General features: G+C 48.5%; 4 protein-coding genes and 1 long non-coding RNA gene across 5 annotated transcripts; 4 read left to right on the top strand and 1 right to left on the bottom strand.

The window, feature by feature from the left end:
- The first annotated feature begins 13241 nt into the window (after positions 1 to 13241).
- Positions 13242 to 16067, top strand: LOC146756084 (uncharacterized). Its single transcript, XM_085524797.1, has 9 exons — positions 13242 to 13316; positions 13444 to 13564; positions 13750 to 13829; positions 14035 to 14160; positions 14431 to 14510; positions 14779 to 14890; positions 15201 to 15290; positions 15531 to 15635; positions 15819 to 16067. The coding sequence occupies exons 2-9, from the start codon at positions 13462 to 13464 to the stop codon at positions 16065 to 16067; spliced, it is 945 nt and encodes a 314-aa protein (XP_085380923.1). The 5' UTR covers positions 13242 to 13316; positions 13444 to 13461.
- On the top strand, positions 16067 to 20129 carry LOC146756083 (maestro heat-like repeat-containing protein family member 7). Its single transcript, XM_085524766.1, has 9 exons — positions 16067 to 16182; positions 16450 to 16597; positions 16763 to 16900; positions 17020 to 17196; positions 17453 to 17608; positions 17760 to 17861; positions 17979 to 18081; positions 18320 to 18379; positions 18646 to 20129. The coding sequence occupies exons 1-9, from the start codon at positions 16115 to 16117 to the stop codon at positions 18792 to 18794; spliced, it is 1101 nt and encodes a 366-aa protein (XP_085380892.1). The 5' UTR covers positions 16067 to 16114; the 3' UTR covers positions 18795 to 20129.
- A 484-nt stretch (positions 20130 to 20613) lies between these two features.
- Positions 20614 to 22505, top strand: LOC146756082 (uncharacterized). Its single transcript, XR_014937559.1, has 3 exons — positions 20614 to 20703; positions 21343 to 21537; positions 21855 to 22505. It is a non-coding gene; the product is annotated as an uncharacterized LOC146756082 (long non-coding RNA).
- A 13354-nt stretch (positions 22506 to 35859) lies between these two features.
- LOC146756081 (maestro heat-like repeat-containing protein family member 7) lies at positions 35860 to 43132 on the top strand. The gene is made up of 20 exons (XM_085524796.1): positions 35860 to 36769; positions 36872 to 37045; positions 37201 to 37291; positions 37340 to 37524; positions 37640 to 37726; positions 37997 to 38414; positions 38491 to 38597; positions 38818 to 38967; positions 39113 to 39267; positions 39370 to 39517; positions 39737 to 39915; positions 39999 to 40136; positions 40298 to 40412; positions 40556 to 40693; positions 40908 to 41084; positions 41390 to 41545; positions 41726 to 41827; positions 41916 to 42024; positions 42117 to 42176; positions 42291 to 43132. The coding sequence occupies exons 1-20, from the start codon at positions 36551 to 36553 to the stop codon at positions 42458 to 42460; spliced, it is 3078 nt and encodes a 1025-aa protein (XP_085380922.1). The 5' UTR covers positions 35860 to 36550; the 3' UTR covers positions 42461 to 43132.
- A 405-nt stretch (positions 43133 to 43537) lies between these two features.
- Positions 43538 to 52969, bottom strand: LOC146756080 (man(5)GlcNAc(2)-PP-dolichol translocation protein RFT1-like). The gene is made up of 13 exons (XM_085525003.1): positions 52818 to 52969; positions 52614 to 52699; positions 52388 to 52504; positions 51811 to 52000; positions 51084 to 51185; positions 50505 to 50639; positions 49733 to 49811; positions 49412 to 49462; positions 48545 to 48675; positions 47278 to 47422; positions 46560 to 46665; positions 45235 to 45484; positions 43538 to 44783 (listed from the first exon to the last, which is right to left on the bottom strand). Exons 1-13 carry the CDS (start codon positions 52911 to 52913, stop codon positions 44619 to 44621), a joined length of 1653 nt encoding a protein of 550 aa, XP_085381129.1. The 5' UTR covers positions 52914 to 52969; the 3' UTR covers positions 43538 to 44618.
- Positions 52970 to 69118: the final 16149 nt, after the last annotated feature.

Genomic DNA, 69118 nt, shown 5'->3' with positions numbered 1-69118 from the left:
TTTCCAAATCACTTAGAAACTGGCACAACAATCAGATGCCTACCTTTTCTTTTTTAACTTGTTAATACATAGAGCTTAATAGCATCAGAATGCCCCAAGCACTTCAGATAACATGACAGCTATAAACCCTTCTTTAAGGATTCCTTAGAGTAACTGTAATTCAGTGGTGCTGGTGGGAGAAGGGAAGTCGTGATCTTCCCAGATGGTGAATAGAGCTGATGTTCACATGCAGACTGGTGCTGCAGCACAGCCAGAAACCACTCATTTGGGAAACACAGCACCAAGAAAATAACAGGAATAGCTTCATAAAATCAGGCAGCTTCACCCAAATTTCCCTCTGATCATCACAGTGGCCCTCCTTTGGACCCACCCCAACAGCTCCACATCCTTCCCAGGCCTGGACACAGTGCTGCAAATAGGGCCTCACAAGAGCTGAGCAGGAGGGGACAATCACCTCCCTCTCCTGCTGGCCACCCCTTTTTCAGTGCAGCCCAGAACACACATGGATCTATCTTTTTCATATGTATATTCCCATAGATGTACATATATATACCACACCTACACCCCCACAATCTGCTACAACTCCATATTCCTCCCCATATTTGCCCCCGACAGCCCCCAGTAGCCCCATATCACCCTAAGGCCCCCACAACCCTCTATCTCTCCATACACCACCCCTTAAAGCCCCATACCTGCCCATATCCTCCAATAGCTCCCCACAACCCCTACACACCCTCAGAGCCCCCTAGAGCCCCTAGTCCTCCTATGGCCCACCACAGCCCCATATCCCCCCTACAGTCCCCCTCAGCTCCTTTTACAGCCCCTGCACAGCTCTATAGAACAGTCTGATAGAACTACCTCTAGTAGAAGCAATCTCCACACAGAGATCCTTTCCCAGTGGCACTCAGCCCTTCAGTGGGGTCTAAGAGAGCTGCAGCCAGACTCAAACACAACTGCTCACACAGCTCAGCTGCCTTCACCTGTGCTCCAGACGCTGACACATTGCAGCCCCACATCCCCCTCTGCCCCCCCCACAACGGCCACTCCCGCGCACTGCGGCTCAGCCAATCGGAGCCGGCGGAGCTGCCGCTGCCCAATGGCAGGCCGGGGGAGGCCGGCGCTGGGACGGGGAGAGGAGAGAAGAGACAGAGGCAGCACTGAGGTGGGATGGGCTGATGGGGAGTGCGGGGAGGACAGGGGGGTGTGGGGCTGTGGGGGGGCAGAGGGGGATGTGGGGCTGCAATGTGTCAGCGTCAGGAGCACAGGTGAAGGCAGCTGAGCTGTGTGAGCAGTTGTGTTTGAGTCTGGCTGCAGCTCTCTTAGACCCCACTGAAGGGCTGAGTGCCACTGGGAAAGGATCTCTGTGTGGAGATTGCTTCTACTAGAGGTAGTTCTATAAGACTGTTCTATAGAGCTGTGCAGGGGCTGTGGGGGTCTCTAGGGAGTCTCTGTTTCCTCTCACAAACGTCCTACAAACCATGTCTGGGCAGTGCTGTCTCGGCCTGGATCTCAGCTCCTGAGACTGTCAGATGTGAAGCAGCAGCTGCTGGGACAGGGCTGGCTCTGTGTGCCCTCTGTGGGTCTGTGGGTATAGAGTGGGGCAGAGGGATGACTGTGAGAGGGAGGAATTGCCCAGCCACTAGAAAGAGGAAATCAGCTGAAAAGGGGAGATTTGAGAAGCACTGAGGCTGTGGCTGTTTGGACAGTAAGAAGAAACCAAGCTGTCACTGTGCAGATGGGAACTCCAGTAGGAGAGCTGTGGTGGCTTTACAGATGGCAGACAGCAGCTGGAGTGTAGAGCCAAGGGTAGGGGGGGGATCTTCCTCTTAGCAATGCCATGCAAAGAATGATGCAGACTCCTGCAGGGTCGGCTTTGCTGTGTGACCCTGGGTGGAAGCAGCTGGAAGGTCTCAGCCCTTCTGCGTTATCCCAGGAGCAGGAGAATGGAGTTGTAGCAGATTGTGGGGGTGTAGGTGTGGTATATATATGTACATCTATGGGAATATCTGTATGAAAAAGATAGATCCATGTGTATTCTGGGCTGCACTGAAAAAGGGGTGGCCAGCAGGAGAGGGAGGTGATTGTCCCCTCCTGCTCAGCTCTTGTGAGGCCCTATTTGCAGCACTGTGTCCAGGCCTGGGAAGGATGTGGAGCTGTTGGGGTGGGTCCAAAGGAGGGCCACTGTGATGATCAGAGGGAAATTTGGGTGAAGCTGCCTGATTTTATGAAGCTATTCCTGTTATTTTCTTGGTGCTGTGTTTCCCAAATGAGTGGTTTCTGGCTGTGCTGCAGCACCAGTCTGCATGTGAACATCAGCTCTATTCACCATCTGGGAAGATTAGGACTTCCCTTCTCCCACCAGCACCACTGAATTACAGTTACTCAGTGGTTAAACAAAGGAATCCTTAAAGAAGGGTTTACAGCTGTCGTGTTATCTGAAGTGCTTGGGGCACTCTGATGCTATTAAGCTCTATGTATTAACAAGTTAAAAAAGAAAAGGTAGGCATCTGATTGTTGTGCCAGTTTCTAAGTGATTTGGAAAGCTGTAGAACCCAACCACTCCTTCTATTTGATGGAGGTGACAAAGCTCAGTTTAATTTCTGACTGCTGTTTAAATTCTGAATCTTGAGCTGGATCCTGGAGTAGAAAAAGCTCGGAAACTGTCCCTCCTACAAGCAGGCACCTCTGAGCAAAATATGACATCTCAATTTCTGATGGTAAGGTCAGGAGATCTGATTCCAGCGTCTAGCTTTCGGCTTCATGCTGTGTTAGTGGGACCTTTGGCATCTAGCACTGACCAACAGCAACTGACAGGCTGGTAACAGTGCACCCCAAAACAGTTATGCGTCTATTTATGTTATGAGGGAAAACTGTATCGCATTGAGAATTCCTATTTTTACTCTTTTCAGATCTAACTAGCTGCTGGAAGAATCCTGTACGCCATGTTCACACCATTTTCAATGAGCTGGATGAGTCTGTTGTTGGCATTTTAATACCATTGACCAGGCAGGCAATATGTATGGAGTATTTGGCTCCCTACAGTCATGAATGTTTGAGTATCTTCAACATGTGGCTCATTGCTTCCATTTCAGGCTGCCCAGAGAAGCTGTGGATGCCTGTCCTTGGTGTTGAAGGCGAGGTTGGATGGGTGATGGGCAGCCTGAGCTGGTTAGTGGGCAGCCAGCCCATGGCAGGGTGTTTAGAACTTAATGACCTTGATGGTTTCTTCCAACCCAAGCCCTCCCGTGATCCTATGATTCTGTGATTTCATTCAGGTTTATTGAGATGAGATGAGTTCTCCTAAATGCGCTGTTCTCTATATGATTGTAATTGGAGTCTTAAATTATAATTGGGTGACTTAAACCAGACACCAAACTTTCTGATGGCCAAAATGAAATGAAATCAATCCTTTACTGTGTCAGTAGTCTGTAACTAGAGCCCATCAGGTAATTCCCAGCCTCCTGCTTGTATCAGTGGCTGCAAACAGTGAAAAGGTCTGATGGGATTTTAACCTCTAAAATGTTCCGAAGCAACCAGAGGGTGAATATATTCACTATGCAAATACCTGCAGGAATAAGCTTGTCATGTATGTCCTCAGGTACCACAGTAGTTAATGGTGGGACTCAGTAGGTCATGCTGAAAGTTGAGTCTGCTGATCTTGAAGGTCTTTTCCAGCTTAAATGACCTTATGCTAATATTTCTGTATTTCTTTCTGTTCAGCTCCCAGAAAACCTCCCACCCAGCCCCCAGCTGACCCCGTGGTGAAAAATAAAACAGAAACCTCAGTGATGCTGGCATGGTCCCCTCCGAAGATGCAACGCCCCATTCCAATCGATGGCTACATTGTGGAACCCAATAAACTAACTGGCTTCACCTGGGTGAGGTGCCACAAGTCTCATGTCCCCGTCCCAGAGTTCACGGTGAGCAATCTGTCTGAAGAGGCTGATGATCAGTTCCGAGTGTCTGCAGTCAATGCGCATGGACAGAGCCCGTCTCTGGAATTCCCAGGGAGCGTGCACCTTGGTAAGCACAAAAACCCCAATGGAAATTGTTTCAGTGTGTGCTGAGCAGCTGTGTTGGTTCCCTAAAGATGTTTCCTTTGACTTTAAGGATAGTAGTGCATTAACACACCAAAGGCTTTCCTTTATTCCTAGTTCTCCTATCTCCTATCAACGTCCACCTACCACTAAAGTGATACAAGTTCTGTTTCTGTGACAGAGACATGAATATCCTTATCTTTTGATATCTCACATGTGCAAGAAGCAGAACTTTCTGTAACAGATCTGAAGCATAGAAGTGCTTCTTCCAGCACTCATGCAAAAGGAGAAGTAGAAATGTGCCTATGATTAAATCTTCCATCCATAAATGAGATACCAGACTTGCATCTAAAGAGCATGAAGACATCCATGTTGTTCTTCCTCAGAACCAGTCCTGGCTGTGAAATCCCCCCTAACAACTGGTGAAGCTGTACCTGGAGGGGATGCCATGTTTACTACTGATCTTACAACAATGTGTTGCAGCACTTGGTACCTCAGTGGTAAAGTCTTACAGGAAAGCGAGACCTGCATCATCAAGAGAACCCAAACTACTCACAGCCTAATGATAAAGAACGTCACCAAGAACGATGATGGAGCAGAAGTGAAATTTGTTGCCTAAAATGTTGATGTCAGCACCAAGATGAGAGTGAGAGGTATTTGCTTTGATCCTTCTCCTTTCCTCTTCCAGTCAAGGCATAGTTGCTGTGATCTGATGATTAGAACTGGGGCTGCAGGCATTCACTGACTGTACCAAATACATGAAATTGCATCCCATGGACTGACGTGAGTCCTGGTTTTGCCCTAAACATGATAGCACTGAGTGTAGGGTAAGCCAGTCTACCCAGCTGCTTGGTATCTGAACCAGATTGCTTCATGCCAGCTGATGAATGTCTGCAGTTCACAGGTATTGGCCAGTGCATTCAGTCACCAGGTTTACCACTGCATCACCATAGAGCAGAACTTTCAGCTCCAGGTTCAGACAGCCTTTCTGATTGCACTGGAATAGTTTAGAAGTAGGGGAGCAATCATTCCAATAGTATCTCTATCAATCAGCTTTGCATGACCAAATAGAACAAATAAACATTCGTGATGGGAGGAGCTGTTTGTCACTGGGTGGAAACCTCTGCAGAAGCATGTTTAGAGCATTCTTAATCAGTAGCAGGAGATGTTTGGTTGTTTTTTACTTAGTAAATCCGGCAAGAAGACCAAATGAAATATCTTGAATTGCTCAGCACTGACACAATGATGAGTGCAGGAACAGAAGGTGATACTTTTTCAGAGATCTTGCAGCAAACATTGACCACATTAGCCTGATCTAAATTGAAATAACGAGGCCTTTGCTCCTGACAGGTGCTGCAGTGAGATTTACCAATAAGAGCAAAGATGTAGAAAAGATCTCTGCTTTGCTGCAGGGTGTAGGTCTGATCTCTGAGATCCACACGCTGGGCCTTGATTGCAATAAATGAGAACCCTTTGTTTGCTCCAGTGGAAGACTTTCCATTTCTGCAGTACCCTCTGCAGATGACACAAATGCAAATGCACCTTCTTCCCAGCAACAATTGCCTTTTTTTTTTTACACTGAGTATGCATGAGGCTCTTCATCATATTCTGCTGGCTTGTCACCCTTGTTGATCCATGGAGAGACGAGAAAGCCCTAGAGTAGTGTATGCACTTCGGCATTGGAGAGCTTACTTAATTGCTTCTTCTCAATGAACAAACTCCAGAGAGGCATGGAGACAGCTCCAAAGAGAATTGAATAATGGGTATAAATTTAAGGAGAGCAAAACACCCTGCCAAGGCTTGTCAGCTAGTCTTAATTTTGCTTTTCTTCTCTTTCTTTGTCACGATAGCATAATATTTCATACTGGCAGTTCTGCCCACAGAATTAACTGGCACAGGCTGCCCGGGGAGGTGGTGGGATCCCTGGAGGTGTTCAGGACCAGTTCTTGGGACCAGTGCTTTTTTACATGGTTATCAGTGACACCAATGATGCAATGGAGTGCACCCTCTGCTGTTTGCTGAGTGGTGCGGCTGATGCAGTGGAAGGAAGGGATGCCATTCAGAGGGAGCTCAACCGAGAGGTTGGCCTAGGTGAATCTAATGAGGTTCAACACAGCAAAGTGCAAATTTTGCACTTGGGCTGGAGGAATCCCAGGCATTTCTACAGCCTGGGAGGAGCAGTCCTTAAGAGAAGACCCCCAGAGAAGGACCTGGGGGTCCTGGTGGATGAAAAACAGAACGTGAGCCATCAGCGTGCTCTTGCAGCTCAGAGAGCAAATGGTCCCCTGGGCTCCATCAGAAGAGGGGATGGCCAGCAGGGACAGGGAGGTGATTGATCTTCATGATCCTTGAGGTCCTTTCCAACCCGGGCCATTCTATGATTCTATGATTACACTCGCTGTCAGAAATAACGGCAGCTGTACAGAAGCTGGATATATTTGGGGACAGTTCTTGTAACCAGCTGATTTTAAGACCTTGCCTGAGTCGAGAGTCTAAATTGCATGTCAGAAGAAAGCTGGGAAAGTGGTTATTGCTCATTCTTTTTCATTTGCTGATTCTTTCTTTCGGGTTCCTTTTCCAAAGGAGATTCTGGTGATGGAAGCAGTTGAAGAAAGAACCAAAGCAGCTCTTGCCAAGAGTGCTTGAAGTCCCTGTGGAGAGAAGCAAAGAACTTGGGCTTCCTCTGGGATGCTCCCCACCATGTCTCAGGAATGAGACAACTGCTGTTCCACTTTCTGCTTTGTGTGTGGTTCTGCACTTGCTTTGTTTCTTTGCAGTGTTTGAAGTGTTACACAAAATGAAGGATAAATCTCTAAAGCAGGTGGTCGATATGCTGGCATGGTGATGTTACTTGGTAATTAGTGCTATTATTTTGTAGTATATTAATAGTTTGCTAATAAACAAAAAACAAGGGGGGGAGGAAGGCGTTCTGATAACAGAGGATGCTGAGAAGGCAGAAACACTGAATGCCTTCTTTGCTTCTGTCTTTAGTGAAAAGGCTCTCCCTCAGAAATCCCAGACCCTGGAGGTTAATGAGAGAGTCTGGACAATAGGAGATTTCTCTTTAGTCAGGGAAGAGGTGGTCTGTGATTGCCTAGGAAACATTAATGTCCATAAATACATGGGATGGGTGCATGGGGTGCATCCACGGGTGCTGAGAGAACTGGTGGAGGTCATTGCTGAGCCCCTCTCTGTAATCTTTCAGAGGTCTTGGAGAACTGGGGAGGTGCCTGAAGACTGGAGGATGGCCAATGTCACTGCAGTCTTCAAAAAGGGCAAGAAGGAAGAGCCTGGTAATTATAGGCCAGTCAGCCTCACCTCTGTCCCAGGGAAGGTGATGGAACAGCTTGTGCTGGATGCCATCTCCAGAGAACTGGGTGATAAGGAGGTTATCAGGAGTACTCAGCATGGGTTCACCAAGGGGAGGTCGTGCTTGACCAACCTGGTGGCCTTTTATGAAGATGTCACTGGCTGGGTGGACGGGGCTAGAGTGGTAGATGTAGTCTACCTTGATTTCAGAAAGGTTTTTGATACTGTCCCCCATGACATCCTTATAACAAAGCTGAGGAAGTATGGGATAGATGAGTGGACAGTGAAGTGGGTCGTGAACTGTCTGACTGGCAGAGTGCAGAGGGTTGTCATTGGTGGTGCTGAGAGGGGATTTGATCCAGGTTTATAAATACCTGAGGTGTGGGGGCCATAGTGGCACGGCTGGTCTCTTTTCAGTAGTGCGTGGGGACAGGACTAGGGGTAATGGGCTGAAACTTCTGCATAGGAAGTTCCACATGAATGTGCACTATAACTTCTTTATGGTGAGGGTGACGGAGCACTGGAACAGGCTGCCCAGGGAGGTGGTGGAGTCTCCTTCTCTGGAGATATTCAAGACCCGCCTGAACACCTACCTGTGCAACGTGGTGTAGGGAGCCTGCATTGGCAGGGGGGTTGGACTCGATGATCTCTAGAGGTCCCTTCCAACCCCTACAATTCTGTGATTCTGTTGGAATGTGGGAATGCAAGAAAGAATATTCTGAGCAAAAGCTGTGGAGTGAGATAAATGGCATGAGAAAGCAAAGCTGATAACCAAGGAGGGCTGATAACCAACGAAGTCCAGTAGGGCATATTTAGAGACAGGTGAAGAACCCTTGAGCGCACTGAGGAGTACTAGGGTGCTCTGGAATGTCTCTTGGGCTCCCTACAGCACACATACTTGCTCTGGGGCATGTCTGGATGTCTGTAGAGCTAATTGCGGGGCCCTGAGAAACCTCTGGGGCACATTAGGGGGCACTGGCTTCCATGTGAGTGTTCTCAGGTTCCCAGAAGTCAACAGGGAAGCCTTTGGAGACCCCTTGGGAAGACTCAGTGGGGCCCTAGAGTGATGTAGCAGCTTGTGTTGGTTGCATCTGCTTGGCAGGGAAGCGATTTCCCTGGTGGGAGCTGACTGACTGGGAGGTGATTTCCTTGGTTTAATTAATTTAATTACCTGGATTATAATTAAATAACACTGTTCAGCGTTCAATCAAGATTATATTTTTCCAAAGTACTTCAGTCATGCATCTGTAGCAGCTTTGCTAAAATATATCGAGTTTATTCAAAATTCCAGTGATGCTCCTAAAGCACTTGAAGTGCATTTGAGGTGGGGAGTGACAAAACAGCTCTGAGAGAATCATCATCAAATCAGAACATGGGAACGGTAACTAATAGCAGAGATTCTGAAAAGAATATTCAAATTTTCAAATTACCTTTTTCTGAAGTTGTATTTCACCAAGTTTCATCAATGTGCACACTGAAAAGCTGACTTGCTATGTTTCTTTTTATAAAAAATCATGTGTTACAATTGAGAAAAGAAGGTATAGCATGTAACATCCTCCAAGTAAAGTGCAAAAAACATTTCTTCACAGTTCCAATTAATGTCTTATGTCTGTGAAAGGTAATGAGATGGGAGAGATTCTGGGGTCTGAGTCCTTCAACTGTCTCCTGATAAGACTGTCGTGAGAGCTAACTCATAATATGGTTAAAGTGAATAGCAACCTTCTACTTGAACCTTGAAGCACTGAGAATTTCTCTTAAAAATAAGTAAAAGGAGGAACCATTTTACACAAATGTGAGAACTACCCAAAGCACTGGGGTAGTGTTGGCAATGAGCATCTCACTACAGCTTGTTCCATTACCAGTAAATCAGGAATGATCTGTTGAGGCAACTGTGGGAGCAAATATCCTCTAAGTGTAAGCTGAAGGGATGGCCTTCACATCATCTAGCTGTACAACAAATTCCTATCTAGAACATGTGCATCTGAGAGCATCATCTGAGGCTCCCAGTGTGATCAGTGGAGAGAAGGAAGAGGCAGTTTTCAGACATGGTTCATCATCCTCAATGGGGTAGATTTAAGAGAGAATTAATGGTGCCTGGAATTCTATTGTCTGTACTTTACAGATTACTGCTGGCTGTAGGATGGCGTCTGTTGCAAGTGCCTCTCTAACTTATGTCCAGCATGTAGATGCGTGTATTTTGAGAGAGGCATCCTACCCTAAGTGTATGTTACTCAAAAAGCATGTTTTCTTTCAGAAAAACCTACTGAGGTAACAAAACAGCTGGAGGATAAGACAGCAGCAGTAGGGCTGAGCTGTGAGCTGTCGAAACCTGATGTGAGCATCAGGCGGTACAAGGATGGCAAAGCAATCAGACAAAGCCAGAAGTACGACTTGCAGCAGGAGGGAACTGGGGCCATTCTGATCATCCATGACTCTACCACCAAGGACAGTGGGGAGTACACCTGTGAGACAGAGGACTCTGAAACAAAAGCCAGGGTCACTGTGCAAGGTGAGTTGAAAAGCACAGTGGGGATGGCATGTAGAGAAGTCGAGGTAAATATCTGCAGCTTGTGGTTGATGTTTTTCTCTTCTGTTTCCCTGAGCGGGATCAATTCTTAGTTTTCAGAAAATATGGTGGATTAAAATATTTTAGTTAAAATAATCTCTAAACTGAATGATAAATGGCATGAGAAAGCAAAGCTGAGAACTAAGGAAGGCTCCAGAAGAGAAAACAAAGTCCAGTATGGCATATTTAGAGACAGGTGAAGAACCCTTGAGCTCACTGAGGAGTACTAGGATACTCTGGAATGTCTCTTGGGCTCCCTACAGCACACATACTTGCTCTGGGGCATGTCTGGATGTCTGTAGAGCTAATTGCAGGGCCCTGAGAAACCTCTGGGGCACATTAGGGGGCACTGGCTTCCATGTGAGTGTTCTCAGGTTCCCAGAAGTCAACAGGGAAGCCTTTGGAGACCCCTTGGGAAGACTCAGTGGGGCCCTAGAGTGATGTAGCAGCTTGTGTTGGTTGCATCTGCTTGGCAGGGAAGCGATTTCCCTGGTGGGAGCTGACTGACTGGGAGGTGATTCCCTTGGTTTAATTAATTTAATTACCTGGATTATAATTAAATAACACTGTTCAGCATTCAATCAAGATTATATTTTTCCAAAGTACTTCAGTCATGCATCTGTAGCAGCTTTGCTAAAATATATCGAGTTTATTCAAAATTCCAGTGATGCTCCTAAAGCACTTGAAGTGCATTTGAGGGGGGGAGTGACAAAACAGCTCTGAGAGAATCATCATCAAATCAGAACATGGGAACGGTAACTAACAGCAGAGATTCTGATAAGAATATTTAAATTTTCAAATTACCTTTTTCTAAAGTTGTATTTCACCAAGTTTCATCAATATGCACACTGAAGAGCTGACTTGCTATGTTTCTTTTTATAAAAAATCATGTGTTACAATTGAGAAAAGAAGGTATAGCATGTAACATCCTCCAAGTAAAGTGCAAAAAACATTTCTTCACAGTTCCAATTAATGTCTTATGTTTTGTTCAGACTCACTAAATGATGTATTTCAGGGTACATCACATGGGAATATAAGAAGACTATTCAGAACAGGAGCTGCAGAGCAAGATGAACAGCATGTGAAGGTAAGGCCGGGAACCAAGGACACAGCTTTTGTGTCACTCAGCCACCTGTGGCAGAGGTCAGGATTTCAGCAGGGATTTCTGCAGACGTTCCTTGAACACCCCCAGGGTGGGTGACTCCACCACCTCCCTGGGCAGTCCATTCCAGTGCCTGGCCACCCTTTCTGAGAAGTAATATTTCCTAATGTCCAGCCTGAACCTCTCCTGCCGCAGCTTGAAAACATTCCCTCTAGTTCTATCAGTAATGACACGAGAGAAGAGGTCGACCCCCAGCTCACTGCAACCTCCCTTCAGGAAGTTATAGAGAGCAATGAGGTCTCCCCTGAGCCATCTCTTCTCCAGGCTGGACATTCCCATCTCCTGCAGCCTCTCCTCATATGGCCACATTGTGCTCCAGACCCCTCACCAGCTTTGTTGCCCTTCTTTGAACACGTTCCAATGCCTCAGTGTCTTTTTTGCAGTGAGGGGCCACAAACTGGACAGAGAATTCGAGTTGTGGCCTCACCAGTGCTGAGTACAGGGGGACAGTCACCTCTCTGCCCCTGCTGGCGTCACTGTTTCTGATGCAAAATGTATGTAAGTGTCACATGTGTGACATCCTTTTTGATGGAGTTCTGTGACTGGAGTTCAATGGATTTGAGAGCTGTCTTGAAGCCTGTGGGCATCACCCAGGAGTTGGGGTGAGAGGATGAGGCGTAGGAACAGGAACCTCTTTGGTCGTTATTAACTCCCAACTTTTTGGTCAGGATTTGTGTGTTATTTTTATCATTTAAAGAACAGAATCATTGTGCAGCTTGTGAATGAATTGACTCACACCTGCTGATTGGTGCTGTTCTCTACAGGGAGCTGCAATGGAAATGGACACTTGTGGTCCACTGTCCAGCCCCCTCCCGTGTTGGATTTTCTGGGCTTTGAGACACGTCTTCCAGATGCACTTTGTGTTATTTCTGATGTGTGACCTGTTGAGCTCCAGCCCCAAATGAGGATTCAAGTACTACCACAGCAGTCCATTGGGACTGTAGTATTTCTTGCTAATCAGAATTCGTGTGCACCCGTGTCTTTCGTCTGCACAAAGGATCTTGTAATCATCTCTGTCTGTGTTTCTTTTAGACCCAGAGATGGAGCAGAGAGGAACACAGACTTGGGTGGATCTTCATTCAGGAGCAGGGACACGTCATGCTCATCTGAGGTGTCTGGCTGACAACAAGAGCAGAGAGGTAAGTTTCATAGGGTCGCGTGCCCATTTTATTTTATTTTTCATTCATGATGCATAGAGGCGTTCCCCAGACAAAGTGAGCATTTCTCAACTGGACTTTCTAGAAATGAGCTAGGCAGTGAAAATGGGTTTGAAGCATTCCTAAGAGCCCCGCAAGAGAATGCTGAGAGTTAATCTGGCACCCTCCTTTGGAAACGTCCGTTGTCTGTCAGCTCTTCAGCTGTGCCCTAACACCTCCCATTGCGCTGCCACACCAGGATAGAATTCCAAGCCCACACTGAGTCCTGGAATGTTGTGGTGCCGTGTTGGAATCAGATGTGACCACGTGGTCTTGGCTCCCCGCCTTGTGGGGGGTCATGGTGGACCAGGCTGTTGGCCGTTGGTGATGTCATAAGCGGCTGGAATGAGGGGAGGAGCGGTGCGTTCTGTGTTCCTTTGTGGGTGAGCTAGTGGTCGGAGTGGTTGGTTGTCTTCTTGTTCTTGTGCCTTTAGTGCTGTTAGTTAGTGGTTTTAGTTAGTGCCGTTAGTTAGTGTCATTACTTAGTGTCGTTAGTTAGTTAGTGACTTTAGTTAGTTAGTGACTTTAGTTAGTTAGTGACTTTAGTTAGTGACTTTTGTGCCTTTTTCTTCACAACGTCGTGCGCAGCAGCTTGTAGGTAAGCTGAACCAGCATGGGATGGATGGGTGGGCAGTGAGGTGTTGAGAACTGCTGGCTGTCGGAGCTCACAGCACCGTATTGCTTACTCTTGACCATCAGACGTAATTTTCCCTCAGTACACACGTTCCAAAGGGGGTATCTGTAAAGGTGGCACCTGTCCCGTGCTTCTTCCATTGTCTTCTTTGCTCAATTTTGGAAGCATCGTAAAGTTGCTGGGTGGACAGGCATCACGTTGCCTGAGACTCAGCATGTCTTGCAGCAAGTGGATGGGACGGTTGTGCTGTGTGTGTTATTCCATGGATGTCTTAGCCCTGCTCACTGACCTGCTCTTTCTCTCTCCTCTCCTCACCCTCCGCCCACTGCCTCGGTGCAGCTTTTGCTCTCGTTCCATCTGAGCAAAGCGACAAGGAACTGCTGCAGATAGCTTGAAGTGATCTCATTGCCAGGTACGTGCCACGTTTTGTCCCCGCACATGGTTTTGCCGCAGGGTATGCGAGGGTAGTTCTGACGAATTGTACCCATATTGTGCTGTGTGAATACAGAAAACAGAAATGTGTTTCCGTTCTGTTCCAGCACGTCACAGCTGCTGTGATGGGCGTCGCGTGCATGGCCGGGGAGGAGAGTGGGGCTCCCCAGGACAGAAGATCTGCAGCGGAGCCCTACCAAGTTACGGAGGTGATGCCTCTGCATGCTGGTGAGTGAGGTTCTAAAGCGGGGTGGGCAGGGCTGGGGCAGCGAGTGCCCCCTGCTCCACACCAGGAACCCTTGTCACGGGCAGACTGTGCCAGGGGAGCGAGCCCAGGGCCGGAGAGGGCAGAGCTCCTTCTGCTCCCGCCTGCCTTTGGCCCCTCTATAGCACTGCTCTCTCTCCTTGCTCAGATGCTGAATTGCTGCCTCTGTCTGATGTGGAACAGGAGGCAGTGGACTTCATCCAAGCCAACACCATCAGCATGGAAATGGTAAGAGCAGCCATCTCCATCGTGGCTATACCTGCATCTCCAGACGGTCCCTCTGGCTCTGCCTTCAGGCTGCAGGAGGGCTGATGGCCGGGCAGAGCTGCTGCTGTCCTGCAGCTGTCCTGTGCTGCTCCACACCCCGCAACGCCTGGTCCCCCTGGCCATGGCTGTCCCCACTCACACTCCTCGGTCTCTGTGTGCTTGCCAGGATCTGGTGCAGAAGCTGCAGTTCCTCAATTCCATTTGTATACTGTGCAGCATGGCTGGACAGACGAGCCTCACACTGAGCCATGATATCTTCTGCTTGCTGAAAAATCAGTGCAAGAAGATTGAGGTGAGGGGACATGGCACCCAGGTAGCTGCACCCTGTGAGAAGGACAGGACAGGGGGAGAGGGAGGCAGGGAAATGATGCACAGACACCCAAGTGCCCCAGATGGGACTCCAGGTGCTGCTGAGAGCTCAGCAGTGGAGGTGGACAGCAGCACCAGTGTGCCAGTGTTTGTCAAGGGCCACTGGGGCGACTCAGGCCCTAGCGGCCGGTGGCAGGTTTGCTGTTGCTGGGTGCTGGCAGCTGCCAGGTGCCATCCTGATTGTGCTTTGCAGGTTCTGTTGCGTGAGGAGCCCATGGAGCAGCTGAGCACCGGCCTGAGATACTGCTGCATGAACACCATTGCTGCCTTGAGGTACCTGCCCAGCCCCTGCTTTTGCCAGCACATCCCCCAGGCACCATCCTGGTGGCCCTGATGCAGCTCCCCACTAAGTCTTGGCCCTCGCCCCAAAGCTGGTGACATCAGGACTGTCCTCTGACCCAGAGCAGCCCCGTAGGGGAGGAGGCACCTCCTGGCAGGGCTCCCCATCCTTCTCAGGGAGCCTTGCCCAGGGGAGGACCTGTTCCAGCCCTGCCTCAGCACCCAGGCACCGCTCCTAGCATCAGTGTCTCTCTAATTGCAGCACAGTTAATGCAGTTACAGAGGAAGAAATACTCCATCTCTTCAAGGTGTGCTGCAGCATCGTCTTCTATCTTCCTCCAGCCAGGGCCTTGAACATTTCCCTCTACAACCAGGTATGTACTGGGCAGTCTACTGTTGACCCCATGCCTCTGGGCTGCCGCTTGCATTACTTGTGTCCAGAGATCTATCAAGATGTTTGTGGGACAAGGTAGCAGCCTTGCTTGCCCTCACCCCTCTCACTCTTGCCTTGGGCTTGGCAAACACCCTGTGTTGTAGCCTGCTCTGAGTGCAGCAGCCTTGCAGGGTGCCCCTGTGCACAGATCTGTGGGTATCCTTCCTTGGCAGCCAGAGGGGTTCACAGCAGTCTACTGGGTATGAAAGGGAACCCTGAAAGACTTCCACAACCCACTGTTCTCTTTACAGACCCTGGAAGCTATGGACGACATGCTGCAGATTGTGCTAGATGTCTGTCCCATTGCCAGTGTCAAGAGTCGGCTGCAGGGAATCTTGGAGGTCTGTCTATTGTGAAGTTCTGCCCCCACAGCTCCCTTCTAGTAGTTTATCCCACTCCATGGAAATGGCACTGGCAGTAGTTGGAGCCAGCAAGGGACCCTGGCGGCAGTAGCCCCATGATGGGCTTGGCTTAAGCTCAGGGGAAGCCTGGATGGATGCTGTGATTCCAGCTAGTAGCTCAGCAGACCTGCAGTGGGCATCAGCAGCTCCCAGGCTAACCAGCAGCTCCTCTCCTCACAGGTGCTGCTGCCTTTCAGCATCTCCAAGACACAGGCTGTGTGTGAGAGGGCTTTGGGGCGCATCTCGAAGCTTAGTGGCTTCATGACCAGCAGTTTCTGGCAGCAGGTAAGGAGACATGAAAATTGTGTACCTGTGAGAAAAGCTGCGGCTCAGGTGTGAACCCTCAGAATGCTTTTGACATGAAGGGAGGGTCTTTATCCTTCCTTTTGCCTGTGCTCATCCTGCTCCAGATGCTATTCTCTCATTCTGTTTAACATGCCTTCCCTCCTTTTTTCCTTCTTACTGCAGCCCCTTGGAAAAAACCTTGCCCCTTCTCAGAGGACAGACATTGCCCTTGTAACCCTGGAGAAGATCATTGGGGACTATGGTTTTGATGAGAAGAAGTGGGCTGAGACTATGCTGGATGTGCTTCGGAGAAACCCTGGCAGTAATAACACAGCCTGGGAGGCAAATGGCTGCAGTCCAGTGGCAGCAGCAGTCTCCCTGTGTTCTCACAACAGGTGCCAGAGATTCTGGGATTCATCCACGCCAACCTGAAGATCCAGAGCACATCAGTTCAGCAGATCCTGCTCTCAGTGCTGGATATGCTGACCGTCCAGTTTCCCAGGGATGTGCTGAGGAGTGTGTTGACCGACCTCCCACAGAATGACAGGTATCAGCCCAGACAGCCCCACACATTTGTTCCATGTGAAGAGCAGGGCTCAGAAATGGTCTGGCTGCCAGAGCCAAGGAAAGCTGCAGGACATCCCAAGGAGCAGGCCCTCCATCCCACTGTGCTTTCCAGTGCTGGTGGGCAGCTCAGGGCTGCAGCAGCCAATACCAACCATGGCAGCCCAGAGCCCCCCATCAGGCTCCTGCCTGAGCCATGGTGCTGTGGCTAAGGCAGCCCTGCTGACGCAGCATTGCTCTCTGTTTATAGCACTACCCTGGACATACTGAAGAGTGTGCTGACCCTGCTGGAAGCATCCAAGCGGATCTGGGATGAGCTCAGCAGTGTTCTACAGGACCAACAGCTGTGTGAGATATTGAGCATCAGCACAGAGGAGTTGGGCCTCCTTCGCTTGACTGTGAGTTACTGGACAATGCACCGTGCTCTCCTACAGAGCACTGGTAGCTCAGGCTGGGCTGTGTCTCCCTAGTGCCCTGCCTTGAGCTGCCAGAGCAGCCAGGAGCTGCAGGGTGCAGGATGTCCTGCTGCCTCTGCCTGCCTCTCACTGCTGTGTTGGTTTCAGGCGATGCCTCCCACTGAAGAGCTGGTGAAGGAGCTGTGTAAGCCAGCACTGCTCCAGAAGCTTCTGAATGTGGAAAGCCTGCCAGTGCTCTGGCTGGTGCTCAGACGTCTCGTGCTGCTGTCTGATAGACCTGAGACGGTGAGCAGGACCTTGTCAAACGAAGGCCTCATGTTGACAGCCTGGCGCTGGGGCAATGGGCAACACTGTGCCTTGGCATCTGTCCTCCTGATGGAAAGGAAATTGTGTGTTTTGTACAGGCAATTGAAATCCGGGCCCTGCTTCCAGGCGTCATGGAGAACCTGCTGTTTGCCAACACAGCCATTACTGTGAAGGTGCTGAATATTTTCAGGAATGCAATGCACCATCTGGGGAAGAGGCATGCCAGTCCCTTTGCTCTGGAGCTGGCTGAGAAGATCCTGCCTCTTTTTAATCACGTAAGTCTGTTGTGGGAGGCTGAGCTCTGCGGGTGGGTGCTTGACAGGAGCGTCTTCTCCTTTCTTTCCTTCTCTGGGCTCTCAGGAATGACATGTCCTGTGGGCTCTGTAGCACTGCTGGCCGTGTCCCTGCTAGTGCAGCTTGGTTGTTCTTGGTGATGTCAGGCCCCTGTGCTGGGGCTCAGCCTACACTCATGCTCACCATGGGCAGTGAGAGTGTGCTGCTGAGGTCTGAGGTCCTCCTGTTCTCCCTCAGGCATCATCTGAAGTGCGAGAAGGTTCCATCCGCCTCTTCATGGATGTGATGGATGCTGTGCTGTGGTCTCAGAAGGGAAGCATGAAGAAGATCGTGCGCAGGGCCCTGCACCCTCTGCTCTTTCACATGAGTGACGAGACCCTGAGCGTAGCACAGGTACGAATTTCAGAGCTGAGCAGTGTGCAGGCAGTGGTGTGCTGACAGTTCAGCTGTGATGTGCAATTGAGAGCAAGTTCAGCAAGCATTCAGACACTGGGATGTGTGTCTGTGTGTGTGGTGCCATGTCCCTGCATCTGTTGTTCTGCAGGCATCTGGGGAAGCCCTTGTGTCCTGTGCAAAGTTCCTGAAGTGGAAGGAGCTCAAGCAGCAGACCCAGCAGAAGAACACAGTGGGGATCATGAAGTGTTTGGTGAGGACAATCTCACAGCCCCCACCTTTTTGCTGGGGGAAAGGGGATGCTGGAGGAGGGGTTGCAGCAGCAGCTGTGGCTGCTCTGCAAGCCCCATGCTCTTGTTCTCTTCTTCAGCTGCAGCAGGACAGAAAGGGAGTGGAAGGGTACCTGCAGCAGAGCCTGCCATACCTGGAGGATTCTCAGGCCTCCTTGCGATGCGAGGCTGTCAGATTCATTGGTGAGCCCAACCCCTGCGTCCCTCTTTGGGCCCTGCCCTGGCAGGAAGGCACAGCCCTGAAGCCCCCAGGTACAGCCTGCCCATGCCGGTAGCCACAGTGGGTGCCTTGCTCAGGTCCCCCCTCAGGTGCCGTCCCTGCCTGCAGCATGGAAGGGGAAGCAGCTGGGCTGGCGGGGTTGGGGTCTGAGCTTCTGGCAGCATGTTGGGGAGTGGGTGTCTGACAGAGCTCTTTCCCTAGGGCTGATTGGGAAGCATGCCAGGGAGCAGAGTGAGGAGATGCTGAATGAACTCTGCAGTGGTGAGTGAGGGCAGTGCTGTGTGTGTTGGGGCTGGGGGCAGAGCTGGGCAGCATGCAGCTGTGCTTTGCCCTGCTGCAAGGAAATGCTGCAGGGGCAGAGGAGCATTCATGGCAGTCCTGAGCAGTGTCTTCCACTGACCCGTCAGTCTCCCGTGCTCCTCCTGGCCAGGAAAAGCAAGGAGTGGGGCTGGCAAGGCCCAGAGTCGAAGCTGGTGGCTCTCTGTAGACTGGGGGTCCCATCTCTGCTCTGTTTCCTTCTGTTGCAGCCCTTCAGCCTTTGGAAGATGACCCCCATCTGACAGTCTGTTCTATGGCATCTGAGACCATCCAGAAGCTGAGACACCAAAGGCAGAAGGCGGCACCAGCACGGAGAAGGCTCCCAGCACTTTTCCGCTGGTCCTGCATAGCCTTCTGAGGGATAATTCTTGTTCATTAACGTTGCTAGGACACCTGTACAGCAACGTTGCTGGGACATGTGTTCCTGTCACGCAAGACAGACCCCCTGAACAACAGCGGGAGCCTTGGAGCACAGACATCTTGGAAGAAAGAACAGGAACCAAGCTGGTTAGAACTGGGTCTGTAGTTAGCGATTAATTAAATTGAAAAGCACAATTGAAAGCCTTTGGAAGGAAGATCTGGAGAATATGACCACTAGAGAGCAGCACGTATGCACACAGATGCAGAACTGATCATAATTACACTGACTAAATTGTAACTCCTCATATGAGTTCTTGGAACTTAAACAAGCAAGCAGAAAAGTTGTGGTTTATTCTAGCTTTTGCAAAGCCGGAATGCTGGGCAGCAAAGCTCCTGCTTGCTTATAGTGCTGTGTGCCTGGACATAAGTGTCATGTGGAAAAAGACAAAGAAACACATTTTCTTTGCCTATGTCTTGGAGAGCCAGGAATCCAGAATTCAAGATCTTTGCTTTTGAGTTTGCAATTCAAAACCGGATTAGAAAGGATTCTGCAAACTTTCTTTGATGACATTAGACTCTTCATTAACAACAATACTGTTTCTAATACTACTAATAACAGCAACACAACAACAAAATAATGGAAGATGAAGGAAGACATGGGGACAAGAGTCACTGGAGGAAATTTCTCCTTTGAACTGAATTGGTGTTAGTGTCCCCGTGCACAAGAACCAAGGAGAGAGCAAGCATGTTTTGTACTCTTCAGAATGCAGTGTGGTTCATCTTATTGTCATCCAAATGAGACCGGGATTTCACTGCATTGTTGGAAATGGGAAAACAGTGCCAAAGTTGCATGTTTTGAAGCGGAAAAATAGTAATTTTAAAAACCCACAGCAATAGAGTAGAGAAGATCACCAGCAAAGCCTGTATCACTTGACCTCAGAGTAAAAGCAACAGTCAACCAAAGAAGCGGATGCTGATCCATTTCATGCACTTTTGTAAGGATGTGAAAGCGAGCAGACTTACCTGAAGGTGGTGTAACGTTAGTGGTAAACATCACCAAGCTCCCTCCAAAAGTGGACTTGACCTTTTGTCTCTGCGACCATCTACGTACAGAGGGAGCTACTGGAGAGCTGTGCTCGGATCCTTCAGTTTTCATGTCTCTTACCATCTCTCTTCCAGGAGATCTTGCGAAGAAAGGCTTTTCCTGTGAGGATGAAACACAGATAGGAAATGTTACATCTAGTTTTGCTGTGGGAGTTTACCTCTGTGTGTGACACATTCATTCTTCTGACAGCTGCTAACACTCAGTTTATTAATAAAAATCATACCTTTATTACTTTGTGCCTTGCAGATTAATCTGAAGGTAAGAAAATCGGGTTGACTTTGTTTGCTTCGCTCAACACTGGCCACATCAAGATACCAAAGGACATTGTTTTCAAGAATAATTGCAGCTATCTTCCAGTTGGCTTGTGCTTCTGTGTTTCTGAGAAACACCATCTAGCAATTTCTTTTTCTTCTTTTTTTGCACGAGTCCTGGATGCTGGTGTGTGTTGTGCTCTGTTGTTTGCTGACCAGCAGGTGAGAGGACTGTGTTTTGTGTTGGGTGTTGAGTTTTGTCTGTCTCAGGGGCCATCCAATTGGATCCATCCTCTTTTTGCAGTGTTTAGGGACAGTTAATTTGCTGTTGCCTGGAGCTATGTGTGAAGTGCAGGACTAGAAGCTGTGATTGCTGAATCTCCTTGGATGAGCCCCAGCTCAGGTTCTCTCACACCAACCAAGAACATTTTTGCCAGCCCTGTTGTATTGCTGCAGCTCAGTGACCCCGACAATCTTCCCATGGAGTGCCGAAGACGGAGGTGGGAGCCTCCTTGCTGAGATCTGCTAGCAAAGCCCTGAGCGGCTCTAAGGTCGGAGCCTGTTGGGTCGGTAACACTGTGTCATGGTTTTGTGCTGTTGCTGTCCATATTCCACATCATAACATCACATGCAGTATGAATCATTAATTGAGGGTATAAATAGTGGAATCATGTACAAAGGAAAAAGGGTTAAAGAGAAAGTAACTTTTTGTTTATAACTGAACAATACGGATTGCTAAGGGAACGTTATATGGTATTAAAGGTGTTTGAATGGGACAAACTGTTCTGATGGTATAAGAAAGTGTAACTGAGGGTATGTGGAAGTGTAATAGAGGGTATGTGGAATTGTGATCGAGGGTATGTGGAAGTGTGGAAGGAGGAAGGCTGAGGGACCTGGTCTAGGTCCTGCTATCCTGGAAAGGCAGCCTGGGGATCTGGCAGTGTGTGTGCCAAGTGGCTCTGTGTGCCTATGGGTGTGTACTGAAGGGCACCCAGAACTGCCACTTCCCCTTGGGACATAGGCTTGGAGCATCAGTTGCTATGTTACTCTCTGAGAAGAGGATTCAGGCCCCAAGTCTTGCGTCCAGCTTGGTGATTTGGATTGACTCTGGGGCAGCAGTGGATGATCTGCAGCCCTGCAGCTGAGTGCATGAGGCTAATTGTGATCTCTGCTCTGCCATGTACCTACAGCAAATCCCAAGAGCACACAAAGATTGGGTCTGTACCCTGGCCTTCATCCCTGGCTGCCCCATGTTGTTGAGTGCGTACCAAGGAGGCGTGATCAAAGTCTGGAACATGGATAACTTCGGCCCAGTTGGGGAGATCAAAGGGCAGCCCCATCCACGCCATCTGCACCAACTCCAAGCACATCTTCACTGCCTCCAGGTGAGCCTCGGGCTTGGTGCTCCCCAGATCCTGCAGGAGGTGAGAGTGCCCTGTGTTGACTTGTCATCCCTGGGCCTGGGTGGGTTTGCACTGAGTGGGGCCAGGAGCCTGGAGGGCGAAGAGGGCAGAGGGGATCTTGCAGCTTTCTGGTCCCTCAGTGCCTTCCTCTCACCTTGCTGTCTTAGTCTGTCCCCTGCCCGCTCTCTGGGATATCCCCATGCAGGGTCCCCTCTTCCCTGGCGCTGGGCATCCCCTGCTGTTCTTGGGGAGCATTTTGGCAGCAAGACTCTGAAATCCACTCTCTTTTGTTTGTGCAGCAGCCGGAGCTGCGCATCTGACCTGGCTCACCCTGAGCTTCCCTGCAGAGATCTCTGAATCCCAACTGCAACGTCTGCTGACCCTCTGCTCTTCCCTGGGTACCCACTTTGCTCTGCAGTGGGGTGGGGAAGGGCTGCAGATGGGTGAGGATGGAGATGGTTGTGCCAGGAGCGGAGTGTGGACGGGTTGGACCCTGATCCTGCACGACTCCCCCACGGCTGCACACCTGAAGGACAATCCTACAGAGAACGATGGTGCATGGCTGGAGCCCTTCAGAAGGCTGAAGGCTCAGCCCAGGAGTGTCAATGAGGACGCAGCCTCTCCAGCTGCCCTGCTCACGTTTCTCTGCTCAGGGGGCCGACGAGGCCCTGGTCTCACACTGGAGCTTTCTTCTACCTCTCCTGTGGTCCCTTGGAGCATCCCCTGCTCCATCCTGCCCTGCCCCGCGCTGGGCTCGTGGGGGAATGTGGGAATACAAGAAAAGCTGTTCAGAGCAGCAGCTGTGGAGCCAGATCAACAGCCTGAGAACCAAGGACACCTCTGGAAGGAGAAGAAGGGACTCACGGCTCTGATTGGATATGTTAGAAAAAAAAAAACTTGTGAAGGTTTATAATGGATGTGAGAACTTGTAATAAAGGATTTGGATCATTCACATCTGAGTCCGTGCTTCAAATGCTGCAGGGGAATGGCTGCGTTGAGCCCTGGGAGTGGTATTCTCTCCTTATGCGCTCTCACTTCCCTTTGGTCACTGAAGAAACGACTTTTGAACTCGGACTTAAGGATTTCTCTGCATGATCCCATTGGTGCTGAACTCGGATCTCAGAGGAGCTCCAGGATGTGCCCCATAAAGCACAGACCAATTTCTTTCTGCTTTCTGCAGCCCCGTTTGTTTCGTGTCACCAGTCCTTGTTCAAACCACTGCAGGGTGGGAATTTCTGCACACCTTGAAACAGGAGCATCTCTATTGACTTGATGGAGTCTGTCTTTTATCATTCTGGGGATGGGGGGGGGAAGAAGAAAATGCAGTTTCCATGGCCTGGTGGAGGGCACGATGGCATGCGCAGGGTCACCCTGCCATGGACAGGATGGTGGCTGCTCCTGGCTGAGCCCCGTGCTGTGGGGCTGGGCAGGATGGATCACAGGACCCATGGTTGCCCTGTGACGCACAGCACTTTTACAAAGTAAAAGAATCAATTTCCTTAAATATTGAGCATCCATACGTAAATTGCAGCCTAGTGGAATCTTTTCCTATCCAAACAGAATTCTTTATCTATTTCTGTTACATAAGAAAAGCAAATAATTTTTTATCGGTCGACTTTGAAATTCAGGCAAGTGTTCACTTGAAGTGTTATGAAGTGTCAGCTTTTCTAGAGCATTTACTTTTCATGCTCTTAATTTCTCATTATCTCGCCTTATTCTCTTGCCACGTCAGTGTTTTCATTTGATGGCTTCCATGTGACAAGAGCTCTTGCTGTGTGAGCGATACAAATGTAGCTTTAAAAGTGGTACAACTTGCTATTAAGGCAGCTCCCCTCGGGAATTCCTTAAAGCTGCAGTGAGACAAGGGACACAAGAGAAACTTTGCTATGCACAGCAGGCTGAGCCCTCCTGCAGTCCCAGCTATGGAGTGCTCTGCAAAATCTGTCTCTTTTTGCTCCTGATGTGCAGAGGTTTGATCTGCTTTTGCACCAGCAAGAGAGAAGTGGCACCTCACACTTATATTTCTGAATATTCTTGCTGCATTCAGTGGGATGTAAGCAATAAATAAAGAAATAAAATAAAAATATTATTGCTTTGGTTCTCAAAAAAAAAAAAAAGAACTGCCCAGCTTAATTTTGCTCCAGATCCTTCACTGCTTTGTTGCCTTTCACTGGACAAGATTTAGGGCCTCAATATCTTTCTTATAGTGAGGGGTCCAAAACAGAACGCTGATAAACAGACCAGTACTGTGATCAATAGAACTTGAGGAAGAAATTCATCTTTCATGAGGAGCTCCTCTTTGAACAGCACCAGGAACTAAGACAGGTGTTTGATTATTTCCTGCTATGAGGCAAAGATGGATCAGCAGATACAGCTGGAATCTATCTCTCTCCTCCCCACTTTATTCCCCACCTTCAGTTCTTTTTGGAAAGGAAATGCTGCAAATCTGGACTTATTTGGGAAATCACCGTGCACACAATGAAGTGAGAAAGCACCGTGCACATGAACAAGGCAAGATCCTGGATCAAGCTTTCAGTGGAAGGGAAATGCCTGAAAGGATTGAGCAAAGTCCTGGCGAAAAATACCTGGGGTTCCTGTTGGTGGGAAGCTGAACATGAGCCAGCAGTGTGCTCTCACAGCACAGAAAGTTAACCATATCCTGGGCTGCATCAAAAGAAGCACGGCCAGCAGGGAAAAGGAGGCGATCCTGCCCCTCTACTCTGTGCTGATGAGGCCTCATCTGGAGTACTGCATCCAGATGCAGAGTCCTCAGTACAGGAGAGACATGGACCTGTTGGAGCATGGACAGGTCACTGATACATGCCATAGAACTGATTCAAGGGCTGGAACACCTCTCCTATGAGGACAGGCTGAAAGAGCTGGGGCTGTTCAGCCTGGAGTACAAAAGGCTCCACGGTGACCTGAGAGCAGCCATGAAATCCTTAACAGGGGAAAGTAGAAAGAAATACAAATAAAAGAGATTTCCATTAGGATATTTAGCAACACAGTCAGTAAGGGAAGTCAGTAAGGCACAGATGATTTGCTACATACTACCAGAAGAAGAAATAAATATTACAATTCAATGGTAAATTCAGTTGTATTCACTTTTACTTCTTCATAGACTAAGATCTGAATACATAGAAAACCAAGAGAAAATTTATTACAGGGATTATAGCTCTTTCATTAAAAATGTCTGAAACTTAATAAAGAAAGTCAGCCAGGGATGGATTTATTGACCATATCAAATATGACCCCTGACTTCAATTCTTTGTGTTGCTTTTTACAAGGAAATGTTCTCTTGGCAGTGGGGTCAGCATATTTGGTGTTGAAAGATGCTGTAGAGCAAGGACTGACTCCACTCAGACATCAGGATGCCCAGGACAAGTAGGGTCCCCAAAAAAGGAAACTACAAGCTGCCATCAACATCTCAAAGTAAAATCTCTTGGAGAAGGCAGGTTTGTGCAGAGCCAGAAAGATCATGAGGCTGCAAACACTTTCAAGGCATATTATGGTAAAAGCGAAGTTCTCCAGCACATGTAGATACCAGGAGGAGAGAGAAGGGGGTCCTTGCACTGTCACTGTCTTTCCTCTGATATTCTATATAGTTCCATAGCAAATTAAATTCTTTGGCAGGTGAATTGCTGTAATAACAGAAGTAAAATAATAAAAAAAGCCATCGCCTGGGCACAATGAGGCACACTGAGAAACAGTGAAGGGACAAGAAGGAGAGACCTCAGCTTCCTCTGTTGTGGGTCTTCAAAGTGCACCTGCAGCAGTCAGCTATTTTCCCTTATTATTTGGCTCTTTTCAAGATTTTCTTTGTGATACTGTTTTTATTTTTTTATTATTTTTATTTTTCTGTTTCCTAAGAGTCTCTACATGTTGTAGGTACTTCCCTCATCCAAAATTTCCTTTCTTCTTACGATAAAAGAATACAGATTATTCCCTCAATAATGGGAAAGGACAAATAGAAGCTGCTTCACCCCATCTGAGGTCAGGCTGTTTCCACACATAGGAAAATTGCAGGTAAGTGGAGGGGATTTTATCTAAGTGTAGGAACCAGGGGTGAAAATGTTGATTTTCTCCTCTATGAGAAGGGCAGAGCCAGCCATGCACACCCACAGAGCACAGAGCTTTTCATTGCTTCTTCATTTTTAAGTAAAATCATAGGGAAACTGTCAGACAATCAATGTGCAGAAGTGGTACAATCTCTTGAAAAGCCACTTACAGATCTGCAAAACTTGCAAAAAACAATTTTCTGTTTATCCAATTGTTTTCCCATCTCCAGATAAGACCCCGTGCTCTGATCCATTTTTTGTGCGTGCATCAACAGATTTACAAAAAGAAACAAGTCAGCAACTGGCAATTTATTCAAGGTGTTGAAAGTATCAGACAGTTGGTAGATTAGAAAGCAAACTGATTCCTCCAGAATTTCTTGGGGGACTCTCAGGAAATGGGATCCAGTAGGAGCTGGTCTGAAGTGGGGACTACTCCATTTCTAAGGAACTGTACATCAATGAGGAACTAGTTCAATGCTTTCTCAATCAAAGAAAAACCTGACTTCAGTACACGTCTGACCAAATGCCCAAGCTGTACAAACCTAAGTCAAGGTGTGAATGCAACTCTCTGAAAGGAAATTTTGTCATTTATTTCATTTATTTCATTAGTAAACATGGAAGTTTGGTGGCCCTTCCAGGCAGGGGGGCTGGAGCTTCATGATCCTTGGGGTCCCTTCCAACCCGGGTCATTCTGTGATTCTGTGATTCATTTCTCTGCATTGACAAGACTATCTTCCTTGTGTAAGCAGAAAGAAGAGCTGCTGGAGAGGAGCTCTGCTGAGAGGGACCTGGGCGTCCTGGTGGACGACAGATTGACCATGAGCCAGCAGTGTGCCCTTGTAGCCAAAAAAGCCAGGGGTGGGTAAAAGATCTAACACACATCTCTATGATGGGGGTGGCCCAATCACAAGCAGTGCTGCGCTCAGTTGTTCTGCTTGCCTGCTCCTCGAGGAGTTAGGAGAAATCTATGCCTGTTGCGTGTTCGAGTGCGTGTGCAATGCCATGTGGAGGGCTTATCGCAATAAAGATTGGCGGATTTGCTGCGTAGACCGGTCAGAACTCAGATCTGCGTTGTGCTTCCTGCGGCACCAAACGCCCAACAGTGGCAGTTCCGTGCATTGGCCAGCAGGTGGCAGCAGAGACCACGGAAAGAACGTCTGCGGGACAGACCCTGGGGATCTGTTCTCTTTTGATTATAGGGGAAATATATTGAAAGCTTCAGATTTCATTAATCTTTGTGGGAATCATATAATGTGCAACTCAGATCTACCTCTTCGTGCAGTGACTGCCTGTAAATTTGCTAGAGCCTGATATAATATGGCCTTGTGCTTTCCGCTAACTCACCTTCATTTCATTTTCATTAAATTTGCTTGGTAGTCAGATTTTGGTGTGTGGATATTTTAAAACAATCAAACTGACATTGGCAAAAAAAAAATAAAAATAATTAAAAAAAAATTCACGACAGCATCAATTGTATCAATCTTTATAGGTAAGATAAAGAAGAGCAGTTTCCCTTAATTTTCTGTGCCTCTTTACTTTCTTACCCTCTCCCCTTGTGTGAGAAACTCTCAAAGACAAAGATTTCTAGTTAGGCAAAGCTGGCAGCGATAGCAGCAGTGCTTATTCATTACTGCAGTACTGCGCGCACATCCCCTGTTGGCAAGGGAGAAATTGCACACCAGTCAGTGAATTTAATTCTGTTCTATGCCCTAAACCCAATTCAGGTGATGCTCTCATGGCTCTCATTGGTTGAGCATCTCAGGCTCACAGACTCCTCGAGACTGTTGCTAGGATTCATTTCCATAGAAGGTCAGTTACCAACCTCTTGTTTTTAGGTCTGCCTTGTACTTTTCTGCGGAGAGAGAAGGGCAATGTTTCCAACAGTCAGTACATTCATTCTGTGCTGTGCTGGGCTCTACCCACCCTGTGTATTTATCTTGTGCTTGTCTCAATTCTACCCATGTCAGAATGCCCCCAGTCTGAACTTAACTCTGTTCAGCAACTTTCTTGGTGGAAAAACTACTTATACAGCTGTTTTACAAGAGGGTTATACATTCAGTTAGGGCCTACACTATGTACTGAAAATACTGGAAACTTCCACTGCAAAAACACAATCTACCTCTCCCATCTGTGCAGCCTTGCAGACCCAGAGCACGCCAGGTTATTTCTGCTTTCATAGCATTTGCATGCTATAGGGTGAGCACAAGGTTCTGCTGCTTGATTCTTCTGCAAGAGCTGCCTACCGGCAAATGGTTGCAGGGATGGAGGATGTGACAGAAAGCATTTGTCTCCACAAGAGCAGAGTTACATTCAGTGCAGAGAGTGTGAGAGTCAGGTTGGTGTGGAAAAGCACTGACACGCTGGGGATGATGCAGTGCTCACATGTCTAACACTCACAGACATTACTGTCAGAAGGATGGTGCTGTGTTGTGCTTCTACCTTTGGCAGCCCCTGGAGAAATGCTGTGGCACACAGAACACCTTTGTATTGCACTGACTGCTGCCATGCAGCATGGATTTAACACACCAAATCCAGAGGAGCGTGACTGCATCTAACTGCCCTGAGAAAAACTACTGTAGCTGAAGAGATGAGGAGGCAGCTGCTCATCTGCAGAACAAGCAGCACTGCCAGACATTGGGCCAGGTGAGCACCTCCTGCTGCAGCGTGATGATGACAGGGCTGGAGACGATCTGCAAAGCCAGCTTCAAAGTGGGAGACGTGAGTCAACATGGCAGGAGGACAGAGGTGTTAGGGAGCAGCCAAGGCATCAAAGAGTATCAAAAGGCTTTGAAAGGTATCACAAAGCGACAGCCAGGAAGACTGGGATTATCATGAGCAGCAACCTGGATGCTAGAGATTATTTGCTGCCATACAAAATGGTAGAGATCTTGCTGCTGACATCACAAAGCCATGCAAAATGGGAACCCAGAGCTCTGCCTGCACGAACCCCACAGCCATAGCATTGCAAGCTGAGCTGCCTTGCTGTTTGTTGCATTCATCCCAATCCCTGTGAATGAAGACTCAGAATGCAGCCAAGTCGATGATTGAGCATGAGAGTGACTTTATTCAATAAAAGACAGGAGGGCTTGAGAGGTCAAGGGTGAAGATAGGACTCCTCTTGTCAAGATGAGAGTGGCTCAGAGCTTGTGCTGCTGCCTGGTGCCTGGGACTGGCAGCCTGACTCTAAGTCCCCATCTAAGATGCTCAGCTTCACCTCACTGATGCTGCCCTGCTCCTGCATGGTGGTGCTGCTGTTGGGGCACTCGGGCTGTGCTTGGGATGGGCAGCACTGCAAAGGCGCTGGGTCACAATCCAGGCAGGTGACTGTGGTGTCTGGCAGGCTCAGGTCAGGAGATTCAGCAGAGCCAGGAGATATGAGAGCATGAACGTGGATGAGCCCCTTGTGTCCATCACTGTTACCATGTGGAAGGCTGTCATCCGAATTGCAGCGATTTGTGCTTAATAAGAACTCTCCATTGATGGAAACACACTGCACATCACTACTTGGTTTGGATCATTGGGGTTGACAAGGGCTCGAATCACCTAGGAAGGCACAGAAACACAAGGGTTAGTGTCAAACGTTTGCAAGTTGAATCATGCAAGAGGTTGTTGATACTTGGTAATAGAGTGGTGGCAGGACGAAGCAAATAAGCTTGAAGCAACAGAGCCACTGTCTTGAAAGTGATCCTCGTGCAGGTCCATAAGTTTTGACTCTGCCTGGACTTCATATGGGGTAGTATGACATCACAAAGGGATGATATGATGTCACAAAGGGGCATTATGATGTCACAAATAAGCATTATGATGTCACAAAGGGGCATTATGATGTAACAAAGGGGCATTATGATGTCAAAAGGGGCATTATGACATCACAAATAAGCATTATGACGTCACAAAGGGGTATTATGACGTCACAAAGGATCGTTATGATGTCACAAAGAGGCATTATGACATCACAAAGGGGTATTGTGACGTCATAAAGGAGCATTGTGATATCACAAAGGAGCATTATGACATCACAAAGGGCATTATGACATCACAAAGAAGCATTATGATGTCACAAAGGGGCATTGTGACGTCACAAAGGGGAGACATTATGTCATCAGAAAGGGGCATTGTGATATCACAAAGGAGCATTATGACATCACAAAGAAGCATTGTGATGTCACAAAGAAGCATTATGATGTCACAAAGGGGCATTGTGATGTCACAAAGGGGCATTATGACGTCACAAAGGAGCATTATGATGTCACAAAGGAGCATTATGACGTCACAAGGGGATGTTACCATCACCCTGCGCCCAACTTCTCTCTCCCTCCTATTGGCTCCCTCTCCCACCAATCCCTGATCTCCCCTCCCCTTAGGCATTGAATTCTCTTCTCACTACCTCCTCCCATTCCTTCCCTAGGAACAGAAACCATTCAGATTCTACAGCAAACTACAGCATCTGCACTGCAAGAGCACACTGAACCACCTGCAACAGTGAAACATGGTTTTGGAGAGTGGGTTTGAAAACACACCTTTAGACAGCTGTCTCCCTGTAGCCAAAAGGAAACCAAGCAGCAAAAGAAGAGTCCAGCCTGAAACATGCCCATGCTACTAGCCCAGGTTTTTCACAGTGAATGCAGAATCCATCCTGTTCATGAGGTGACAAATGACCAGTGGGTCTCCCCTTGCTCCACCCCTTCTCCTTCAAAGCCAGAAAAAGAAAGAAAAAACAAGCAGAAGAAACCCAGACGTACCTTTCCACACACAGAGCAGAAAGTGGAACAGCAGTTGTCTCCTTCCTGAGACATGGTGGGGAGCATCCCAGAGGAAGCCCAAGTTCTTTGCTTCTCTCCACAGGGACTTCAAGCACTCTTGGCAAGAGCTGCTTAGGTTCTTTCTTCAACTGCTTCCATCACCAGAATCTCCTTTGGAAAAGGATCCCTAAAGAAAGAATCAGCAAATGAAAAAGAATGAGCAATAACCACTTTCCCAGTTTTCTTCTGACATGCAATTTAGACTCTCAACTCTGGCAGGGTCTTAAAATCAGCTGGTTACAAGAACTGTCCCACAATATATCCAGCTTCTGTACAGCTGCCGTTATTTCTGACAGCAAGTGTAATCACAGAATCATAGAATGGCCCGGGTTGGAAAGGACCTCAAGGATCATGAAGATCAATCACCTCCCTGTCCCTGCTGGCCATCCCCTAGTATGGAGCCCAGGGGACCATTTGCTCTCTGAGCTGCAAGAGCACGCTGATGGCTCACGTTCTGTTTTTCATCCACCAGGACCCCCAGGTCCTTCTCTGCGGGGCTTCTCTTAAGGACTGCTCCTCCCAGGCTGTAGAAATGCCTGGGATTCCTCCAGCCCAAGTGCAAAACTTGCACTTTGCTGTGTTCCACCTCATTAGATTCACCTAGGCCAACCTCTCAGTTGAGCTCCCTCTGAATGGCATCCCTTCCTTCCACTGCATCAGCCGCACCACTCAGCAAACAGCAGAGGGTGCACTCCATTGCATCATTGGTGTCACTGATAACCATGTAAAAAAGCACTGGTCCCAAGAACTGGTCCTGAACACCTCCAGGGATCCCACCACCTCCCCAGGCAGCCTGTGCCAGTTAATTCTGTGGGCAGAACTGCCAGTATGAAATATTATGCTATCGTGACAAAGAAAGAGAAGAAAAGCAAAATTAAGACTAGCTGACAAGCCTTGGCAGGGTGTTCTGCTCTCCTTAAATTTATACCCATTATTCAATTCTCTTTGGAGCTGTCTCCATGCCTCTCTGGAGTTTGTTCTTTGAGAAGAAGCAATTAAGTAAGCTCTCCAATGCCAAAGTGCATACACTACTCTAGAGCTTTCTCGTCTCTCCATGGATCAACAAGGGTGACAAGCCAGCAGAATATGATGAAGAGCCTCATGCATACTCAGTGTAAAAAAAAAAAAAAGGCAATTGTTGCTGGGAAGAAGGTGCATTTGCATTTGTGTCATCTGCAGAGGGTACTGCAGAAATGGAAAGTCTTCCACTGGAGCAAACAAAGGGCTCTCATTTATTGCAATCAAGGCCCAGCGTGTGGATCTCAGAGATCAGACCTACACCCTGCAGCTAAACAGAGACCTGCGTGGGAATGTTCAGTTTCTCTCTACATCTGTGTCAGAAAAATCCCACCATGGAATGACAGCTAAGTAAACATCCCTGTGACTCTTCACAGGTCTCTTCTACACTTGGGATCACTGCTACAAAAAGAGCTGTTGACATCATCTCTCGTGGCCAACCTGAGAGAAGAGCAGGAAGGCTGGGATGCTCTTTTTCCTATCTTTCCCTTGATTTCCTCTATATCTTAGGGACGAATCACAGGACAGAACACAGAAATCAAATGGCTCTACAAAGCAGATTGGCCAGTTCAAGTCAAAACAGCCACTGAAAACACCCCAGATGCTGTCTGACAACAGCTGGACTGTCAGGGAGTCAGGTGAATGCAGTCTGCTGGCCCTGGGCAGGAAGAGCACAGCCCAGACTGTCACATACCTTTCACTGAAAGCTGATAGAGCATTTTATCCCCCTCACAGATGCACTGACAACTTCCAGCATCATCCATTGAGATGCTGTGAATTTTCAGGGTGTGTTTCTTCCCCACAATTTGCAGTTCATAATTTTCACTGGCCTTGAGCTCCTTCCCATCCTTCATCCACCCCACAGTAGCGCCTGTGTCTGAAAGCTCAGCCTGCAGTTTGGCTTCCTCACGCAGCCGAGCGGAGATCTTTTCTACATCTTTGCTCTTATTGGTAAATCTCACTGCAGCACCTGTCAGGAGCAAAGACCTCGTTATTTCAATTTAGATCAGGCTAACGTGGTCAATGTTTCCTGCAACATCTCTGAAAAAGTATCACCTTCTGTTCCTGCACTCATCATTGTGTCACTGCTGAGCAATTCAAGATATTTCATTTGGTCTTCTTGCCGGATTTACTAAGTAAAAATCAACCAAACATCTCCTTCTACTGATTAAGAATGCTCTAAACATGCTTCTGCAGAGGTTTCCACCCAATGACAAACAGGTCCTCCCATAATGAATGTTTATTTGTTCTATTTGGTCATGCAAAGCTGATTGATAGAGATATTATTGGAATGATTGCTCCCCTACTTCTAAATTATTCCAGTGCAATCAGAAAGGCTGTCTGAACCTGGAGCTGAACGTACTGCTCTATGGTGATGCAGTGGTAAACCTGGTGACTGAATGCACTGGCCAAGAGCTGTGAACTGCAGACATTCATCAGCTGGCATGAAGCAATCTGGTTCAGATACCAAGCAGCTGGGTAGATTGGCTTACCCTACACTCTGTGCTATCATGTTTAGGTCATTACCAGGACTCACGTCAGTCCATGGGATGCAATTTCAGGTATTTGGTAAAGGCAGTGAATGCCTGCAGCCCCAGTTCTAATCAGCAGATCACAGCAACTATGCCTTGACTGTAAGATGAAAGGAGAAGGATCAAAGCAAATACCTCTCACTCTCATCTTGCTGCTAACATCAACATTTTCGGCAACAAATTTCACTTCTGCTCCATCATCGTTCTTGGTGATGTTCTTTATCATTAGGCTGTGAGTAGTTTGGGTTCTCTTGATGATGGAGGTCTCACTTTCTTTTAAGACTTTACCATAGAGGTACCAAGTGCTGCAACACGTTGTTATAAGGTCAATAGTAAACATGGCATCCCCTCCAGGTACAGCTTCACCAGTTGTTAGGGGGGATTTCACAGCCAGGACTGGTTCTGAGGAAGAACAACATGTATGTCTTAATGCTCTTTAGATGCAAGTCTGGTATCTCATTTAGAGATGGAAGATTAAATCATAGAGACATTTCTTCTTCTCCCTTTGCATGAGTGCTGGAAGAAGCACTTCTATGCTTCAAATCTGTTACAGAAAGTTCTGCCTCTTGCACATGTGAGATATCAAAAGATAAGGATATTCATGTCTCTGTCACAGAAACAGAACTTGTATCACTTTAGTGGTAGCTGGAGGTTGATAGGAGAACTAGGAAGAAGGGAAAGCCTTTGGTGTGTTAATGCACTACTATCCTAAAAGTCAAAGGAAACATCTTTAGGGAACCAACACAGCTGCTCAGCTCACACTGACCCATTTCCATTGGGGTTTTTGTGCTTACCAAGGTGCACGCTTCCTGGGAATTCCAGAGACGGGCTCTGTCCATGCGCATTGACTGCAGACACTCGGAACTGATCATCAGCCTCTTCAGACAGATTGCTCACCGTGAACTCTGGGACGGGGACATGAGACTCGTGGCACCTCACCCATGTGAAGCCAGTTAGTTTATTGCCTTCCACAATGTAGCCATCGATTGGAATGGGGCGTTGCATCTTCGGAGGGGACCATGCCAGCGTCACTGACGTTTCTGTTTTATTTTTCACCACGGGGTCAGCTGGGGGCTGGGTGGGAGGTTTTCTGGGAACTGAACAGAAATAAATACAGAAATATTAGCATAAGGTCATTTAGGCTGGAAAAGGCCTTCAAGATCAGCAGACTCAACTTTCAGCATGACCTACTGAGTCCCACCATTAACTACTGTGGTACCTGAGGACATACATGACAAGCTTATTCCTGCAGGTATTTGCATAGTGAATATATTCACCCTCTGGCTGATTCTGAACATTTTAGAGGTTAAAATCCCATCAGACTTTTTCACCGTGTGCAGCCACTGATACAGGCAGGAGGCTGGGAATTACCTGATGGGCTCTAGTTACAGACTACTGACACAGTAAAGGATTGAGTTCATTTCATTTTGGCCATCAGAAAGTTTGGTGTCTGGTTTAAGTCATCCATCTAGACTCCAATTATCATCATATGGAGAACAGCGCATTTAGGAGAACTCATCTCATCTTAATAAACCTGAATGAAATCACAGAATCATAGGATCACGGGAGGGCTTGGGTTGGAAGAAACCTTCAAGATCATCCAGTTCTAAACACCCTGCCATGGGCTGGCTGCCCACTAACCAGCTCAGGCTGCCCATCACCCATCCAACCTCGCCTTCAACACCAGGGACAGGCATCCACAGCTTCTCTGGGCAGCCTGAAATGGAAGCAATGAGCCACATGTTGAAGATACTCAAACATTCATGACTGTAGAGAGAGCCAAATACTCCATACATATTGCCTGCCTGGTCAGTGGTATTAAAATGCCAACAACAGACTCATCCAGCTCATTGAAAATGGTGTGAACATGGCGTACAGGATTCTTCCAGCAGCGAGTTAGATCTGCAAAGTGTAAAAACTGGAAATCTCAATGCGATACAATTTTCCCTCATAACATAAATAGAAACGTAACTGTTTTGGGGTGCACTGTTACCAGCCTGTCAGTTGCTGTTGGTCAGTGCTAGATTCCAAAGGTCCCACTAACATAGCATGAAGCTGAAAGCTAGACGCTGGAATCAGATCTCCTGACCTTACCATCAGAAATCGAGATGTCATATTTTGCTCAGAGGTGCCTGCTTGTAGGAGGGACAGCTTCCGAGCTTTTTCTGCTCCAGGAACCAGCTCGAGCTTCAGAATTTAAACAGCAGTCAGAAATTAAACTGAGCTTTGTCACCTCCATCAAACAGAAGGAGTGGTTGGGTGGTACAGCTTTCCAAATAACTTAGAAACTGTCACAACAATCAGATGCCTACCTTTTCTTTTTGAACTTGTTAATACATAGAGCTTAATAGCATCAGAATGCCCCAAGCACTTCAGATAACACGACAGCTGTAAACCCTTCTTTAAGGATTCCTTTGTTTAACCACTGAGTAACTGTAATTCAGTGGTGCTGGTGGGAGAAGGGAAGTCCTAATCTTCCCAGATGGTGAATAGAGTTGATGTTCACATGCAGACAGGTGCTGCAGCACAGCCAGAAACCACTCATTTGGGAAACACAGCACCAAGAAAATAATGGGAATAGCTTCATAAAATCAGGCAGCTTCACCCAAATTTCATGTCAGGTCCATTATTCTTCCTATTTTCAGGAAGAAAGGTTTTCCCTTATTCTTGTAGTTTTATTTTCTTTTCCTTTCATGCAAGCAGCTTTGTAGCTTACAAATTGTTTTCTAATCACCTCCTGGTGTGGACAAATCACACAGGTTTGACTCCATGTTTTACATAGTTACCATTTTATCTTTGTTCCAGTATTGAACTGTACAGTCATAGAATGGCCTGGGTTGAAAAGCATCTCAAAGATCATCCAGTTCCAACCCCCTGCTTTGTGCAGGGTCGCCAACCACCAGACCAGGCTGCCCAGAGCCACATCCAGCCTGCCTTTGAATGCCTGCAGGGATGGAGCACTGCAGGGCTGGGCTGAGGGCACAGCCCTTCCACTGCAGGGTCACTGGGGAGCCCTGAACGAGGGCCAGGACTGGGGGCCTGGATGGGGTGCTTGGGCTCTGCACACCAAGCAGGGCACACTGCACCATCCCATCCCATCCCATCCCATCCCATCCCATCCCATCCCATCCCATCCCATCCCATCCCATCCCATCCCATCCCATCCCATCCCATCTAGCTCAGCAACAGCTAGAAACACTGCTGCGTTACCAACACTGTTTTTCTCCTAAAGCCGAAACAGAGCACCAGATGCCAAGAAGGGAAAATCAACTCCGTCCCAATGGAGACCAGAACATGGTTTAATTTGACAGGGGGGGATGCGGGGATGGACTGAAGAAGGACTCCCGGATTCCAACACTGCAGCTGTGGCAAACACACACAGTGAATACAAGGGCTCCTTCCAGACCGAACCTGCCCAAGGACAGGGACGGCTGTGGGGCTCTGGGGCGAGCCCAGGGCAAGAGGAGGGGTTCTATGTGGAGGCGGATGGAACGGGGTGAGATCACAGCCCCGTTACAATGGGCTTTGACCACCAGGAGGCAGAGCTGGAACACGAGGCTCATTCGCCGCTGTTCCTCGCTGCGAGATGGAGCAGAGACCCCCACTCCGAGTTCGAGAGGCTTGGCCAGAGAGGCACGGAGCATCCCGCACCCCCACGGCCCCGCAGGGGCCCGGCGAGGTGCATGGGGTGCAGCCCCAGCAGGGGCCCGTGGGCTCAGCTGAGGATCCTTTTGCCTCCGTTGTGTCACCTCAGGACGAGGATCCCCTGAGCTACATCGACGCCTGCTGTGCATGCAGACCGCAGGTAGTGTGCACTCTGTGCTTCCATGGCTGCCCCTGCCCGGCTGTGCCCAGAGGGTGCCGGGGTCCCCCGATGCCAACCCCTGTAACTCCCCTCCTGTCTCAGACACAGGAACAGAAGCTGCGCTTTCTGGCCTGCGTCCGCACTGCCTGCACAGCTGCCATCACGGACAGCGTGGTCCACAGCCAGCTGTGTGACTACGTGCTGAAGGTGGTGCTGTGCATTGAGGTAATGGAGCACTGCAGGGCTGGGCTGAGGGCAAAGCCCTTCCACTGCAAGGTCACTGGGGAGCCCTGAACGAGGGCCAGGACTGGGGGCCTGGATGGGGTGCTTGGGCTCTGCACACCAAGCAGGGCACACTGCACCATCCCATCCCATCCCATCCCATCCCATCCCATCCCATCCCATCCCATCCCATCCCGCTGTGCCCACAGGTGCTGCTGCAGGAGGAGCCCGCCGAGCACCTGGACACGGAGCTCCGGCAGCAGGCCATGAGCACCATCGCCACCATGAGGTACCGCCCCAGCACGGCTTTGCCAGCGTGGAGGCATCGGTCCCAGCCGGGGCCCTGAGCGGGACAGGCTGCAGGGCACAGGGTGCTGAGCGGAGCATCACACCTCTGCCCTCTCTCCCCTCGCAGTGGAGCATGGCTGCTTCCAGAGGAGAAGAACGGTCTCCTGCGTGCCTGCCTCGGCAGCGTCCTCCACCTCCCTTGCTACGAGGACGACGCGGACCTGGATGCGGCACTCTACGTGGAGGTGCGCATCAGCTGAGCCCTGAGGACGCTTCCTGGGCACCAGCACCCGGGATGCCCCTCCGCTGCCAGCAGGACGCAGCAGGGCAGGCCGCCCTGACCCCTGTCCTCCTTTGCAGACCATGGAAGCCCTGCACCACCTGCTGCAGGTGCTGGTGAGCAGCGCTGGCCGCTTTGTCCTCGTGGAGCTGCAGAACATCATGGAGGTTTGGATGTGGCAACGCTGGGGTTTGCGGGGATGGTTCAAGGCCACAAAGGAGGGATCCACACGAGGTCCCCCCAGGGCCTGCTGCGGGCAGGGGGTGCTGGCCCAAAACTAGCCCGTGTGGTGTTAGAGGGATGGGTGGGGAGCAGCGGGAAGATGGCAGGGCTGCAGCAGGACAGGGACGCAACCACCCACCCCGCTGCAGCTGGGGAGCAAAGGGAAGGACGAGTGCCCCGTGCTGTGGGCACAACAGCAACTTTTCTCTCCACAGCTCCTGCTGCCCTTCACCACGTGCCAGCTGGCGGCCGTGGAGGAGAGGGCTGTGGTGTGCATTGCCAGGCTGCTCGCCTTCAGCAACACCTGCGTCTTGCCTGAGGTAGGGAGTCCCGGCGCGCTCAGCTCTGGGACCACATCCTGGCTCCCCAGCCAGAGCCCACCTGTGTCCAGGCTTGCACAGAGCCTGGGCTGGGCCCTGCTGCCCACTCAGCCGTGCTGCCTCTCTCCCCAGCTGTGCACCTGCTTCGTTGGAACCGCGGTGTTCCAGCACAAGTGCCAGGAGAACCAACGCTTCCCCGTGCTGGGAAAGCTGGTCGGACACCTCATCCTGTCCTGCACTTCCACGGATGACAGGACCAGAGATGAGGCGATTAATGCTGTTCATCAGCTTTTCATCTTCATCGCTGCCCCAAGTGAGAGGAGTTGTGTTGGGCTAGGTCCCTCCAGATGCCCAGACCCCTCACTGACACCGTGTGTGCTCCTGTCCAGGACTGCCATGGCAACCGGAGGAGCGCACAGTACCACAGCTCTGGGACAGCCAAACTTCGCTCCACCAGGAGGTTTCCCGTGAGGACAGAGCCAGAAATATCTTCGAGGTACAAAGAGCAAACCCTGAGCCCACAGGAGAACCCAGGCCTGCAGTGTCAGGAAGAGTGCACGCACTGTCCCCGAGCAGCCCTGGTGCCTTTGGGGCCCTCACGCTTCATATCCCTGGCATCACCCAGCACAGCCTCTGCTCCCAGTTCTCCTGGGACACCTGCACAGCTGAGCAGCCAAGCAGAGGATAAGTCATCCCTCCTCTCCTCCCTCCCACAGGTCCTTCTGAAATACCTCCTGTACCCTGAAAAGGTCAACATTTTACTCACAGCCATTGAGAGCATGAAAGCACCGAGCCTCCACAGCACCCAGCTGGCTGCCCACATGGTGGATGTGCTCGCAGGAGAGGCTCGCTTCCCTCCACAGCAGGTGGGAACCTGCTGCTGCCTCCGCTCCAGCCCTGGGGGCTCTGCTCCATCCCTGGCACTGCGCTTGGCCGGCAGGCAGCAGTGGGGATGGCAGCAGGGCCCTGCTCTGGTGCCATCCCATTCTCACCCATGCTCCCCCCCTCCAGGTGCAAAAGATTGTGAAGGCGATCCACAGCAGCCTGCCTTCCATCAAAGCCAAGCCAGCTCTTGAAAGCCTGAGCAGGGCCTTGCTTGTGCTGGCCAGCAAATTCCCAAAGGAGATGGTCAGCAGCCTGCTGGTCTGCTCTCTCACCTGCTCCAGGTATGGGGCCACAGCCCTCAGGGCTCCTCTCCCCCCCCCTCCCCACCCCACGGCCGTCAGCCAGGCAGGAGCAGCCACGCTGACAGCCCTGGGGACCTGCAGAGTTGCTGTCACCATGTGGAGGGAAATGCTCTCGGAGTCTTCAACCGTGAAGACGGTGCTGCAGGAGGTGTTCCAAGTGCTCATAAACCACACTCTGCAGCACACCTCCCCATTCATCAAGGAGAGGCCACGTGTCCTTGCCCTGGCCGTGAGTTCCTCATTCACCCAGCTGAACCCCAGCTGAGTCCCCACTCCCCTTCCCTGTCCACCCCCGAGCCTTCTTCCTGCCCTGGGATGCATCCATAGACCTGCCTGGGGCTCTGGGGGTCTCCCTCCCCCCCCCTCCCTTTCTCCATCCCTACACTTCTAAAGACGGGATGGAAACCCAGGGGACAGGGCAAGAATCATATCCGGGTGCTTTCTGCAGGCAGCAAGGATCCTACCAGAGATACTCCAGCTGCCTCTGGTCCTCAAGGAGGCTGAAGCCATCTTCCCCCAGCTCTTCCCAGCCCTTCTCCTGCAAGTGTCCTTCACCACGGAGCTGACGCTGCAGGAGGTGGAAATCTTCTGGGAGGGGCAACAGCAGCACCAGCTCACTCCCATCAGGTGCCACATCCCCGTCCCCCTGCTGCACCCAGGGACCCGGTGCTGGGGCTCCTGATGTGACTCGCACCCTTCTCCACCTGCAGGTCCGCGGTGCAGTCCTTGAAGGTGCTGCTCTGCAGCGTGGGCCTCCAGAAGCAGATGGAGGCCATCCAGGAGCAGGGGGGCTGGGACGCGCTTCTCAGCACTGTGACCCACCTCCAGGGTGTGCAGGTGGTGGCCAGGTGGGAGCCCTTCCTTGTGGTGTCACGGGGGTCCCCAGTTCTCAGCCAAACTGCAGCCACAGCACCAGAGCCTGTGGCCCCTGCAGCAGTGGCAAGAGGGCTGCACAGCCAGAGCTGCGTCTGCCTGGTTCAGGGCTCACGGTGCCTTCTTATCCCTGCAGGGTGATGAGGGAACTGCCTGCTGCTCTGCGTGACCCCATCTTCCAGCAGCTGGTTGAGCTGCTCAGCACCAACTTCTACTCCTGGGATATGGTGGCCATGGTCTTCCTCGTTGAGGTGAGCAACAGCTGCAGAAGCAGAGAACACTGGAGGCTGCAAGGCCACTGGCAGCACGAGCCCTGCTGCCTCCCTCGGGGCCTGCTGTCTTTCCCCAAGCTGACTGTTAGATCCAGCACTAAGAGCCACGTGTGTTGTTGCAGATGCTGGAATGCATGGACCTCAGCAAAGAGCTGCACCGCATCATAGGAATCTTTGCCCACTATCTGCAGAGCAAGAGGGTGGGCATGCAGCAGCTGGTGCTCAGGGGCATCCTGCAGCTCAGCAAGAGGCAGGACACGGTGAGCAGGGGTGGCCAGGAATGCCACAGGTTGGGCTGGGCCTGCCATGGGGCTGTAGCGGGGCCATGTACAACTCGGCAACTCTTCAGGCAGTGAGGAGCTGGTGCGCTCTGCCCACCCCATCACTGCCTGCTATTCAGGGCTGGTACTGGAGTAGCCTTGCCCTCATTACGCTTGCTGCCGTACCTAAAGGATGGGGTGTTTTTCCCCACAGGCAAGGACAATGATCATCTTCCTGCCGTGCATCATGGAGCAGCTGCAGGATGCAGATAGTGACATCCGTGCCACGGCCCTACCAATATTCAGCAACCTGCTGCACCTCCTGAAGGAGGTTAAGCTCAGCGTCATGGCTCTGGAGCTGGCTGGCAAGCTCCCAGCTCTGCTTAACGATGTAAGGATGATAGGGAGTCCAGCACACGAGGGATGTGGCTGCCAGCCCAGCGTGCCCATGCCTGCTGCCTTGTGACAGCGCACCAGGGGACTTTCCTGGCCGCTCACCAGGTTCAGGCACTGCGTGGTCCTGGGCAGACTTTCCGCTGGGCAGAGCTTGCACACTTTGGAGCAGTTCTGAGGGCATCCTCAAGATCTGCATCCTCTCAGCTCGGAGATTTTGCCCCCACTTCACTGGTGGTGCTGTCCCTGCTTGCCATGGACTTGGAGCTGCTGACACAGATGTCCTTCCTTCCTCCTCCACAGGAGTCCGGCACGGTGCGTCAGCTCTCCATCGACTTCTTCCTCAAAACGCTGAGCTTTGTGGAGGGCCAAGAAAAGAGGAAGATGCAGAAGACGGTGTGCAGGAACCTGGTCCTGCTGTATCTACACCTGCACGATGAGGAAGAGAACGTGTCCAAGGTGGGAATCAGGTTCATCTGGGGGAGGGTGATGCTGCTCCCGTGGTGCCCCCCATACATCAAGAGTACTGCAGCCCACAGCAGCATCAGCCCCTGCTGCTGCATCCTCCCTGCAGAGGGGCTCTGGGGACACGGGCTCTGCGGCTGCTCGGGCTGCGGTGCTATCTCAGCTCTTTGGCAGGCCTCCCAGAAAGCCCTCCTTGGTGCTGCACGGTTCCTGCGCTGGAGGAAGCTGGAGCACCTGGTGCAGACAGAGCAGTTCTGGCAGATCAGCGACTGCATGGTGTGTATGCGCAACAGTATGCCCATTCCCACACCCCAGGACAGGGTCGGGACCAGCCTGCACTGACCTCACATTCTTCCCTCTTCAGCTGACCAAGAGGAGGAGACAGAGTGCAGCGCAGGACTACCTGGGCGACTGCCTGCTCTACCTGCAGAGCCTGCAGGAAACCCTGCGACTGGAGGCCGTGAGGTTCATCGGTGAGCCACGAGGCTGAGCTTCCCCCATCCCCGGCCCTCCATGCTGCACCCACGGAACAGCGGGGGTCGCTGACGGGGCTTTGTGTTCGCAGGGCTCTTAGGGCGGCACATGAGGGATGAGCAGCGGGCTGACAGAGAGCACATCTACCAAAGTAAGCCAGGGAGTGGGATGTTGGGGCAGCCAGCAGGTGACATGCCTGTCCCTCGCTCCCTCCTGCCAGAGGGGAGAGCTGGGTCATCATGCCTCTCTGTTCCTCTTATCGCAGGCCTTCAGGGAATGAAGCATGACCCCAGTCCAGCTGTCGCTTCCTTGGCCCTTCAGACGCTGAAGATCCTGAAGGAAACGAGGCCACATCCACAAGGAGCCATTGGGCAGCTCTCCACCAGGCTCCGTGGCACATGGAGGAGGTGGCGCTCCTCCCGGGCAGACAGCTGAGCGCCCTGCAAAGCTCCCAGCATCTCCTGCCTGCTGCTCAGCCCCACTCCTCGGGCACATCACTTCCCTTTGCCCCATCGCCCGCACAAATTGTGCTTTTGGAAAGTAAATGGGAGTCGTTAGGACTGGCCCTAGTATCCAGTTTTCATAGTGACTGGGCCCGTGTGCTGCTTTGTAACCTGTTATACTGCAGATAACAGCGGAGCGACATAATGGGAGAATTTCTAGCATTTCCAATGCAGTCTCAGGAACTGCAATTATTAGGCATTATCCAGGTTATTATCCAGTGTGCTTCTATTTTATTAATAAATTGGATGTGAATCAAATAGGATCTAATGTTACCAATGCTGGAATCTATGGGAATAGGCATTTGATGTGTTAGTAATGCTGGTTACAATGCTGTTAGCCTACCAATGAGCCTTTTCTAAATTGGAGAAGACAAAACCTGGACAGAAATCTCGGGTGAAGGGGATGTTCCTGTATCATAGTGTGATCACTTCCTTTCAGCCCGCTCATCAGGATTTGTAAACTATGACCGTGCATCACTTGAGACAAAGCTGTTGGGTGCACCTGGGCTGGAGTCAGGGAGGTCACAAGTACCTGATGGGGGCGGTCACATGTACCGGTATATACTATTTGTTGCAAGGCATTAAATTCGTTCTTTTGGCATTACGCACTGTGTGTGAGTCTCATCTGTTCCCCATGTGCGGAGGCACGGTACTTTCACACGCAGCCTTGACTTGTCGCCGGATTTGGAGGCGACAGTTAAGAAAACATTTCTAACAGAACCAAACATTTCTAACGGTACCACAGTGATACCAGAAAGCATTTCACCCCGTCAGCTCTGTCCATTGGTACCAACTCCTCACTGCCATTGGAAGTGAAGATGCTTCTAGAGCTGTCTCAGGACCTGTGGAGTTTGCTATGTGATGACAGTGAAGTCTTCATGCTGTACGTCTCAGCACACTCGGCATTTCCTGCTCCACTCAAACCATGTGAAGGGAATGCTGGTTGTTACAACGTGCTGCTCGTATGCTCTGAAGTCACATCTTAGACCAGCAATACGACATGGCGCCCTTAGGAAACAAAATTCAATGCTTTATTGCTTCTGAGCATTGACATTTTCAATAAATTAAATCAACACAAAGGTTTATAACAAACACAAAAAGGAGCAACCAGATGAAAAACCTCGTTGTAAGAAAAAGCAGCATTTTTTTAATCCAAAAGCAAGAGATCCAACACGCACAAACCCAGAAGGAAATCTCATTCAACATACACAACGTTCCACTTTGCAGAAAGGCGAGACAAATCTGCTCATAACTGCACTGATCACCTCAGGTAGGAACAGAACAGCAGTGAAGTCAATGATATTTAACTCTACCTTCTGGAACTTGGACGTGACTGTAATTCACAGCTGTTGTTCGGCACTGCTCAAAAACCCACCACACTTCTGTCTAGAGAAAAGCTTCAGAGCATTTCTGACAAGCTAATCGATTCTCTCCTTACATGAATGATGCTGACAGAAGTAAACTCACACAGCCAGCTTGGACTTGGACACGCTGCATATTCCAGTAGCTTCCCTGCAAGTACCAGAACTGTCTGTTTAATGCTTCTCACTTCAGGGCACCGATAACTCAGGTTTTTCTGCGCTGCATTACGTTCCACTTTGGTACTGGTTTCGTGCTTGGTCCTCGCTCCAGTGTTTGCTTCAGGTTTTGGTTCTGGTTTTTGTTTTTCAACATCAAACCATTTCTTTGCTAACTTTTTCAACAGCCCACCATCCTCAATAAGGGTATTCTTAATTACATGTTAATTAAGACGTAAGCCATACAATGCCTTCATATATGTCTCCCTACCAGTAAGAATGGGAGCTCCCCACATTAATTCTGGCCATCAGTTCATGTCAGGCAGGTGCACTACAGACCTTCATCACCAACGAGGCTGTTGGAAGAAAAGCTAAGAACGAATGATGCATGAAGAGAAAATTACTCGGCTCTCTTTCACTGTACAGAGTAGTTTAGTCAGCAACCACTTATACTGTCACTATCAATACTTCCAACAAACTCATGTGGAAACCTTTATCCAGGCAGACCCGTGCAAAGAATACAACCCTCCATAATTGCAGCCACGAACAAGAATTATTCTGCCCACGAGCATTTCATGTTCCTTTCTTCATATACTGGGAGAGGAACTGGCTTCTGACCAAGTGGACCAGCTTGGTCTCTGTGCAGAACATGGTAATGGTGGTAGCTGCAAAGCACAGCGCCCCAATGCTGATGTGAATCAGCCTTGACATCCAACCCTTATCGCAGCAGAAGAATGCCTAAAACAAAGGAAACCAGCAACTGAAGGAAAACCAGTTGGCACAAGGTAGGCCAGCTACATACATGATAGATGTTGTTGTTTTATTCCCCCTGCACTGCTTTTTTATTTTTTTAACCGAATCTTTAGTGACCATTTCTTTGCACTATCACCATCAATTACCAAGAACTAAGAATGTGGATATACAGATGGCCAGCAGAACTGTCTGACTCATTAGGTACACAGTTCTCTGCCACCTGGAGAAGGCAAGCAGGCACACATCTGAAGATCAATATAATTGCATGTCTTTGTTTCATTTTTAATAGATCTATACGCAGCCTTGCAAGATGTAATGGAAATCTCCAAGGCTATGGTTGTAAGCCTTTCCTGTTGATAATATTTCTTTCCTTCTGGTAATGAAGCCATCTGACAAACCTCCGCAGTGAAAGGAACATCCCGAGGCAGATACTTACCTCTGAATAAACAGTAATTCCTCCACTTATGACATAAGCGAGTATTAAAAACGGTGAGGGAAGCAAGCCTGTCAAAGGTCTGTAGGAGCTTTCCTTGAAGTACTCATAGATGTACTGGATGCTGTGAGCAATGCGAATACCCATATTAAAGCAGTTGGCAAGGATGAAGCCAACACTTCCGTGCCAGCGGGTCAAGAAATAAGAGATGCACAGGAACACGAAGGACAAGGCCAGCATAACAAAATTGTACCTAGGAAGAAGAAACAATATAAACAACATATGCAGTTGCACCTTTTAATTACTAAACTCATTTTCAGAAGATAAAAATCCATTTGCTTTCTAAAACATGGGAGCAACAACTCCTGTCATCTGCTAACAGCCGGCAAGGCTGAGAAAAGAAATGCAGCACAAGAATGAAAAATACGTTGAGTAAACTAAACCAACAACTACTTTAAGTGAAGGAAATTCTATCCTACTATTCACCTGTGCATTCACTTCAGAAAACCTACTAACAATAATTAGCAGTATCAAACACTGAGGACTTTTTCCTTCTCTATTCGGTACTGAAGAACAATAACGCTCAATAGGGTGACACTTAGTCCTGCTCCAAACAGTGGCTTTAAAGAGAAGATCACACTTGGAAAGGGGGACAAAAGCAGTCCTTGCACATCTAAAAAGAATTGCTCAATTGCTAAACTGCTAAAAGAGGATCTCTTTTAATTAATGACCTAAAAAAAATAAAGGCCTAATTAATTTGGAACAGAGCTGTAATAGACAACAGCCACAGAAGTGAAACAAGTCCGATGGCAGCCATCAGGTTGCAGTGCCAACACACCACAACAGAGAACCAAGAAAACATCCAGGCTGCAAAACATCACAGGAAGTCATCTTGTCCAGAGCTCTCCTCAAGGCCGATAAACCACTGAACTCATGTCATCCCAAATGTGATCTATAGAAACTGTGACTGAGAAGTTTTAACAGCTGCAAGACTTTAAGGAGTTTAACATAACAGTCCACCTTAAAAACTGAAGCTTCTATTCATGTACATGTACAGAAAATAAGACTTCACATTAAATTACTTTCCCAGTTTGCTGTGTATTAAAAGCTAATAACCTTGTCAGTTCGGATCCTTTTTACCCAAAGGTTTAAACTAAAGCTTTTACATCGAGGTCTGCACACAGTCCTTAAAACGACTGCAAAAAGAAACTGCCTTCTCAGTAACAGAAAAGCATTTCCAAGCGAATATCCAAGCAGAACAATTGTTCCCCATTTGCATGCTTAACTCCATGCAAATCACACACAGATGCACTGGGGGTACTCCTCACCTGTCCACTTCTTCTTTGCACATCGAAGCAAACGTGAAACATTCCATTACTCCATTGACAGCAAGAAATAGGACATACAACGAGTAGCACCGGAGAAGATCGGGACCTACAACAAAATAAAGACAGCAGCATTACAAGGATAAAGAGATCATTACTTCTTTTATAAAGCCACAGTTTCATACTCCACAACAGAAGCTGTAACATTATCACCGATGATAACAGCAACTTCTGTGTCCCTTTGAGAAGCTTCTGGTCTGGAAATCTTGACAAGATGACAAACAGAATAAACAAAGCAAGGGGAACCCAAACACAAAGTACAAGGCGGCAGCAGCTATTAATGTAACAGACAAGATCTCCTCCACAAAAGTGGTGGTTGTATTTATTGGGCCATAAGCTGGTACACGTGACACAAGTCAGGAAAAGCCAATGCTTTATCCTTCCTTCCTTGTAAACCTCCTAATATTGTTAAAACTACTGCTGGGCTACATTCCAGCCTCTGCAAGCATCCCTGCAGGTAACTTTGGGAGCTGTGGTGCTACAGTTGGAATATTCTAAATGCATGCATCTACAGGAGGGCAAAGCAATCAAATAATTCTACCAGAATGAGGCTACTTGAAGCTCCTTTTAACCTGAGCTGATTTTTTTCAGACAGAAAGCTGACCGAGCCAAGAGCTCAGAACAGAGCTGAGAAACAAAAAACACAGCTAAAGCTTTTTACCTGTTCCAGAACTGAGCATTGAACCTCCATAAATATCCAGAGCCAGCTGAGAAAAGGCACATCCAAAAACAGCAATGGTAAGGCCAATCAGAAGCACCAGCTTCAACAGCAGTTCTAACACATTCGAAGACATAGCAACATCATCCTGGAGAAAAAAACAGAAACAAAACAACAAAACCCAGCAGTCAATTACACGAACTAGAACCAGCACAACTGCTGCTGTCACCAAGAGAAACTGTTCCAGGGGGAAAAAGTCCACTGGCACAATGCAAGGCACAGCCAAGACTATTTTTTGGTATTGACACACCTACACACTTGGTCCTGGCTTCCAGCTGTGCTCAGGTATTCTTATTCTCTTCCGTATTATATGCAGAACTCTCAACAAAGATCAGCCATTGACAGCTCTGTTTCAGGGCTTAAGGAAAGGGGCAAACAGCAGCCAGTAAATAGCAAAGAAAAGCACAGCATTTGCCCAGGGCCACAGCCTGAATCACCAAAAGGGCCACGTCTTCATTGTTACACTGGACTACAAGTTTCGCCACAGCATAAGGAGCCACTTGTGAGTTCTGTACATGGTAAGATGCAGCTGCCCACACCCCTCATGAGGAGTCAAACCTCCTGCCAGGTGCACGGGATAAGCCCACACACAAACACACCATGAACACTCCACGTCAAACACACACACAGGTACACCTCTGTCAGCCTACCATTAACGTGAGACACGACACTTGGCTGACTGGGACCTTCCTATCTGACCAAGAATTTCTTCTAGAGCATACAGAAACCTCTCCTTCATGTAACCATCGTTACTGCGCAAACAATCCCAAAGCTCAGCCAAAACACAGCTGTCTTCCTCTGGAAAGGGCACCCTCTGAAGCGCTCAATGCTTACCAGCCTGTTGTATTTTCAAGTCAGTCAAATATTGTCAAGTGCCACTTATTTGCTGGAAAGAGATTGAACCTACAGTAATTGCCTCAGCACAGCTGCACAGACATGGTGCACAAGCACCATGCTGTTGGAGTAGAGGATTTTAACTTCAATTACCAGACAATGCAGCATTATGTCATTGCACCTCGTAACTCCTACTTCGCTACCTTTTTATCCATTTGCTTTTTGTCCAGACTCCTTCGGCATGGTCTCCACTTCAAGTTTCTTTCCAAATATCTTTACACTCAGTAATTTAAACACACGTCAGTCACACTCCTGATACAATTGATCTCCAACAGAAGGTAAGCATTTCATGTGGAACCAATACTAACAAACGTACCTGCTTCTGATCCTTTACATTCTTCCCTCTTTCCAACACTTGAGCGAAAAAGACATAAAAACTCTCTTCAATAGGCAAAAAGATGAACCTGGCCACCAGCGACCCGAGATTATTCACGATATCATACACACCTTCACAAACAAAACACACCAACAAGCTGTCACTTTTTTTCTGGCACAAATTCCTATTCCACATTTCTGATAAACAAAGAGAGAACCAGTGGAACTTAATGCAGCATTAGAGCAAATCTAGCAATAGCCCCAGACACCCCCAGGCAGCCCCTTCAGTTCTTACTACAGAGGAAGATAAAAGATCCAGATGCAAGAGAATCAGCCTGTGGCGCAGCCAGTGCTGTCACCTGAACTGCTGCTGCCATTCATTACTCTGTAAGGACACTGCTTTTATGGAGCACATTCAGTTGGAGATGTGATGCTACAAACAACAGTGTTCCTGCTGTAACAGCTAACAGACTGCAAAGGAAGACAACAGGGCCAAGAAAATGAAGAGAAGGAACTGCAATGTATCAGATACTATGCTGCCTCCTTCCAAGTTTTTAAAACAGAAACAAGACGCACAGCAGAAGAGGCACAACTGCCAAGTTTTGATCCAAGGGAGAAGCATTCCTTAAATCCACGACCCTCAAACAAGTTGCTCTGGTTTTGTTTCTTGTTTTTTGGTGTGTGTTATATTTAATAACCATTTACCCATCATTCTCTGAAATGCACCTCAACGTCCCAGCGCCACTGAAATCCTCCAACATTTTCATGTTATTTTCAAATGGTTTCTAATATTTTCAGTATTTTCAGAAGCGACAAAAAGGAGCAACTAGAAAATGATGTCATTGTTGCACAGCATCGCCACACTCACCCTGATCGCCAAAGTTTATCACATTCAGAAAAGTCATCACGTATCGCTCACCTGAAGTTGAAAACACAGAAGTAAGGACAAACCCCCACATCTCTCCCCGTGTGTGTCCAGGCCCTGCTAACAGGACGCATTCCAGAGACATGTCCAGCAGGACGGTACAGTTCTGATCCTCCACAAACCTTCCGTAACTGCACCTGGGTTGCCAACACCTGCTGGTGCCGCTCTGACCACCATCCCCTCCCAGCCTTCCCAGGCTCCTTGTCCATTTTGTGACCTGTATCCACTTTCCTTCCCCCAGCATTCCCACACATCGAGCCTCACCCTCTGTCAAAATCTGCTTCAGGAAGGACTGTTTGAAGAAGCTCCAAGTCAGCCATGCTTCCTTCCAGTTAAGGAAAGCCTGCAAAATCAAAGAAGCAGCGTCACCCTGGTCTGGCTGACTTTCTCCCTTGTGGAAAATCACCATCTTTGCAGATACACAAAGGAACTGCATAAGTTTTCTACAGAGTAAATCACTCAACAGTAACCAGAGAGGGGGAAAAGTTGTTTAGCAGACCAATATAACTCTGCCCCTCACAGTACTGTACATCTTTCAGTGCTCTTCAAAGCACTCCTGCAAGCCTCACAAGACAGAACTGCCTTCATGTCCTCAATCTCTCAGTCTCTTCCTCATCTTTGCCTTTTCATTTCTTTCTTTGCCCCATTTCCTTTTTGGAGGACATCAGAGATCTGAGTATCTGCAGGACGCTGTGCACCACCACGTTCTGTCTGAGGAGAAGTTGAAGTACCAGCTCTGTAAGACAACCCTGGATTCTCTTCTACCTGATACCAGCTCACTCCCTTTAACACTGTAAATGTTCCATCTCCAATCAACAGATGAGGCAGCCAACGAGGCCCAGAAACAAAGAGCTCCAGGTTCACTGTGGTTTTCTGACAAGGATTTGAATGCAACAACTGTGAATGGAATTTTATGCAACCATGCTTCCTAACCAGCCATGGTGTCCAGGAGCAGAAATAATCTCTCAGTCACTCCATCAACTCCAGTTTTCAAAGCGCTCTCGTCAAAGACTTAAGAATGAACTGTGTGACCCACCTTATCCGCCATCCAGTTAGGTAACAGGCCTTTCATTCTTGTAATCGGAAATGACTTCTTTGTTGCTTCAGGAGACCCCAAGAACTTTGCAAAACAAACCACATAGCACAGCACCAGAACACTGGTGTACAAAAGCTGGAAAGACAAGGAAGGAAAAAAACAAAGAATGAGTGAGAACTCAGTGAGAAGTGAAGGCAGTTCTTCTTCCTGTCAACTCTGAACCTAGCTGAAGGCGTTACTGTAACTCCCCTCCCCACACACAGAGTACTGTTGATTTAAATTCATTTTAATCAGCAGATCAGCATCACAGCCCTCTGCCCTCAAGAACAGCTAAAGCACACACAACGTAACAACCTTATTCACAAAATGTACCTTTAGGCACACAACAAAGGTGCCCATTAAACTGACTGGGCTCAACGCGCCAAGTAACGTCTATCACCAAAATCCTTCACATTTAAACCCTCACCTCGGAGGAACATTCTCTCACCTCCTCAGTGTTATCTAGCAGGTTAAATGTCACAGACAGCAGCAAAGAACATTTCAGAGCAAGAATTTATATACAGAATACAGGAAACTTACCTGAGCCAAGGAAAAAATGTGAAGGCCCCATTGCGGATAAAGGATGACTAAGATAACTGTCAAAGTGCATTTTGACACTATCGAAAGGCTTTCAGCAATTACCTTCAAGAAAGAGAAAATAGACAACGCTCATTTTTGCCAGCTTAACCACCTACAGGAAGGCAAAGCACTCCAGTTTCACACACACAACCCACAAAGGACCTGTAAGGCATTCACAGTCAGTGTGGCTACCACAGTTCTGCTGCTGCATTGACCACCTCACGCTGCAGCATCTCTGCACATTCTCAAGTCTTATAGGGCACTTTTCCCCCATCATACTGCCCCGCTCCCTTGTGTGGGACCCACATGGGAGTAAATCCTGCTTGGCACAATCGTGACCCCAGCTGCTGCATTTCACAGCCTCACACCGACAGTGAAAAGCAGAAGTGTGGAAGGCGTCTGTGCCTCCCTCTGAGCAACACTTGTGATTATACATTTAATGAGCATTAGGGAGGTAACTTCTAAACAAATTAACTTCCTTTTTTAAACAGGAGCAAATTAACGTTACAAATACATTATGACTACATCGTACAGCACGAAGCAACCCATAGCTTCATTTGTTTTTTAAGCACCCCTGAACATGCACAGATCCAGTTCAGGAATCTGGTCTTCATTCCCATTACGTCACTTTTTCAGCACGAAGTTTCTCCGTCCCACACAGCCCTATGCTCACAGCTTCCCTACTAACCTTAAGCCTTACAAACAGGTGAGCCTGGGCTAAAACCCAGAATGGCTCCCCTAGAAGCTCAACAACTGCAGAGAGGCCAAACGCCACCACGCCAGCCTGATAGTGAGGAACCACGGATGGATCCGGAACTTCAAGTACGTGCAGCCAGACGAAGCCCAGGAAAACAGACCAGAAGACACCAAGAGGGACTCTAAAACGTTAATGTAAAAACAGTCAGGTTTCCTTCAGCAGAAAAAAGAACAAGAGAAAATCTGATTCAAATTTCCCACGCTGCTGTACTTTACGTATGTCGAAAGAGATCAGACAAACTCATTGCTATTGTAGCTACAAGTTTTGGTGTAAAACCTGTCAGTGCGAGCTACTACTTGCAGCTATGAGTCTGATAGCCCCAATGTAACTGTTACAGTGAGCCTTCCAGGCAACGGCAGTGGAGTCAGCAGAAGAAAACATGCACGGCATGCAGTGCAGACACGGGCTGCAGACACGGGCCGCCTCGTGCAGGTCCCGCTGCAGGACCCGCCGCCTCCTCCAGCCGGAACCAGGAGTGAGCTCTAAAGCAAAGCGGAGCCGCTCTCACGTCAGCCACAGCAGGTTGATGGTCGCGGCCCAGCTCCGCTCCGCGCCGCCGCTCAAGCAGGCCCTGCGAAACGCCTCCCTGGCCAGGAACACCGCGGTGGAATAGAGCAGCGTCAGCCTGCGGGAGACACGACGGGACACGGGGTCGGCCCCGCTCCGTGCCAAGGAAACCCGGCCACCAGAGGCGGTTCCCGGCGGCTCCCATTGCCGGGGCAGCGCGGCGTCACCTCACGCTGACGACGCCGAGGAGCTCCCTGGACAGGTAGCGCAGCGTCAGCGCGTTCAGCCCGAAGGTGACCGCCCGGAACAGCACCTGCGGGGGAACGGGGGAGGAAAGCGCTGCCGGGGGGCCGGGCCGGCTCCCGCGGGCGCCGCCCAGGAGGGCGAGGAGCGGGAGGAGGCGGGGCCGGGGGTCCCGGGTCGGCCCGCACCTGCACCGGGGCCGGGGGTCCCGGGTCGGCCCGCACCGCACCTGAGCTGGACGAGGCCAGGCGGGCGGTCTGACGGAGAGCACCGACGGCCGCCATGACACCGAGCGACCGGCCGGAAGGACGGCGTCGCGCCGCGATGACGTCACGAGGGGGCGGACGGCAGCAGAGCTGAACCCGACCCGTGTGGTGCCTGTCAGCAGGTGGCGGCGGGGTGACACAGCGGGGTGTGCAGCGATACAATGTACGGCCTCAGTGTGCGGGGAAATGGCAGCCAGAGGCGTCCAGCTCCACTTGTGAATGTGGATGGAGCACAAGCAGCGCGTGTGAGCGCAGTGATGTGGTGCATTGCAGCACTGGGGGCACGGACAGGAAAGAAAAGCCCCAGATCTGGCCATGCAGCTTTTAGCAGCGCCGCATTCGGCTCTTGTTCTTTGCTGGCCAAAACACGGAGCTGCTGGTAGTGACAGTGCTGAGACACGGCGCTTTGTAGCTGACACTGCTCCACACAACTGTGCTGTTGTGCTCTTTGCACCCGGTGCAGTTCCCATGGAAATAAACGGCAGGCATTACTTTTGGAGCAGCCCGTACAATACAACTTCACCACCTCATTTTATCTGTGCCTTATCACAGAATCACAGAATCACAGAATTACCCGGGTTGGAAGGGACCTCAAGGATCATGTAGTTCCAACCCCCCTGCCTAGCAGGGCCACCAAACATACACATTTACTAGATCAGGTTGCCCAGGGCCCTGTCCAACCTGGTCTTGAACACCTCCAAGGACGGGGCATCCACAACCTCACTGGGCAGCCTGTTCCAGGACCTAACCACCCTTCTAGTAAAGAACTTTCCCCTAACATCCAACCTAAATCTTCCCTCCTTCAACTTAAAACCATTTCCCCTAGTCCTGCTATTATCAGCCCTTTCGAAGAGTTTACTCCCCTCCTGGGAGTAAGTTCCCTTCAGGTATTGAAAGGCTGCAATGAGGTCACCTCGCAACCTTCTCTTCTCCAGGCTGAACAAACCCAACTCCCTCAGCCTGTCCTCATAGGGGAGGTGCTCCAGCCCCCTGATCATCTTTGTGGCCCTCCTCTGGACCCTTTCCAAAATCTCCATATCTTTTTTGTACTGAGGACTCCACACCTGGACACAGTACTCCAGATGGGGCCTCACAAGAGCAGAGTAGAGAGGGATGATCACCTCCCTATCCCTGCTGACCACCCCTCTCCTGATGGAGCCCAGGATCCCGTTTGCTTTCCGGGCTGCCAGAGCGCACTGCTGGCTCATGTTAAGTTTCTCATCTATCAGGACCCCCAGGTCCTTCTCTGCCGAGCTGCTCTCAAGGACCACTTCTCCCAGCCTGTACAGGTGCCTGGGGTTCTTCCGGCCCAAGTGCAAAACCTTGCACTTTGCCGTGTTGAACCTCATTAGGTTCACCCGAGCCCAGCTTTCCAGCCTGTCAAGGTCCCTCTGAATGGCATCTGTTCCCTCCACCGTATCGACTGCACCACTCAGCTTGGTGTCATCAGCAAACTTGCTGAGGGTGCACTCCATTCCCTCATCGATGTCATTAATAAAGATGTTAAAGAGCACCGGTCCCAAGACAGACCCTTGAGGGACGCCGCTCGTTACCGGCCTCCACCTGGACATAGAGCCATTGACCACCACCCTCTGTCTGCGGCCTTTCAACCAATTGCTTATCCATCTAGTTGTCCACCCATCAAATCCACCTCCCTCCAATTTGGAGATGAGGATGTGATGGGGGACCATGTCAAAGGCCTTGCTCAGGTCCAGGTAAATGACATCGGTCGCCTTCCCTTCATCCACCAACGCCGTCACTCCATCATAGAAGGCCACAAGATTAGTTAAGCATGACCTTCCCCTGGTGAAGCCATGCTGGCTGTCTCGGATCACATGCTTGTTCTTTATGTGATCAAGCATGTTGTCCAGGAGGATCTGTTCCATAATCTTCCCAGGCACAGAGGTGAGACTCACCGGCCTGTAGTTACCCGGGTCATCCCTGCTCCCCTTATCATCCTACCTAAAATGTACGACTCTTTTCTGAGAATCCAATAGTACCGAAGGTTCATCGTAAGAGACACTTCAGGAGTCACCTCAGGCTGTTCTAAGCGGTAGAACACTCCCATCGCATCCTGAGGAATGTGGAGAGGTTCAAAGAAGAGGCTCTGACCCCACGTCTGAGGCTAAACCAGCACTGACATCCTCCGTGCACACCATACTCCTAACATTCCATGTCTGATGTGGAGCAAACTCCTGTCCATCCGCACACAAAACCTGATGCGATCAATTATGCTGAAAGCACAATACAGAAAGCAAAAACCTGTTCTCTGTCTGTGGCGAACCTGAAATCTTTCCAACAGAAACAGAGCCCCACAGCATCCCTATGGGAGCAGCAAGGCACAAATGCCACTTCTGACTACTGCAGTGACACCATACCCCGAGCCTGTGACTTGAATCACTTCATCCTCTCACAAACATTACATTGTACAGAACGAAACCCCGTAATGTTGTCAGTAACGTTTCCGAAGGGTATATGCAGGTTCACTGCAGCCTAGGAGAGAGCTAGCCAGGAAACCATGAAGTCAGCCTTGCTTTTTTATTGAATTATGGCAGTTTTCCAGACCTTTGTGTGATTATTAAAACAAAAGAGAGAACTGTGGTGCTTAACAATGAGATCAGATCAGCGGTACAGAGAGTGGAATGTGTAATTTGCAACAGGGGAGGCCCAAAATCAGACTTGCCTTGTTAAACCATACAGATAAAAGGGTGAGCAGCCCTTTTCACTGTGCAACACTGGGTTTTTCAACCAAATCCATGTGAGGCTGCTATGAGCTTTGCGTGTCATTTTCTTGAAGCACATGACGACTCACCAATAAAAAGTGAACTCATTCAGTCTGCTGGCTGTTTTGCAGCCCAGGCTTACATTTGGTCCCTTTTTACCTCTGAGCCAAAGTCTAGCATCGTTAGCAAGAGGCCAAGCTAAGACATTTACTTACACGCAATACCATTTAACCACGTTAATAATGCAGGACATCAGGTGGTTCCAGCTGGGTAGTGCAGTGAAGACATATCAGCTATTTGCTCAGAACTGAACTGAGAAAACAGAACACTTCATCTTTGCTAACACCATCGTTACTGTCCGTGTTCTACACACAGAAGGTGTGCCCACGTGAAGAACACGCTCTGTGCTAACTGTGGGGCACAGCACACTCCTCGGTGGCTGCTCCTGCATTGCTGAAGGAAAGCAGTCTTTGTTAGCAGATCTTTTGCTTGGAAGACAAACCAAACAGTTACTTACACCAGAACACAGTAAAGCAAAAAGAATAATAAAGTTACTTGAAAAGTGATTGTGCAGAATGGACAAGGGAGAAATGCTCAATACTTGCAGAAGTAGAAAGAAAGGTCCTGAAAACAAGGGAGAATTCTGGCATCACTTATTTTAAAAGAATGGTGACTCAGTATTTAGAAAAGAGGTCAGCCACTGGATTTCACAACCACATGTGGAGAACACTACAGAGGAAACTGGATGGGTCTGCCAAAGCAGTCAGTGTAGGGCCGAGAGCTGCCTCCCCCACACACACCGAGGTGGATTCAAAACAAAAAAACACAGAACTCTGCTCTGCAACTATTTCTGAAGTGTTTGACCAGCAGAGTGCAAAAACCAGCAGCACTGAACTGCTACAGGGACCGAAATGTGCTGACATCACCAGAGCCAGGTGGGCAAATCCGAGACAGCTTCGTGTGTTACTGCCCATCCTGTACCCAGCTGTGCATAAATAGGAAATGTCAGTCTAACTATTCCAATGCAGTCTGTAAGGTGAACAGACAACACGTGGAAAAGAAGGACTTCCCAGTCTTCTCCTGGAAGTGAATGAGAGGAATTTTATGGACAACAAGGAAAGCATATTGATAGTCAGAATGCTTGTACAGCACATGCATGCTATAAACTGCACTGTATTCCACGATACTGTCTCATCCTTGTTGCTCCCCTCTGGTGTTTTCAGCCTGGGTAACGTCAACTGAAGCAGCACACCTTACAGCACACACCGACATAACTAAACACAAGTCACAAATAAGGGAGAAGTGGAGCAGATCATTCCTTTATAAGATTAAAAAACCATCCTGGGGATTTTCTTTGAAACTTATGCCATGCGGTTCCTGAACTTCCTTTTCATCCCAATGGTTCCCAAACACTTTGTCCTTCACAAGACCGTCTTCCCCCCCTGGGGAAAACACAGCATTTCCACTGCTCAAGCATTACAGCTGGAAGGCACAGGACAGGAATTAAAGCACACTTCACTAAGTGAAACTGTTAACTGCATTTAGAGACTGAAATAATGCAGAAAGCCTAAAAGAATGAATGTCCTCTCCTTGCAGAAATGGATGGAGGTTTCAAGAACCAAAGCTCACCATCTGTCTCCCTTTCTGTCACTGAAAGAGCACGCCAGCTCCTTCATAGCATGCCTCTGATCCTCTCGTTTTCCAAGGCAAAAACCTAAGAATGACTCTCACAGGACTCATTAAGGCTGCTCCCCCCTCCAAGCAAAGAGTAAGCACAAGTAGAACTCTGCACAGTGCTCCCAGGAGATGCATGGGAAGACACGTACTGAGGCAGCCAACGCAGCTACTTTCACCTCTCTGGGAAACAGACTGAAAAAGCTGAGGCTGAAAGGACAAATGATGTTTTCAGTTTACTGCTTTAACTTCTCAGCTAAACAGCAAGGATGAGCTGTCCACAACTACGAGCAGTTTTGCTAGTAATTCACATGGCCACTCACTGGAATGAGGGACGCGCTGCTTAGTGACTTGTGTATAGAAGCAGGGAGCACACACATGTCATACAGCACAGGGGTTTAACAGCCAGTATCCTTACGGTGCTTTTTGAAAGCAGCCAGGACAGTCAGGTCACAAAGATCACAGCAGTCTTGACTGACTGATCTTCACTCACAGAGGGGTTCTTGAGATCTTTCCTGTTGCATTATAAAACGATGAGCATCAGAGCTCACACGTACACCTGCACAGTGGAAAGTACCCAACGTTCATTGAAGTCATCCAGGATGCACGCAGCATTCAGAGATTCCTGGTCCTTTTACATACCCACAAAGCACTGTGTACTTCGAAGACAAGGAAGTGGTGTACAGACACACACCTGTGATTGCTTGGCCCCACTGATGCTGTTAGCAGCCAGGTTTGATCAGAGGCTGAGCAGTCAAAAACTCTTTCAGAATCTTATCCACCATCCTCTCTTCAGCTCCCCTGCTGGAGCTGTTTTCACATCCGTGAAAATCTATTAAACTCTAATGTTTGCTTTTGTAACAAAGTCCTCCAAGACTGCAAACAGCCTTCCTTTTCTCTCCCTTTTTACTGTTTAATAACTTGTACAGAAATAGCCATGCTGCAGATCTGACAAAAGCCAACCCACCACAAACCGTGAAACAAACATGCACATAAAAACTTGGGGCAGGGGAGGAAACCCTCCAAAAATCCACAACCTATTTGAGACTTTATAAAGACTCCTCCCAGCCTCACCATGGGGTGTTTGGCCTCAGCCCACCCCCCACAGAAAATATTCTCTTTTTTCCCCTTGTGAGAATACTGACAAATGTGGGTGGCAGCCTGGGGCTCTTCTCCTGGCTCACAGCATTGCCCAAACACACACAGCCCGCCTCCATGCTAAAGTAAAACTGCAGCATTAAAATATTTCTGCGTGCTGCATCTGTTCTCACCACCCACAGTCTTGCTCCTGCCTTGCTGCTCTTGCCTACTGGCGTGAGTATTCCAGCTTTAGATAGAACTGTTTTAGGGATACAGGCCAAGAAGGTTAACGACAGTTAGCTTTTGTTGTTTGGGTTGAATATGGTTAAAATCTGTGCCCACACCCAGTATTAATAAACAGGCTCAGTCCGTGGCAGTGGACAGGTTCATCCCTGCAGAAGAGAACTGCCAAGTGAGTGCCAGCAACTACTCCAAGTCTGTGCAGCACCGCCTGCAGAAAGTGCTCTGTACTCTTCCTTACTGACGTTCTTGGGTTGGATGTCTTTGGGAAAGCTGCCTGTTTTCTGTGCTAGGATGACCGAAATCAAGCAGCTTTCGACTTCCAAATCCATCCACAGTCCAACTAAATCTTGACAATGAGAAGTCCCTGTTCTATAGCTCTACTACATGGACACTCAGCTGCTGGTCCAAACGTGGCACTCTGAAATTATGCAGGTTCTCAAGCAGCTCTACAATTACTGGAAAGTTAATTCCAGAACTGCTGCAGTGAATTGTTTTTAGCAGCTATTAACCTATGTAAATGTCCATCTGTTCTGATTCCTTTCCACTGCTGAGTGTCCAGTGTCTGTTTTGTGATTTGAAGGTGACTGAACGTTACAGTCAGCTGTGAACAGGAAAGGTAACGGGTCACTAAAGCACACAGAAAGTCAGCATCGTTTGTAAGGTGGAAATGAAAAACCATAGTCTTCATTCTGATAGTCCCTCTCACTACCAGCCTTTATTACTGCTGAAATGAGAAAATCAGACTAGAGGGAAAGTTGTAATTAATGGAGTGGAATTAATCCAGGTCACTCTATTACTCTGGCTTTGCACAAGGGTAACTCTACTCCAGTAACTTCAGCTGAGTTTTTCTGGCACAAACCCACTGTAAGCAAAAGCAAAATTTAGCCTCTCGTTTGTTCTCATTAGGCTCCTGGCCCTTAAGCATCAGACTGACTGGAAACAGTTTACAGCCTTCAAGTTAGAAAGGAGAAAAATCTGACTAACAAGAAAAACACAAGTGTGCCAAATAAATATGGTACTGTTTTATAGACTACAGGATCAAAAAGATGCAGAAACACTTGTCTTAAAAGAAAGGTGACAGGGCTTAGCAAGAAAGCACTCTTAATGGCTATAGCTGCTACTGAAACTGCTGCCTCTTGTCACTAATCTTGGGCAAACTGCTTTTTTTTTCTTTCCTCTTAAATGGAAACCATAATCCTGCTATGAAGCAGAGCAGCCACGAATTAAGAGTTTTGGTAGCTATTATAAAAGGTTAGATTTTATGACAGATAAGACAATATTTCTGAGGTTTCTTAAAGCATGACTGTGATGAGAATGACGATAAAAGCACCCCGTGTATCAGGGTGAGCACAGGAGACATTACATATTTTGCAGTCTAAAAGTAGCAGAAAGCTTGTTAGTTTTGAAGTGACTTGGAAACAAGCTGGCTCCATTTTGCAAAGGTTCCTCCCTGTGCTGCCAATCACAGCCTTAGACTCCTTTTCTAGGTCTCTGTCTCTTTATTAGAGCAAATAGGAAGCGACAGTAATGACACCAATGATGGATGCAGTATCTGCGATACAGTTTTCTCCCATTTCTCTCCAGGGATTGGGCTGATTAACAAATCTGAATTTGTGTTTGCAGTCACGGACTATTTATGGGGCTTGAGAACGTCAGCAGTCATGGAACTTCATACCATATATTTTTCATCACCCCTTTTTTTCCCAGAGCAAACAGCCTGTTCAGGAATGACCACGGTTTTGACTGTAATCATTCATCTAACTGCTTATTTGTGCCTATTTGTCCCAGACACATAGAAAGGCTTGGATTGGAAAGGACCTTAAAGATCATCTCGCTCCAAACCTCCTGCCATGGGCTGGGTTGGTCTCCACCCCTTAGTTCAGGCTGCCTATCCAACCTGGCCTTGAAGGCACCATTCGCCTCCAGAGATGAGGCAGAGATGTGGGACGTGCAGAGGCCAATCCTCACCTGCATCGGTTAGGGTCAGTTCAACTCTTGCACAGCAGCCAAATCACTGGTTCTAAGATACAGACTTGCTCTTAAAAAAGCTTGTCTTGCCACAAATCTTTAGTTCTGAATAAATAGAGAAGCTATTTAGAGCTAAAACTAGCATTTGCATAGCCCTGCAAAGACTTCAGCAGAAGCCGGTATCTGAGAATAGGAACAAAACGTAAAACATGTTTGAAAGAAGGATGGCCATTCTCAGAAATAACTCAGCAGAGAGCTAAAATAAACCACACCCCATGGCAATGGTTAGCTAAAATATTCTATCCTATCTTTTATTAACTGTAACAAGAACAGACTAAGAACTGCTGACAATACACACATTTTACAGAGAAAACGGGTACCATGAGACATAAAGGACAGTGACGCTGCAGGCCAGGACAGCACTTGTGCTGTTCCTGAGGATCACAGCTCACATGGTTCTGTTTTAGTAAGGCTATAAGTCACTGCATCTCTCAAATCTCTCTCTGCTGGACTGCGTTTCTATGGAGGATTCTTTCTTTGCACCTGGATGTGTTTAAGAGCCGTCTGGATGTGGTGCTCAGGGATATGATTTAGCGGAGGGTTTTTAGAGTTAGGGTACTGGTTAGGCTGCGGTTGGACTTGATGGTCTTCAAGGTCTTTTCCAACCTGGGTCATTCTATGATTTTCTGGAGAAGCGTGTTTGTCCCAACTGAACTTCACATTCATTTAGTCCACTTCCCCGTTCCTATCCAAGGAAGGAACCATCGAGTGTCTTTAACTGTTCTACCCCAGTGCAGCACCCAGGGCGCACTCCCAGGTGGCTTATTTCACTGGTAACCTTACACCTGCTGAAGATCTTGTTGATACGGCAGCATTCCCTGTATTTCCTTTTTCTGGAAGAACTGGCAGAGTGAAACTAACATAAACAAACTCTTGCACCGAGACACCGGCAGACTGGCTTAGCCTGTAATTTGTTTTCTTGCACTGTTCCTCCAGGATGACTGCATAGCTATTTGCAATACCATAAAAAGGTACAAGAGACCAAGCCCTGCCCTTCTCGGTCAGTCATGACCCAGTAATTTGTGGTGGCAACTATCCTAGTATAGTAGGAGGGATGCAACGGCACCATGCTTAGGTGTTTCATGTGTGCCAATAAAATGGAGCAAGCATAATGTTATCTGGAGCAGGAATAAGAACGGTCACTGTCAGGGCTCAGCTCCAGCAAGTCTTCCAGCTCATTAATCACGTGCTCCCAACCCCACTGTAAAGACAGGTTCTTCCCCCAGTTATTCTGCATTTAAATGCGGCCTTGTCTGTAGGTAATGTACAACCTGGGACTGTTCTACATGACGGATATTTAGATACTACAAGGAAATTGTGCTTCTAAGACGTTTTCTTCTGCAAAACCATTAGCATGATTAGCATAAAACCCGTATGAGACCCCGCATAAAATCCAAAGCAAACATGTAGGGCAAATGAAATCAGTGCAGTAATACCACGGCTTACGTTTGCCCAGAAGGATTTCATTTTCTGCACCCTGAGCTGATGGGGCCGGCCCAGAGCAGGGCCATTGGGATGCTCAGGGGGCTGGAGCACCTCCCGGGTAAAGACAGGCTGAGGATGCTGGGCTTGTTCAGCCTAGAGAAGAGGTTCTGGGGAGTACCAATACTGATTTGCATACCTTTTAAGGCCTAAATCAGATGCTAAACACTACTGAAGTGCTGAAGATCTAAGACAACATCCCAAAAGTAGTTACTACCATTCATATGACTGAGAACAACTATTCTGCCAGGCAGGTGCTCAGTTGTTTTTCTTATTCTTCTTAAAAAGGGGAAAGAAGTACAAACCTTACTGTGAACACAGTGCTCCACTTCTGTCTTTGCTTCCAAACAAAGTGAACTTTATTTCCCCGGGCAGTTGATCTATCAAGCTTCATAGGTTCTTAATCGCACGTTAAACAGATGCTCTGTGATGCACTCTGCCTGGTGAAGCAGAACACCTACCCACTGTGGAATGTTCTCACTATATAGAAAGTGCTGTGCTAAGTAACCCGCTGGTTATTACCTCTGCAAACAGCAAGAAGCTGCTCCCTAATGCCAAGGGAAAAGATAGAAAGGGAAGAGCTACGTGACTATATAACAGAGAACCAGCAGAAAGCCATTAAGCCCCCTCACAGAGCTCCTGAAGCAGAAAGCTCGCTCAAAAGATGCAACAAAAGAAAGCACATGGAAGCCCCCGTTTGTCCTGAGCACACCTTGCACACTAACGTGTCACCCCGCTGACACACTGACTGAGCTTATGATCGCCAAGTGAAACACGGCCCTTCTATTCACATTTCTGTACCATCAGAAATGCCGATGATTTGTGTTACTTTTAATTTCTGCCTCAAGCTTCTTCATTTATACTCTAAGCCGATGCAAGTTTTCCTTCCAGCAGGCTGTAGGCCACATTGTTCTGTATTAGAAGAGCATGATGAGTTTTATATGTTTTTATTCCAGTTACTGCAGAATATTAAGAAGGGTGAGAGCAAGAGGGCAAAATTCTCCCACCCAAATCTAAGCTGTCAGAATGGAGGGAAAAAAAAGGAGGAGGGGGGACTCTGTGATAATACTGTATGACTCAGAGGCTTTGCAAACCACCTTCAGAAATACGGCTGGGCAGGATGAAGGCTCCCTTCTCTTTCTCTGCTCCATTTACACATTCCCAGGACTTGCTGCAACAGGAAACCCCAACATTTTCCTCCAAATCTTCAGGGAAAAAGTTTCATGTTTTTGCAGCTGTGCTGGTCAGAATGCCGCTCCCAGCAGCCCCTCAGCTCCCTCCTTAAACGTCCTCCCACTGCTCAGATTTCTTTTAAAATGATGGTGGAATCCTCACACAGGTTCCCAGCAGCACACACACACTGTTGTGATCCAGCAACAGGTAGCTCAGCTCCACCGCACCATGCTCCACTCCTCAACAGAACAGGGGGGAAATAGGATGGAGGAAAAGGAATCTCACAGGTTGAGGTAAGGACAGGGAGGTCAATCACCAGTTACTGTCACCGTCAAAACACTCAGCATAGACTGATTGCTGTAATTTATTACCGGCTGGTAACAAATCAGAGCAGTGAGAGCTAAAGCAAATGCAAACACCTTCCCCACATCCCCAGAGCATAGACAGCACTGCTCAGGCTCAGCTCAGGCCACCAGCACCACCCTTCTAGTCCTGGGTGGATCTGGCTCTGAGCTGAGCTGGGGCAGCTGCTGGAGACCACCAGAGGTCACTGCTGCAGCTGCCATCAAACCCTCATCGTGCAGACCCGACATACAGACACAGCCCCATCTTTAAAAAGACACAACTTTGCTGTCTTGCAGTTGACAGAGCAGCTGCTATACAGCATTGCCAGAAGGAATCCAATGCAGCTCAGTGACTACAGCAAAAGACTGAACTTTTTTTTTTTTTCTATTTCTTTGCCTGTTTCAGGATCTGTAAGTTGCTGCAGTGCACGTGATCTGTCCAAAGCTGCAGATGGGAACAAAGGCTTTTTAATTTCCAGGTTGCTCACCTGGTGCAATCTACATTAGGAACTTTTAGAAGTTCCTCCGCAAAGCTGAGAGCATCACAGCAAATCTTCATCTCAACACCTACATAAAAAGAACAGTTTTCCTTTGCTCTCCCTGGCAACATTAAGCACATTTAAGTTGTCAGAGCTCACAAAACAGCCCTGAAATCTTCATCCAGCTTGTACTTTAATAAGAACAGAAAGACAGAGCAGCCCTATAAGTTCACTTACCTTGCCTGTAGCTGGGCACTGCCGCATACACAGCAAAAGGAAGAGGCTGGTCACTGGTTGAGAATATGAATACAGATGGGCTAAATTTAAGCAGAAGGGCCAATATTACAAGACAGCAGCAAGTGAGATACAAGTCCAGTTCAGCTCTTTTCCTGATAAGTACTCCAGCTGAATTAAAAAGACCAGCCAGCTGTATTATAGGATCACAATAGTGATGAAGTGCTACATGTGCATGTTAAATAGCTGCATTCGCACTTATAATGCTTGCCTAAGTACACACTTCCACAACAGTAGGGATACTCCAATATCTTAAAACATATGTACATATATGTTATTTTACAGCAATGAGACCGCACACAATATACAGTGCTAAGAACAGTAACATCCTTCAGTGCAGGTCTGCTGTTTGCAATGAACAGCTGGAAGCATTCCGCCTCCAGACTGGGCAGATCTCCCTTAGAAACTCTCACTGGCCAAGATTTGTCTTACAAGGGCTCAGAAACGAGAGCCGCCTGGGTTGGTTCTGTGTGTGAGCACAGCCCAGCAGCACAGCCCAGCTGTAACCTGAGGGCAGGTGTGGGACGGAACATTGCCCTCAGCAGCACAGAGCTGCCCTCACGCACCGATCTGCCTCACAGGTACTGAGACTGAAATAGCACACCCAGTATTTATAGGCCCACAGAGCACTCCAGGAGGGTTAGTCACCGTGTGTGACGATGGACACAGCCCTCCTCCGAGGTCTAAAAATAGGAGGCTGCAAAGGACTCCTGCAGCAGCTCTGCTGAGTGATGCAGTACTGCTCACCATCAGCAGGAACACTGATTAACTCGGGGTTCCCCTGCGGTTACTCAGTGATATTCAACTCCTGCACTCCTTGCACTGAGCACAGCTAAACTACTACGCAATTAATCTGCGCAACCCTTGATTCTAAACGAGGGCTGGTAACTCTTGCTGACAAATGCACTTGACAGAACTGCTTTCCTGGCACCCCCAACGAGCAGAACACGTTCTTATAAGGCAGAGGTGAGGTCAGCTGAGCCTTTTGTGTCACTTCATTCTTACTGTACACTCACCCAGCGTCAACAGCAAAACATGGCTTTGCAGTCTTCAAAGCAAAAGTGAACTCACTGGATGTGAAAAGCACCTCTGCAGAAATCCCCAAGGCAAACAGGTCAGTGTTAAACAGCTGCTGTTCAGAAAGAAAGCAGGACTGACAGAATGCTGGAAGGTACCTGAGGCGGCTGCACTGAATCTGTGCTGTGCACAGAGCTCTGAGAAAGACAGCATTCGTTCTGAATCCCTTCCAGCACACACCTACACTGATGCATTTATAAGAAGGAATTCAAAAAACCCGACTTCTCTGTCCTTAACTTTCAACTGTACTTTTGAACTTTAGATGCTGGCTGAGGAAAATGCAGGTTTTCAGGACATTGCTCCACTCGGGACAGTGTCAAAAGGGCACAGACTTCAAGAACCTTTCCCACAAGGTGTGTCCCTTCCCGGGCTGTCCTCCGAAAGATGCACGAGAAACACCCACTGACCACAGGAGACAATAAATAGCCATAGGGACAAAGGTGACAGCTGTACAAACATACTTTCAATGCCAGGTTTATCCAGAGCAGCTAAACATTTGGTTCTTAGCCCTTGGGAGCCAACAGATACGGCCTGTCCTCACCATATCCAAGACTAATGAAAGGCAGAGCGCTCCAACATCTGAAAAGCCAAACACGGAGTAAAACAAAGAAGGCGGCTCCTGCCTGCGGCAGAGTTGAGGGAGCCCCGACACCGCTGGAAAGGCCGCGTTTGTTTGCTTGCTGTTTTTCCACCTCCTGGCACGTGCGTGCAAGCCCTCGGGCACAGCTCCGTTTTAGCATTAAAATTACAAAGCATCCGCGGCGCGTCTGACACCGCTCCAAGTCGGCAGCGGCACGCAGCTCTGAGCGAGCGGAGTGGGGCACAAGGAGCACCAAGGGCTGGCACCGGGCGGGCGAAGCGTTGCCTCTGCTGGGCATACAAAGGAAGTTCCTCCTTGTCCTATCACTTGTGTAAAAATGTTATTCCCCTCCTACTTATGTTTAAGTATTGTAAAGCCATAGCGAGGTCTCCTTGAAGCCGGACTGAAAAGCCCAGCTCCCTCAGCCTGTCATCATAGCAGCAGCACTCCAGCCCTCGAGCATCCTCATGGCTTCCTCTGGACCATCGCTAGAAGTTCACAGTTTTCCTGCGTTAAAGACCCCAAACCTGGACGCACTACCCCAGCTGGGGCCATACAAGAGCAGAGCATAAGGGGCCGTGCCAAAGGCTTTGCAGGATCCCAGGTAGATGCCATTAGTTGCTGTCCCTTTGTGCAGTGATGCCAACACTCCATCATAGGTCACCAGGTCACCAGGTTGGTCAGGCACAATCTACCCTTGGTGAAGCTGTGCCAGCTGTCTTGGATCACCTGCTCAACCCTCGTGTGTCTTTTTATTCAGAGGGCAGTGAGGCCCTGGCACTGTTGTCTGGAGAAGCTGTGGGTGCCCAACCCTAGAGATGGCCAAGGCCAGGCTGGATGAGAGCAGCCTGTCCTTGTGGGAGACAACCAGCTGTTGGAGGGAGTTGGAAATTTAAGGCCCCTTTCAACCCAAAGCATTCTATGACTGTATGAATTTCTCAGCTAAAGGCACAAGGAAAACGTAAGTACTAACATACCTGATATTAACAGGCTTTCTCCTGTAACTGCCGTGTTGTCTGCATTGCACCTGAGTCACAGTATGTAAACCCATGACCAGAAGAACCAGTCCCTCAATAAAACAAAAGCATGAAAACAGGAACATAAAGAGTCACATACAAGAGTTATAACTGAGTCAGCATCAACCAGGCTGAATCACTGCCAGACAAACAAGGAAGTTAGAAAACTCTGCATAACAGGTATTTTTAAGGGGAGTTTCCTCTTTCAGATTGCCTGAAGCATTTCAAATGGAATTTAATTTGTGAAATATTTGAGGAGCACTATGGAACAATGGTATTGAAAATCAATTATTCTTCAAAGTTAGGTGCAATTACAGGAGCAAACTGACATGCTTTCTAAGTCCAGTCACCGGACTACTGGCATAGAGTGACAGAAACACTAACTTTATCAGTACAAAAAATCAAATTCAGACCATATCTATTTAATGGCCTAAGGCATAGTGACTTCCATCACAGAATGTGTCAGAAGCACATTGATGCACACACATAGCTCCTTCGTGGGTGGTGTGGAGGGCAGCACACTGCCTGTTTAGTGCGCAAAACAGCACTGCACAAAGACTGACACTGGAGACAGGATCAGCATGTTGGTGATTGGAATGGTGACCAGAATGGAAAACCAGGCCAGTAGCACTGTACTGTGATATGTTTTGGCAGTGTAACTTGAAATACCACTTCCACTGTCCTTAACTATTTTGTCTCAGAAATATTTAGGAGAAATGAAAATTCTGTTATTCGCCGTTTAAAGAGAACATGAGAATTATCCATCATTTCACTTGATTCATTCCTGAAGAACCCTGGAGCTGCACATTCAGTACTAAGGAGCCCAGAGTAAAAGGACAAACCACGGGCAGCGTAAAGAAACAAAAGGTTGCGCCTGGTTCTGTTTAAAAGCCATTCCATGAAGGAGATCCAGCAGTCTCTGTCAGTAGTTCTCACATCTGTGATATCATAATCCTGTGGGGTTTACAGTTATGTTTTGGGTTTTTTTTTCCCCTAGAAGGAAACTATTTTATTGCCAGGAAGAAAACATCTGAAATCTCTAGCCAGCAAAATCCACTAAGGAAGGAACTTACAGACTGCGATCATTCTAACTTGGGCTGGACTTTCTGTCCTAGTCCAAAGATTTCTTTATGCTAAATATCTCCTACACCCTCATCAATCTCTTCAATCAGCTTGACTCCTCACCAGCATCCCTCACCCACAGTTGCTCACCTGTTGATTGATCAAAGACCATCCTTCCCTTTTGATTTACGTAAGCCTCTCCCAAAATAAGCTCACAACCAACATTTAAGAAATTACAGTAATAAGCCACCTACTCTGTGCCACTGCCTACATTATTCAGTCATACATTCTACTTCTTCTTTCCCCCTTATGGCTGTCATGTTTGTTTTTTTTCAGATCATTCATTTTCTGAATCCACGCAGGGTTGGTGACAAGGGCTCCTTATCAGCTATAATCATAGTAAGCAATATTAATAACTGAAGACTTTTCTCCTGAAAACTGAGGTGTCAAATTCAGATGCCTGCAGAAGAATGGCAGCTATCACGTAAGAGAAGTTTCTAGCTGCCACAGCTGAGGGACAAAAGCATCGAGCTGTGACTCAAACACACTCCATATGTTCAGAAAGCAAAGAATCCCTACTTTTCATAGTTCAGATAAGACTTCCAATAACTTGAACAGCAAAACTATCAGCTGTGATGCTGTGCCGGTTTGAAGCTGGAATTTGACGGTCATTCGATGTGAGCATGAGAGCAAACACAACAGGGAAGAATCACATGATGAACAATGTGTTCTTCCACACTTCTGCAAAGTTTCACCCAGTGAGAACACAACATCCTGATGTTTTTCCTCCTCTGGTCTCTCAAATCTACTTCTTCTGTTTACAGTAAAGCACCAAGAGAAAGTAAAAGGGCTCACATGACAAGTGTACTTGATAAAGAACATAATAGGATTCGGAAAACAGTAGCATTCCTTGTTAAACAATCGTCTTGCTCCCTATTTATGAAGCTCAGATTTTACTTGAGCTATTT

This window comes from Coturnix japonica, chromosome 28 (genome assembly GCF_054131305.1).
Source record: "Coturnix japonica strain WE chromosome 28, WE-NBRP24, whole genome shotgun sequence".
NCBI classification, from domain to species: Eukaryota; Metazoa; Chordata; class Aves; order Galliformes; family Phasianidae; genus Coturnix; species Coturnix japonica.
The sequence above is the reverse complement of the archived record's forward strand: the minus strand, read 5'-3'. Positions and strand labels throughout refer to the sequence as shown.

What these genes read in the sequence shown, in the direction of transcription:
- LOC146756083 (XM_085524766.1), top strand. Translation starts at nt 16,115, where the DNA reads ATGCTGACCGTCCAGTTTCCCAGGGATGTGCTGAGGAGTGTGTTGACC. An exon ending in TGGGCCTCCTTCGCTTGACT is followed by an intron (nt 16,598 to 16,762) that starts GTGAGTTACTGG and finishes TGTTGGTTTCAG; the next exon opens with GCGATGCCTCCCACTGAAGA. An exon ending in CGAGGCTGTCAGATTCATTG is followed by an intron (nt 18,082 to 18,319) that starts GTGAGCCCAACC and finishes CTCTTTCCCTAG; the next exon opens with GGCTGATTGGGAAGCATGCC.
- LOC146756084 (XM_085524797.1), top strand. Translation starts at nt 13,462, where the DNA reads ATGGGCGTCGCGTGCATGGCCGGGGAGGAGAGTGGGGCTCCCCAGGAC. An exon ending in GGTGATGCCTCTGCATGCTG is followed by an intron (nt 13,565 to 13,749) that starts GTGAGTGAGGTT and finishes CTCCTTGCTCAG; the next exon opens with ATGCTGAATTGCTGCCTCTG. An exon ending in AACACCATTGCTGCCTTGAG is followed by an intron (nt 14,511 to 14,778) that starts GTACCTGCCCAG and finishes CTCTAATTGCAG; the next exon opens with CACAGTTAATGCAGTTACAG.
- LOC146756080 (XM_085525003.1), bottom strand. Translation starts at nt 52,913, where the DNA reads ATGGCGGCCGTCGGTGCTCTCCGTCAGACCGCCCGCCTGGCCTCGTCC. An exon ending in GACCCCCGGCCCCGGTGCAG is followed by an intron (nt 52,700 to 52,817) that starts GTGCGGGCCGAC and finishes GTTCCCCCGCAG; the next exon opens with GTGCTGTTCCGGGCGGTCAC. An exon ending in CTCGGCGTCGTCAGCGTGAG is followed by an intron (nt 52,505 to 52,613) that starts GTGACGCCGCGC and finishes TGTCTCCCGCAG; the next exon opens with GCTGACGCTGCTCTATTCCA.
- LOC146756081 (XM_085524796.1), top strand. Translation starts at nt 36,551, where the DNA reads ATGGAGCAGAGACCCCCACTCCGAGTTCGAGAGGCTTGGCCAGAGAGG. An exon ending in TCAGCAAGAGGCAGGACACG is followed by an intron (nt 40,694 to 40,907) that starts GTGAGCAGGGGT and finishes TTTTCCCCACAG; the next exon opens with GCAAGGACAATGATCATCTT. An exon ending in TCCCAGCTCTGCTTAACGAT is followed by an intron (nt 41,085 to 41,389) that starts GTAAGGATGATA and finishes CCTCCTCCACAG; the next exon opens with GAGTCCGGCACGGTGCGTCA.